This window comes from Macaca fascicularis, chromosome 12 (assembly GCF_037993035.2).
Source record: "Macaca fascicularis isolate 582-1 chromosome 12, T2T-MFA8v1.1".
Taxonomy (NCBI): Eukaryota; Metazoa; Chordata; class Mammalia; order Primates; family Cercopithecidae; genus Macaca; species Macaca fascicularis.
In genome coordinates this window covers 51,117,782-51,189,870 of record NC_088386.1, presented here as the reverse complement: position 1 = coordinate 51,189,870, position 72,089 = coordinate 51,117,782, and the positions used below count along the sequence as shown (strand labels likewise).

Sequence of the window (72,089 nt, the reverse complement as noted above, 5' to 3'; positions counted from 1 at the left end):
CCTTCAATGTTGTAGTAATTACATTTTTACTAGAAATATCCAGAGAAATATGATGCAATCTTTAAATGCATATGCAAATCATGTGCAAATTATATGCTAATACATGTGTGGCCCGCCTAACGATTACACATAACTGAATGCAGCCCTTGGGAAAATCTTATTGGAGATCATTGGTCTAATGAAAATTGCTGCTGCATGCTAATTATAGTGACATGTGTGCTGCTGTATTGCCCCTTAGTGGTGAGGGGGATGACAGAGGTTAGTTGAAGTTAGATGACTGACTGACAGGAATTATGTCTGTCACCACAGAAGTAAATAGCAAAATATTTCTATTCTCTGAAATCCAATTTTTATGTCTTTACATCTAAATTAAAATGCAATCTTGGATGACTACTGACAATGTGTTCAGGAAGATAGGAGTCTGGAGACAAAAGATACAAATTACTAATTGACTGAGTCAGTTTAGCCTTTCTTTGCTATAGTATTTTCACAAATTTTCTATTTCTTACCAGTTGATTAACTCATTGGAAATATGAAGATTATAGAAATATACTATATACATTTAGAGAAGCAATAGTACACTTATTTTTCAAAAATAAGCCAAGTTCTAAAGAGATTTAATACCTCCTTTAAAACAGACAAATCCAAGCTTCACTATGTTCAGCTGTATGACCTTGGACAAGTCTCTTAACATCTTTGAGTCTTGAGTTACTTAACCACAAAAATATGAAAATAGTATATACCTCCTTGGGTAGTTAGAGGATCACATGAAATACTGGTTTACTGAGCCTAGGGTTTGAAAGGCAGGTGCTCCTGAGTCTATTAGATTTCAAATGAGTGATTTTTTAAAGTATTTATTATTTATAGCTAAATATGTTCTCTATTTTATAATTTTTAGTTTTTGATATTGACATTTCCTAATTAGAGAGAGACTCAATATTTGAGGGGTGACCCATTCTTACTGAAGCTATCTCTCAGAAAAAAAGTTAAAAAATAGACTTGATTGTGATGTAGAATATTAAACAGAAACATAATTTGTGATTGTATTTAGGAATCTTGATACCACCATTTGAGACTTATGACTAAGAAATGAAGAGATTGAATTGTGGGGGAAGAGTGAAAGAATTACCTTAATTATTCATTAACCTAATTAGCTTAATTAATTTAAGCAGTTTCCCTGCTTGAAAGAAGTACTTTCCTGAACTTGTTCAGAAATCACATCTACCTTCATTAAAGCCAAAATAGACGTAAAATGTTTTGTGGTTAGCTTATGATAAAGTTCAGGAATCAAAGGACTTGCCAATAGTGTTGTTCAGGAAATGGCTCATGGAAAGGATCCCTTGATTGCTAAGATTTACTGATACTTGCTAGGCTTCTTCTTATATCTTGTTAAAAGGCATTGATTTGCCATTCCTAGAACTATTTCAAGTTGGAAATTTCAGCCTATTCAAGAGCTTCTTGAAATTTTGGCTGAAATCAAGGTATATTACAATGTGTGGGGAAAAAAATCCATTGGAATTTTATTTGTATGTATTTACTATTAGTGTTTAATACATCTAAGCTTATCCTCAGCATTGAGCAGCTTTATTACTATACAAGCAACACTAATAACAGTGCTTACTAAGTGCTTTTCTACTGTGAGAATAATAGAAGAAAATACGATTGCTTTGGCAGTATGCTTTTCTTGAATTTGTTCTATTTGATATCTTAAAAATTAAATATAGGTTGTATCATAATGGACACTAAATTGTGCCTTAAATGTAATGTCACATTTTTCCCAGCACAGATGACTTGATTACTAAAATTGAAGTCATTGTCCAGTTCTTAATGACTTAATTATTTGGAAGAGAATTGATTTATCCTTTTTATCTCAATAAACTCCTTACCTCCTGTGTTAAACAGAAGAAGGAAGTATGTTATGAAATAAAATTGAAGGTTTAAATATGTTTGATCACAGTTTTCTCCTCCTATAAAATGTGTGATATCAACAGATTCAACACTTTTAGCTTCAGGAAATGCTTGACTCTCCAAAAGACATATAATGTAGCGTACCTGTGGTACAAGACTATGTCTAATCAGTCGACTCTGTAGCTGGATAGAGTCAAGTGCCATTCATCTGCCTCCCCTGAGATTTGTGGAAACAAGAAGGAGGAGCAGGCATAAGACAAAGATATATAACCATGTTGACCACTGAAGTTCATGGTTAACAACTTAATTATCTAAGTTCAGCTATTACTCAGAAACAAATCTGTGCAATTTAGGCACATTTTATAATTTACAATAGAAATAGCATAATGCTAAGGACAGTGCTGCTAGAATTGGAATCTACATTAAGCATGTTTAATTTAATTTTTCTAATTATATTTCTAATAGCTTAAATATCTGCACTGATAAAACTGTTAACCACCTGCATTTAAATGCCACCTGATGCGTTTATTTTGGAACAGTAACAGATTGGTATAATTTGAGCTCAAGTTCCTCTAAAAAATTTTCTATTAATGGGTCCTAATTTAATCTTTGTGCCTGATCTCAAAATTATGTTATAAGGCAACAATCATTGTGAAACTTGCCATTATCTGGTATTATCCTGTTGTGATCTATTTTCCCAGTTCAAACTTGGATTCATAGATAGTTAAATCAAAAATAGAAATTTGCACTGGCATTTCCATTTTCCTGTGGAGCTTCAACTTTGGAATAATGCCTGGTTAAAAAAAATCAATTCAGTGAAATGTTTGCATAGCACTATGTGAGGAAGGTTAGGTGAATATGCACTACATCTACTGTTCCAAGTGGGCAAACATATCCAAAATGCCCTTATGATCATATAATTTCTATATGGCCCACGTATTTTGGGCTGATAATACTACAATGAAACTCAAATTTTCACCCACATAGTAAGAAGTCTAATCTTTTGAAAATCTGATGAATGATATAGGTCCTCTCCTCCTTTCCCAAAAAGAAAGAAAAAAAAAAGAACAGAGAAGGTATCAGCATTTTATCAGACCATCAAATGAGAGTATTCTATTTCCTTTTATTTAGAAATAACCTAGTCCCAGAGAAGCTCATTGTAGTGAAAAGATCAAATAAGCACTGCTGTTCGTTCTTAGACACACAATTGTATTTGAAAACGTTAAGTCTTAAGACAGTGGAAGGAAAAGCTTCTGAAGCTCTGATTCTAATGATACCACTTTTTCACTGAGCCGACGCATAGTCCATGCTCAATATGCTATTATTCAAGGAAGCGTGAGATAATGCGACCATAGGGAATAATATGGTAGTCCCACAGAAGTTCCATCACTAACTAGAAGTATGGTTTCAATTAGCAATGGCAATAATAATACTTATGATTTTTGTAATATCTATTATCATCTTTTTAGTTGAACATGATACAGAAGAGAGTTGAGGGAATCATGAGTTTAAGTGTTAGCTCTAACAAATGTTTGTGTGACCTTGATTTAGTCATTGAACCAGTACATGGCATAGTTTCAGCATCTGTAAAATGTGTAGGTTAAACCTAATGATCCTTAAACGTTAAATTTCTATATTGAATGCAATATTGTAAAGGGTACAAAACAGGAGTTTTGAAATCCACAAGAACCTAGGTTAATATTTGGCCTTTACCACTTATTACCTATGGAACTTTGTTCCACAACAAGCACTTCTATCTTCATTTTTCTTTTGAGTACATTTCAGATAATTAAACTGCTAAGATGGAAGTCAAGATTAAAGGGTAATAGTCCTTGATGCATTGTAGGTGTATAAATGTTTGTTTATTTCATTATGACTACTTCTTTACATGACTATGAATGAGGCAAAAGCGACAGAAACCATGTCAGTAACCAGCGATGGTGTGATTAGAAAACTATGTATGGGTTCATGGTAGCTATGCTTTTCAGAACTATCACAGTAGCCTTTGTCTCATAGTTAGCAGAGAAAATAGACTATGCAGTTCTGAAACTTAAATGCTAAATTTGGAAGCTTGTCCTATATATGGAATAGACTCGTGAGTCCATGAAGATATTGCAGGAGACTAATAAAATAGCTCTACTCTGGGAAATTAATAGATTCTGTTCTGCTTGTTCTTTCCACACTATACTCTCAAAAATACTGCATGATAAGGTTGCTGATTGTGTAAAGGGCTCTTGTTGTAGCACTCTGGAACTGTAAAGTGGGGCACACTATATCTTAACTGTTCAGCAAATGTAAAATGGTAGGAGGTTCACTTTTTCTGCATAGTTCTGAATTCTTTCCTCTCTTTTGCAGAGAGAGTTCAGCTCACTATGATTTCTGCAATATACAATTATGGGAAATCATGTTTGGATTGACACTGCAGACAGAAATGGCATGCATCATTCCTGTTTGGACAGGAATAGCTGTTGCGGAGGAAGCCAACCTTGAATGACACTGAAGAGCAACATAATGAAGCATGAATTGACAGGTGATGGGATAGATCTAAAACATTGAAGGTCTATATAATAAAATGAGTGAAATAGGTTGACTCGATCAAGTGATATTATGGGAAATTATGTCATTACTGTACTATTTGTTTCTGTGATGAATGAAGAACTCTATTTCCTTGAGTCTGGTTTAAGATTTTTTTCTATTCATAATTTTTTCTAAATCTATTTTGGAAAAAAAAGAGATTCATCTGTAAAGTATTATTGTATTTGTCTCCTGGTCCAAATTGTATATGTCATTTTGTGCAACCCAAGATGAATATTGTGGTAATGACAGTCTTATTTTCTTTCCCTGGTTTGAAAGAAAAACAATTCCAGGTAATGGTCAGTTTTGAGACCACCAGAAAGAGGCAGAACATGTCAAAAATATGTTTGCAAAAATTACTTAACAATCTCTTCACTGATAAATGGAGAGGGTAAAATAAATATGTCAATTAGATTTAGGTCATTCTTAACATTGAGGAGAAATGATTCTTCTTTACTCTTTCCAGTATTTTCAATTTCTGGTTAACAGCTTACCAAGACTTGTGTGTGTCCTGAACCGTATAAGGGATACTAACTTCTGAGAAGATACACTGCTTTTTAATTTCCTTAATGCCTTGCTATCACTGACTAGGTAGATAACGGCAGAAGTGAGGTAGGCACATCTCAGAGGGACTTTTACTGATGCCAGGGAACTACCTCAGTACTGGAATAAGGGCTGTGCTGCCAATCACACTGGCTAGCAGCCAGGAAAAACACCTGACAACCATTGTGCACATGTCAGGGGTCAGCTAATAGGTCTTCCTGTTGAAGTTTCAAGATTGACTGATAGAAGCAACTTCGAAGATAGTTTGTCTATATGAAAAGTGACTTATTCGCTGTATTTAATTGTGTGAAAATATGAGTGATCATTTAAATCAAACTGATATTTTAGCATACTTTAAAAGCACTACAAAGGTGAATACTTCTCTCCTTGGGGAAAGCACAAGAAATAAAATAATGAAATCCAGTTAAAATGTAAAAGTGTTGAATTTACTAAGCCCCCTATATCTCTACTTCATTCCTTATTCATTGTTGTCAGATGATAAAATCTGAATCCTTATTGACTCCTCCCTCTGGTAGAAGCCATTCCCTAGCTGGGTCACCCAAGCTATCACTTCTACTTCCCAAGTATCTCTTAGACCTGGCTGCTGCCTTCTACTCCCACTCCCACTGTCTTAGTTCAGAATCCTAGCAACCTTCCCCAGGAATAGCCTCATAATGTGTCATACTGCTCTCATTTCCTTCTGAAAGGCATCCTTCACGTTGCTTCTGGCTTCCCATGTAAAAAACCCTATCTGAGCGCAGCTCTTATGGGGCCAGATCCAGGGGAGGAGAAGGGAAGTGAGGCCCAGAAAAAATAGATTATCATGGAGTAAAACTGAAGACAAAACAAAAAGGTAAAAAGATTAAAGCGCCCAGTAAGTTATCTACCAAGAAAGAGTTTATATTGCCTTTTACTTTCCGTACTAAAAATGTGCAAACATAACCCCACTGATTGTGTGTGACTACCACACAGGACTTTCCACACCTAGGCCCCTGGCTTATACTGCAATGGAAGAAGAGGAGCAGAAATACTGCCAAGATCCATATGGTAAATTTGATACAACTCCTCAGAGCAGTATTTTCTATGCTTCCTTTTGGGTCTTTTTGAACCACAACACCTCTTACAATTATAGCTTAGAAAGTGTGCATGGACATTGTTTTTATAAAAATGCACTTTTTTAAGCATTAAGAGGTGATTGCTTTTTAAAAATTATTGTTTTTATAAAACAAATAAATTTTTCAAATAAATACTTATGTTCTGTTGGTGCAGAGGGTCAGCATATATAATGGCAACTTTGTAAACAGAAATTGAGTTTGAAGTTTATTTATTCCTAGTACTTAACTGACTACAAGGCCTCAGTTTCTGGTCTGATGTGTCTGTCTAGGCAATTGTTTTACTTCATCTCCAGACTCACTTAATGTTACACTCTGTTTACACTGAATTTGTTGCTGTTTCTGGATCAAGTCATGCTGCTGTCCTACATTCAGCCTTCAGAAATGTTTCCTCTGTTTGCAACATTGTCACATAATCCATTTTTTTGCCAGCTGTTTCTCACCCTCACACACATGCACAGATGAATACCAAATTCCTCACCATCCTTCAGGCCTTAGCTTAAATGAAACCTCCTACAGGAAGTCTTATTTAACTCAACTGAAGTTTGGTCTTCCTCCATGACCTTATATTTCTCCCATCATAATGCATTTTATTAAATTCTGTAATTGTCTTCCCAGCAAGACCATCAGCTCTATGAGAACAAAGCTCTTGTCACTCTTGGTTACCACTCTATCTTTAGCGGCTACTAGCCAGGTCTCAGGAAATATAGGACACACTCAGTGAATATTTGTGAAATAATACCCACAAATGCAATTTGTTGTTTATCAGAGGGGTGTATAAAAATCTCACCAGTTCTGCTGTATAACAACAGACTAGCACATAGTAGACATTCATAAATATCAGTTCAAAGAATGATTAAAGGAGTGAATGAATAATGTGCTAAAAAAGAATCGAAAGTCCCTTTGCCTAAAACGTTTGTTCATAGAACTGGAACTCCTGAATAATATTGTTCATTTCATAGCTCTTAATTCTCCTTCACAGCAGCCAGGCCTGGGAGAATGGAATATAAAAGGATAGGAAGCCACATAGATTCCAGTTTGAGGACAGGTCCTTGGGAAACTGGAAAAAACAAACAATGAAGACCGCAAGATATTGGAGTGGCAGAAAAAAGAGACAGAAAAAAACTGTAACTACCTGCCTGTGTTAATTATTTTGCACCCAGTTGTGGCCAGTGAGAGACTTTTTTCCCTTCACTTCTCAGGGAAACATGTTGGAAGGCTTGTTCTGCAGCAAGGACCTCAGAAACAAAGGAGACATATGCAAGTTCACGAAAATGAAATCCGTGTTTAATTACTAAATATTCTACCTCTAAAATTAAAGGAAAAAAAAGCTTAAATAATTCAGTTTGATTTGGTCTCATTAGTCTGATTTCCTAGTATTTAGCCTTAATTATGTGATACATAAGCCCTAATTATGTGGTACATATACAGTGCGCTCTCTAAAGTTAAAGATCAGAACGGATACTGACTTAAATGATAAAATATGTTAAATTATTAATGGTAATTAATCTTACAAAATAGGCATAATTAGTTTAAGTACTTTAGATATTATTCTTAATAGCATTACAAATAATATGACACAGTTTGATCATTTTAAAAATAATTTATTGGGAAAAAAGTCTACACAAGCACTGTTTCTTCCTCAGGAGAACTAACCAATTGCTTGGTGCTGTCAAAATATATCTAGCTGTCCTTATTGAAAAGGTGAGTTTGCTTTAACCCAACAAATGCTGTGTCCTAAACAAAATGGGGATATTGCTTTTAAAGAATACTTTTTCATGGACATAATCATCTTTATAACAGCAGTACCTATGCCTTTCAGGGTTTAAAAATAGTTTTTGATTTAATTTACTCTGGGTATTGTCCCACGAATTGTTCAGAACTGTTCAGTTTGTTTTTGTATTTAATTTTGTATTTAGTATTCATATTTATATTTAGTATTGCTATTTTTTTTAATTTTTCTACTGAGGTCAGTTTAAAAGTTAGTAATTTCACTTTGATACCACAATCCAAAGTGTTTGGTTTTAATTCTTTTTCCTAACTTTGGATAAATCTGCTATTGTCAGTTAGTATCTAGCATAGGTTTAAATTCTGAAAAGTTCTATAGGAATATAAAAGAAATAGTTTGCTTTTAAAGCAACATTTTAAAATGGATGTTCTTCTATTGAATGGGAATCAGATAACTGTTCATCTCTTCTAACTGGAGTTTAGGGATGAAGAATAAGATGATAAAAACTACACATCAGAAATTATATTCCTTACTCTCAAAGTTTTACTAGTGTTCCCAGGCCAGGCTTAAAAATATTCTGACTGAATACAACTGAGGAAATCTTACAATCAAACTGCAGAACCTTCTTTCACACTGTAATAGAAGAGAATCACTGGAAACGTGATTTTGTCAAATAAAGTCCTAACGCACTGAGCACAGTGGACAAAGTCTATAGTCCCAGCTACTAGGGAGACTGAGGCAGTATGACTGCTTGAGCCCAGGTGTTTTAGGCCAGCCTGGGCATCATACTAGGAGAACCCATCTCAGAAAAAAAAAATCCTGATGTGATAAGATTACCGCATTAGACATAAATCAGTCTTGAACCTTGATGTTATAAGATTCCACAATAGTTAAAAAGTAGGTGAAAAATGATAAGGATTATCTATCTCTAAAGTCACCCAGGAATAGTTTCTAATATTAGAGATTTTTTCTAATGAAATCCTTCCACAACATTCAAATCAAAACTGCATTCTTTTCAGACATTACATTCATTTGATATATTCTTCCAAGTCATCATCACCAACAGTTTAAGCACACATCTCCCCAATATTCAGGCTCCCAAATTTGATGTGAGGCAGCATTGATGTGATAATAATTCAAATTTGATTCTGCTGCATAAGTACTTGTTAAGGACAGAGAGTAAAGACTGGCCCCAGCAAGAGAAGGCTAACTAAAGTGGGGACATTCAGGGAAACGAAATGTCCGCACAGTCACAAAGTTTTGCTGAGAGAACTTGAAGCAGTAAAGGGTTGCAACAATGGTTTTGATACTTTAAAAAAAAAAAACAGTAGAAAATTTTCTTTGGATGAAATCTTGTACAGAAACTCAGCATGTAAAAACAGATAAAACTGACATTTTAAAAGTCAATGAAAATAATGCAGGTATTTAGCCAAAAAATGTAAAATTTGATATTATGAAGGACAAAACAAAACAACCTTAGCATTCAGATGATTTCTCTATTTTGTGTTGCACCATTTTAAGAAAATCTGCCCAGATATGGACTATGAACAATTTCATTTTTATTTTTCAACAGATGGCCTTGCATTTTAGACTGCTTTCCAACTGATTATGACAGTATTAACAAAAGAAACTTTCACTTGACGTATGCAAAGAAGCAATATTAATCCAGTAGCATGTTAAACTATTGGTTCATGTGTTTTCACTTAATTATATTTTGTTGTGATCTATACGTTTATGAGTGATTTTATACAAAATATTCTTATTAAACTCTTTATTGCATATTTCATATTGCTTAAGATATTGCACATTATATTATACAATGTGGTCTTTATGAGGTCTCTGACGAGAAATTCCAGTTTGAACTTGTGCTAAAAACGAGTGGTGGTTTTAGTCTAAAAACAAAACAAAACAAAAATTGGTGAACATGGTGAACTGTGTAATTGCCAAGTCTTACCTAGTCATTTTGGCTGCAAAAGTACTTGGAGCCACCAACTATGGCCAAGTACTGGAGAGTCATGTCTTTATACCAAGAATTTTAGCCTCACTGCCAGTCTACTTTTTCCTTACTTGCCTCTTTTGTGTATTTTTCTGAACTTTAAAATTGCTGTATAATATCATACATTATCTTAGGTATTATCATGTTATCTGAAAAAGTCTAAGATTAGGGCAACATAAATGATAGATAATGTAAAATAATCTTTTGACCATTTCTCTCACTGATTTTCCCACTCTTGAAAAATAGGCTTGTATAATTGGATCTAGGGCAGTGTCTGCCATTTAGAGGGTACTAAACCAATGATACTAATGAAAATGAATTAATGAAAATACTAATAATTTTATACTATAATTCTATACCTCTTTGCTATTGTGAATAGTGCTGCCATGAGCAAACATGTGCATGTTTATGATATAATTATTTATATTCTTTGGGTATGTACCCAGTAATGGGATTGCTCATGAAATCAACCTAAATGCCTATCAGTGATAGACTGGATAAAGAAGATGTGGTACATATACACCATGGAATGCTATCCAGCCACATAAAAGAATAAGATAATGTCCTTTGCAGGGACATGGATGGAGCTGGAGGCCATTATCCTTAGCAAAGTAACACAAGAACAGAAAACAAAATATTGCATGTTCTCACTTATAAATGGGAGCTAAATGATGAGAATATATGGACACATAGAGGGGAACAACACACACTGAAGCCTTTTAGGGGGTGAATGGTGGGAGGAGGGAGAGGATCAGAAAAAATAAATAATGGGTACTAGGCTTAAAACTGGGTGATGGAGGCCAGGCGCAGTGGCTCAAGCCTGTAATTCCAGCACTTTGGGAGGCCAACGCGCCCAGATCATGAGGTCAGAAGATGGAAACCATTCTGCCTAACATGGGGAAACCCTGTCTCTACTAAAAATACAAAAAAATTTAGCCAGGTGTGGTGGTGGGCGCCTGTAGTCCCAGCTACTCGGGAGGCTGAGGCAGGAGAATGGCATGAACCTGGGAGGTGGAGCTGGCAGTGAGCCCAGATTGCGTCACTGCACAGAGCGAGACTCCGTCTCAAAAAAAAACAAAACAAAACAAAAAAAAAACAAAACCGGACCCTGGGTGATGAAATACTCTGTACAGCAAACTCCCATAACACAGCTTCATCTATGTAACAAACTTGCACTTGTACCCCTCAACTTAAAAGAATAATCGGCCAGGCACAGTGGGTCACGTCTGTAATCCCAACACTTTGGGAGGCTGATGTGGGCGGATCACCTGAGGTCAGGAGTTCGAGACCAGCCTGGCCAACATGACAAAACCCCGTCTCTACTAAAAATAACGAAAATGATCTGGGCATATTGTCACACGTGCCTGTGATCCCAGCTACTAGGGGGACTGAGGCAGGAGGATCGCTTGAACCTGCCAGGAGGAGGTTGCGGTGAGCCGAGATCGTGCCACTACACTCCAGCCTGGGCAACAGAGTGAGACTTCACCCCAAATAAATAAATGAATAAATAAATAAATAAAAGATTAATGAACAAAAACAAACCAAAAAACACAAAAAATTCTATACTTCATTTTATAAAATTCTGTAACTGTTTATTAGCTACCAATAAAAATGTGTGATAAAGGCTATTAATGACGGGGTTTCCTTTTTTACTCTATAAGCATATTTACCATCTCAATAAGTTACAAATATCTTAACATACCCTATGCCATTTTATATGTATACTATGACATGTAATGATTCTTGCCCTGTTCTTTGTGTTGGAATGTTTTTGTCAGTTTTAAATGAAGTGTCACTTCCTCTTTGAAGGTTTTTGTAACTCTGTTGAAAGAATTTGTCACTCTTCCCTTGAATTTTTAATGTAACTGGCTCAAAACTTTATGTAAGTATTTATCAAACTGTATTTTAATTATCCCCTAATATGTTTATCCTGCAAGTCTGTGATCTCCTTAGGGATAAATAACCAGACTTCCTCATCTTCATACCTGACATGGTATGAATGTTTAATACTTTTTACTAAATATATAATATTAAGCAAATTAAAAAATGGCTATCGATTCAATAGTTTTTAATATCTTCAATTTCAAAAATATTTCTTATAATTGCTGTTATTTGCACCAAGTTTTGCTAATATTTAGTTTTACTTATTGAGATGAGTTTTTAAAAGTATCTGTTATTCTTTCCCTAAATTTAGAGATAAGTAGTAGGGGTAAAGTCTCCAGTGTTCCCGAAATTTGTAGGAAAGGTAGTAAACATTTTTAGGGATTGAAGACTTTGCCGGTATACAACTATACAAATATATAATATTCATAAAAATATTTAGATCTATGCATAAATTTATAATATAAATAAATTTATATTAATTGATTTATGTATTATTAAACCATGGGCTGTAAATAAATTGATCAATTATAAATATATTTGCATATTTATAATATATTTATATATTCCAATGTATATATTATAAAATTTACAAAATATTTTACATAAACATAAAACTAAATATACATATACATATAAATACATATGTATACTTATATACACGTATATGCAAATTTTTATATTTATATATTTATATATGCATATGTATATTTATGTATACGCGATGTATTATATATTATGTATATACATATCTGTATGTTTATATTATGTTTGTATATGTATATACATATATACATATAAAAATGTGTATATACAAAAATATACATATAAAATATATAAATGTATATATGTATATAGAACTATATACATATAAAATGTATGTATGTATATACAAATATATACATATAAAAATGTATATGTGTATATGTATTCTTGGCAAAGTCTTAAGCATATGTATATGCCTAATTAAGTAATTAAGCAGGAAAGCAATAAGCAAAACCATGTAATATTTGAAATCGCACAGAGCTAGAAATTTTATTTTCTGCTGATGCTGCACAATGCATGGAGTTGAATGTTTGGTAATTGTTACTCTGTTTATGTCTATCTCCTGGCTTTAAAGATAGGTAAGCCTAGCCTGAAATCTGAAGAAATGTGATGTTTGAGACTAAGCTCACGAAACTAAAAAATATGTTAGTGTGCGCTTTAGAACTGAGTGAATATTTTCAGCTATGAATAAGCTGCAAAATGATAAATACTTGGAATGTCAGTTTTACATGTCTAATGTAACTTTAATATTTACTTGTGATCAATTATGACAATACTAGTGCTATAAAACAGGAGATTCATTTTTCTATTCATTTTAAATAATCTAATCACTTGACATATACATATTGATTTCTAAATATTTTCTTTGCCTGGTTGTCTGGATTTTCATTGATTGTAGGTTCAAAATCAATATTTCTATAAGAAACTTTTAGATTTTTAAAATTAGTTTAGTTGCTTTATTTATTTATTTTTCTTGACTTCTGGGAAAGCTACAAAATAGACACAATTACATAATATGTGGTTTTAAAGTTATAGCAATATGTAGTTTTTAAATTGGAACGCTTTGGGGCGGTATTAGAACTTAATGAGAGAACAGATATTAAAACTGATGAGCTCCATATTACCTTATATTTATAATCATATTTCAATATTATGTAATTGTTAGGATCCATGATAATAATCTCAATATGATAATATACTTGTGGAAAGTAATGGTGCTAATTTGATATCAGGCTGCTGCCTTGCATCATTCAGTTTAATAATTATAACATCTAAAAGTTAGTGTACAAATGGTGTCAGTTCTCTCACTTGTTTCATCTTGGCTCGCTCCTCTCTGACCTTTCCACTTGCTTCTCAGTTATTAAACAGAAGACTCAAGATGTATGAAGAAAACTTTTAAAATCATTTCTTAATTTTTTCTATTTTTCCTGAATTCTTTTGCTTGTTAGACATCAAATACATATACCTTTAGTGTATTATTGATTGAGAAAAAACATTTAGGTAGTTTCAATATTAGATATCAAATACATATACCTTTAGTGTATTATTGATTGAGAAAAAACATTTAGGTAGTTTCAATATTAGATATCAAATACATATACCTTTAGTGTATTATTGATTGAGAAAAAACGTTTAGGCAGTTTCAATATTTTAATAAATTTTATTTTTGTTGCCTAATTTTAGTTTTTTAATAACTTTTTTTGTCAATGCAGTGCCTATTTTTGAGACTTTAAGAAACTACTGCACAGTTTTTTTCTGTACTTTTTAGGTTACTCATTTTTTTTCCCTAACAAATCTTTTATAATTCATAATCCAAAGGAGGGGTTAGAGAAGAGCATAAGAAGAAGAAATAGGAGGAGGAGGAGGAGGAAGAGGAGGAGAAGAAACTAGAGAACAGAAGAGAAAAAGAGGCATTCATTTTCTACATCCAGAGCTTCGGAGAAAATCTAGCTACAGTTAAATGAGTAAGAGGAAGTTGAAGCCCTCCCAGAAATATGGGAGAGGTCAGTGGCAGTTAGAACCCTTCAAGAAAAGACAGAGCAAAAGCACCAATCCAGCACAGGTTATTCTTGAACTAATTTGATATTCAGGAAACTAAGTGTGAATAAATAACTTGCCAAGTCTCAGTAATTCTGTAGTCATTTTCTACTCTGCTAAGCGAAACAGATCTTACCAACACATCCATTACACTCTGTATTGAGTGATAAATGTCTTTTAAATCTTAAACATTAAGTTTCATCAGAGTGAAAAGGAAGAAAACCTACTTTCTGACTATAACAATCAGCTTATGTCTTCACTGGAAAAGGTGGCACTTGAGTTAGACCTGACCAGCTTGTCACTAAGAGGGATAGAATAGTGTCCTTCCCCCCATGTCTTGAATACTTCATGTCAAGACAGAAGAAGATATTGCTCAAAAAAAAAAAAAAAAAAAGGGATAGGTAATTAGGTAGGGCTGGCTGATTACATTAGAAGTCTATGATAAGGATTTGGAAATTTATATAGAAATCACTCAATAGAAGGAGATTTACATGGTTGGAATGTAATAACACTAAATTTAGTGTCAACTCTTTAGTTGGCTTCTGGAGAGGGAAATCTGAAGGAGAGGCTAAAATAAGCCCAGTAGATAAGTTGAGACCCTGGGATACAGTGGTAAAAATGGGGATCAAGTGAAATAATAAGATTCATAAAATGTTCTTGAAGATAGTTAGCTTATTTATTTTATTTTTGTTTATTTAACACACAATAAGAGGTTATCATCTATTAGAAACTGTTTTAAGTACCTTGTAAATATTAATTCATTTAATTTGTAAAACTTCAAAATATTTGAATAAAAAAGAAATAAATTAAAAATGGCTACATATTTGTGTGGTTGTAGTCAGAAGAGTTAATTCATTGAAAGTCCAACTAATTCAATGTCGTCAGAAGAGTTAATACAATTTAAATTATATTTAAGTTTTAATATAATTTAAAACAACTTTGCCATGGAATAACTTATAGTTATAAACATATAGTTATAGACCTATATGGCTTGTATGTTTAATGAGATAATCTATAAGAAACAACTTTATAAACATCAAACTCCTGAACAAATGTACAAAATATTATTATTCTAATTGTTCAAAATTCACCACACACTTTGGAAACAAATCGAATTTAAATAAGGCTGCAGTCAGGCAGTGCATTATCAGAATTGCAAGAGAACCAGGCAACAGTGGAAAAAAATGCTTGCATGATACCAGAGATATATGGCTATTATTGGGAAACTGTTATGTGACTATTTTCCATGTACTTCTTAGCATATTTTTGAGATGGAAAATCCATGGAATGCTCCATTTTCCTTTTTGCATTAAGGCTTTCATAAGAAACTCATTGTGCCAGTGTGATAATTTTGCATAGTTTAATAGTTTCCATGAATCATGAAACTACTTTCAACCCACACATCATTTGACCCTTATCAACTTTTACACACTAATCCCAAAGGATGGAATTTGGATAAAATAAAGAAGTGCCAATCACAAAAAATTATTCTGGATTAAAGACAAAGATGAAGAAATTATTTTGATTGTGGTATAAATACGCATTACAACATTCAAAGCAAAATGTTGAATCACATTAGAGCACAACGAACTGAAGTGAAAGACTTAAGTTAGAAAATGAAACTCTGTGGATACAGCAGTGCAATGAATCTGCTTAATATTATTATTTTTTAAGGGTAACTACACTAACTTTTATTTGCACTACTGCGTAAATCAGTTTTCAATTTCATTAGTTATATAGTCCAGAAAAAATACAGTCTGGACTTCTTGGAGAAAAATCTACATTTTCATTGAAAGTTTCATCTACTCTGATAATTTCATATAATAGTTGTAGGCTTTGTATTATGAAATATTTATCTATAGGCCTGGTCATTCCCAGAGTTTCAGATTCATACATTTAAATACGTACTGTAATCTTCCTGTTGAATAGGCCATATAAACCTCAAACTTAACAAGTTCAGAACAGAACTGATTATCTCCTCTGCTCACTTGCTGCCACATACACTGACACCAAAATTTCTTCCTCTTTTTCTCTTTTGGCAGTGATTGGGAAAGCTTGAAACCTAAGAACGTCTGTGACTCTAAATCACCCGTATATCTCCAGTGAACAGTTGATGATTTTACCTCCTAAGTATCTCAAATCTGATTCTTTCCTTCCTGATCCAATATCATCCATGTGCTTACTAACTCTCTCCTGATTATTGAAATAGCCTCTGAATTAATTACCTTGACATCATTGTCTTCCTTATCTAATCAGTTTTTCACAGTTATCAGACTGATGATGCCAATATGCAAATCTTTGATTTTAAAATTAAAATTAAACTTAAAATTTTCTATTGTTTCCTAAAGCCTAAATTATAAATCTAAATTCATATTTTCTGCTCTACTACACAAAATTCAACCTTCAGCTTTAGCAAGCTCTAAGAAATAGGTTTGATAGAGATTGTCAAGGTATGGCCAGATGGGTCTATCCAAAGTGAGGTATGGGCTTTGGTGTTCTAAGGAGTAGAGTGAAAACTCAGAAAGAGAGACAAGCATGCCTTCATTTATTACCATCTATTTAGTGAGCAGTTAGTAGATACTAGGTGCTGTGTGAAGACTGGTAAGGTATAGTCTTTGCCCTTGAGTTGTTTCGGGATGTCTATGAGAAACATTTAAACTGCTGTTTGAACTTGCACATCTGTTTTTGACTAGAGTAGGAGGTGGTGCCTGAGCAGAATCTTAAAAGACACTTAGGAGTTATTCAAGAAAAAAAAAAGAATGGATTTTTAATCATAACAAGAGTGCCAAAGGTACAGAGATTCACAGGGTATTATTACATTATAACAACTACAAAACATTTAAGCTAGACAGTCAGGGGTGGTGTGTGTCAGTATTGACAAGATAAGAAGAGATCAAATCAAAGTCCTTAATTGTCATTGTAAAGTGATTGAACTTTGTTATTTGTACAGTAAAAATTGGTATATTTTTGCTTTTTTGAGGCTAGAGTACATCGATACAAAAAATAAAAGTATATAGAAAGTAGAAATTAACAATTCCATTTTAATGCCACCTTTAAAGTATGATGAACAGAGGTGACTTGATCATCTCTGCATTTAGAAAGGTTCTTCTGATCTTGGGAATAGATAGAAGGGGACCAAGACATGCAGAAAGAACATCAATTTGGAAGATGTTGTTATAATCCAAACAAGAAATAGTAAGACTCTGACAGAACGGAGGAAAGTGTGCATATTTGGAGATGTTTAAGATGTACAATTCACAATAGGTGAGTATTTGAATAAGGAAGTTAAGTGAATGAGAACGCACAGATACGACTAGCAAAACTAGGAAAATGAAAGCAGAGTTCATTGCTCTGATGCAAAACACAACTGTTCTAGAAATGAAGAGCCAATACCAACCATCCATTTATATACTCATATTGCATGTTTATTTGGATGGCTCAGACTTGTTTATAGTGGCTAGGTTATAATAAGATAATTATTCCAGTAATTGGCTTACAAACAACGAAACCTAAAGTAGTATAAACTACACACATTTTTGATTGGAAGTACAAGGAGTTATAATATATATGAAAGTTCTTAATTTTTCTGTATATGAGTATGATGTTCCTTTGAAGTTAAGAAGATGTGTACTAAGTTGTGGGTATTGATACTGAACACCCCTACGTTTTCAATAATCACTAGCCCTCCTTCTCCTGTCTATTGTTTTTGGACAGGAGAGAGTTAATAAGGCAATGCAATAATAAAGAAAAGAACATGAAGAGAAAAAAGCTATGTGACATTAAGATCTACTGGGGCACTGCTAAAATTGTTGAGCTTGATTTAAACCTTCAACCTAATTTAAGAAGGAGGCATTCTTCATCATTCTAAGCTCAAATCCTGAATATAATTAAAGCTGTAGGTTAAAGCTTTGATGGAATAATTTCCAGGTTTCTCTTTTCTAGTTCTGCATTTTGAAAAATCTTAATTATTATTCTATTTAGAACTTCAATCACTTAAATTTACAACTTGAGTGACTTTAGTTCAACCAAAAAAGTCTGATGTTTTCTGTATCCAGATTTTCTGTTCTATTTTTCTTTAATCTTTTATTACCAACATGTCTAACAACTAAGGTCTTAAATATTCAGCTCCTCTTTGCTCTATGTTGAAAACAAACAGGGAACAAATTAGAGTTGCAGTTATTTTAGAGAGAGGATAAGATCCCTAATGAATTCTGGAAGCTAGGGAAGTTGATTTGTGAGGGATGTGGATATGCGTGAGAGATGTACAGATATAATCTAGTGAGGAAATTTGAATCACGCCTCGAGGCACAGGATGCCTGTGAACCAATCATTACATAAAGACTTTTTTGTTGTCCCATGCTTTGGCCTCTTGGTGAGGTTATTCTTTTGGCAAATGATCTATCTTAATATTACACAAGGAAGCTTTGTATGGACAGTGCATAATCAGAGTTCTCTTGTCCGACAATAATGTAGGGAAAAAAATGTGTGTAATATCAAACACTACAGAACAGAATAAAAATAGTATTCCTTTGTTACATAAATATAAAAGTAATAGTGAAAAGCAACGACTTAGAAAGAATACTGAAATTATGAAAACTTGGTGTCTTTGGAAGATTCTTTGTAGGATTTAAGCAGGAATTTGGTGCTTTGGAGTATATATTCACATCACTAATGAGAACATTAATAATATGTGCTAATATGTATTGTTAACGTGTACTAAATGCTTTACATGTGCCATTATTATACTAAGTAATTTTATATATTATTTCACATACTTCTAAAACCAAATAAAGAGATTGGTATAGTTAACTATTCACGAATCCCAGATAGGGGAACTGAACCTACAGTTGTAGTTCAGAATTTCAACTAAAGTCCATTGGTTTTTAGATATGGTCCTTCCAGTCACCATCCAAGATTTCTTCTAAGAGTAATGTGTATTGTGGCTCCTTAGGAACTGCTTAATGCTATGTGATAAGATGTTTTGTTTAGTATTTCACTGAATTAGATCTAAGATACTTATGTAAGTATTATATGCTGAAGAAAATCTTGAAACTGTGTTTACCTGTCTTTCATATTTTCAACATTTCAAAATTGTATTTAAATCATAGATCATTATTTTACAGTTCATGGTTCTCTAGGAGATAAATAGAGGTGCTTTAGGGTACCAGTGGCCTTCTAAAATTACATCTTAAACATAGCGTACTTGCAGTTTGTTGTATTTTTCTGGAAACTGATAATATTTTATAGCTGCATATGATCCAAAAAAAGTTTAAGAAACTTTAGCTGGATGTTTTGAAAACAAATGAAATCTAAAAGTAACACTTTTACCAAAAAAAGTAAAAATCAATATTATCCCCAAATTTTAATAGGAATAATGACAGGTTCATAAATGCTTAAAGACTTAGAAATAATGTCACCAGAAAACAGTGATTTTAAAAATTATTCCTTAGAGATTAGAGTATTAGAGTTACGTGATGTTGACTCACTAAGCAATAGCAAGCCCTGTTAAAATTCTGTATTTTGAATTTGTTTATGTCAAATATGACTATATCAAATCCACTTAACATGAATCTCTCAAATCTGTTTTAAAATTTGGTATGGAGTGGTTTGGATTACTGTTTTTATGTGGTTTGACTATTATTTTAATTTAAACATAAACTTTATTTGGTAAGTGTGTATGTGTCTTTATGAGAGACTGCCAGTCTATTCAAACGTGCATAAATTTACATTTCTACCAGAAATGTATGAAAGTTCCAGTTACTATACATTTAGATCAGCAATTGATATTTTCAGTCCCAATTTTAGCTCTTCTAGTGAGTTTATAGTAGAATCTCACTGCAGTTTTAATTTGAATTTTCCTGATGGCTAATGATGTTGAACACTGTTTCTTGTATTCATCATTCATTTGTGTATCATCCTTTGTGAAAAATCAAATGACTTTCCCAATTTTAATTGAGTTGTCTTCTTGTAACTCATATGTAAACATGCTTTTTATATTCTGAATATAAGCTTTGTGTCAGTTTATGCATTGTGAATATTTTTTCACAGTTTTTGGCTTTCTTTTTCATTTATTTAAGGGCTGAAAGATTCTTAGATAAATTTTGATAAAGTAAAATGTATCAATATTTTCCTTTTATGGACTCAGCTTTTTGTGGCTTGCCTAATAAATCATTGCATAGTCCAAGTGTGCAAAGATTTCCTACTGTGTTCTCTTCTAGAAATTTTATATTTATAATTTTAATTTTTAGATCTATGTTCTATTTCTTGTTAAATGTTATTTGTTACATAAGTTAAGAATTGAAGCTCATATGCATATCCAGTTGTTCCAAGGCTATCTGTTGAAAAAACTACTTTTTCTCCATTGAATTGCCTGTGTTTTTGCCAAAAGTGTTATAATTGTAGGTTTTTTTCTAGATCTAATTAGTTCCTATTAGTTAGATTCTAACTAGTTTGTTAGGACATATGTGTGTCCTAACAAAAAACACACTGTTTTGATTACTGTAGCTTTATAGTATAAGTGCTCCAACATTGTTATCGTTCAAAATTGTTTTTGGCTTTTGTAGGTTATTTGCATTTCTATTTAATTTTAGATTCAGTTTAATAAATACTACAAAAAAGTCTTCTGGTATTTTAGTTTGGATTGCGTTAGATCTAGAAATCAATTTGAGAAAAAAAATGATATTTTAACATTGAGTCACCCAGTTCATTAACCTGATACACTTTTCATTTATTTAAGTATTTAATTTCTCTCAACCTGAAAATGTTTAAGAGACAAATAAAAGTGGGTGTTTCTTCAGACTCTTCATTCCAGTAGAGTTATTTTTAGTTTACTTTAATATTTGTTTATCCCTCTCTCCAAACTTGGAGGATCTCAAAGCGTCTACCTAAGCTGCAAAAGAGAAAGAGGTCTATGTTGGGGTTGGAGAAATTGGAGTCTTCAAAATTACAAAATTGTACTGTAAACTTCCACATGTTGCTTCTCCTTACAAGCTCAGCAGGTTGGAACTTTACTCTGAGAGGGTATAGTCAAGATCTTTGTCTCCAGTACCCAGTCAAGGACTAGGGTTTCTCCTAGGCGTGCCAGGTCACCAGCATTTCTAATCACTCTCCCGTTTGATATTGCAGAAGCTCTTTCTTGGCAAGAGCAACAGAGAGGTCCAGGGACTCTTTTGCCCATCCAACTCCTACGTGTAGGGCAGGAAATCTACTCCAGGAGTGGCGAGCCAAGAATACTGGGCTCTCATTATCATTGCTGCAGCTTGCTCATAGGGCAATGGGCTCCATCCTGTGAAAGCCAAGATGGGAAGGCCAAAGGCTACTACCCACATCCATCCAGTGTTCCAATAGTAGACTGAGTTGTCGCTCTTAAAGAAGCAGACTGATGTCACCACCCCAGATCCAGAGTAAGGATTCAGAGGAGCAGATACAGAGATACCACATAGAAGGTGACAGGACACAAGAACAAAGTGTTCCATAACTCTTTCTAAGGGGATTGACTTCCTTTGGGACAGAGTGTGGGATAGCACAAGCCTAAGGACACTGTCTAAAGCAATAGAGATTTTTGGTGGAAAGCAATTAAGAGGAGGCTGGTAGACTTATGAGAACAAAATGGACACCAGTAGACCAGCTAGAAATTATTTTTTAAATTATTATTATTATTTTTTAAGACCAAATCTCCCTCTATTGCCCAGGCTGGAGTGCAGTGGTGCGATCTTGGCTCACTGCAACCTTCACCTCCTGGGTTCAAGAAATTCTCCTGCCTCAGCCTACCAAGTAGCTGGGATTACAAGCGCCCACCACCACACCTGGCTAATTTTTTGTACTTTTAATAGGTATGGGGTTTCACCATGTTGGCCAGACCGGTCTCAAACTCCTGACCTCAAGTGATCTGCCCGCCTCGGCCTCCCAAAGTGCTGGGATTGCAGGCATGAGCCGTGGTACCTGGCCACCAGATAGAAATTTAACAGAGAGAAATACAGAGACAGGGAAGAAGAACCATCATTGAAAGAGCCATACAAAAATGTGTACAGGAATGTTTGCAGCAGCATTATTCACAGTAGACAAAAAATGCAAACACCCCAGTTTCTAACAACTGATAAATAAACGTGGTGTATTCATATAATGAAATTTTATTTTGACAATAAAAAGGAATAAGGAACAGATGCATATTACAATGAATGTATAGCATAAACCTTGAAAACCTAAGAGAACAAAAAAAGTCACATAATTCACATTGTATAATAATATTTAAATGAAATGTTCAAACTAAGCAAGGCTATAGAGACAGAAAGTAGGTTAGTGGTTGCCTTGACCTGGGGAGATTGGGTTTGAAGTGAAGGGGGTGATTATTGATGAGTGTGGGGTTTTTCTCCTGGGTGATGAATATATAAAATTCATTGTGGTGATAGTTGTATAACTCTGAATATACTAAAAAACCGCTGAAATATACACTTTTAATGAGTGAGTTGTATGTGAATTATATCTTTAAAAAGTTGGTAAATATAAAACTACAACATCATAGTAATTTATGTATATACAGCCTATATATATATATATATATATATACAAAATGTTTTGGCCACTTTGTCCTTCCCTTTAAAAGCTAAAGGGAAGACCCTTTAAATGCTAAAGGGAAGGACAAAGTGGCCAAACATTGTGTGTGTGTGTGCGTGTGCATGTACACACAAATGGTTTAAAAATATATATATATATATGTATATATATGGTTTGAAAAAATTTATCTCCTAAACCATGGTACTGATGATAAAATGTAATTCTAATGAAGACAAGAAGGAAATATGGTGGTCTATTTAAGAGAGGCTTTAAAGTAAGTCACTCAGACTCCTATCTATAGATTAGCCCTTAATCTAAAGAAGAAAAGAGCCTCAGTTGGTAGAGTTCAAGCTTAAAGTTCTAGCTATTTAAAAAAAATCATATTTAGCTTTTAAAACTTGTATATTGTTAATGGTGAGAAAGGGACAGAATATCATGACTGATGGAGGACTTAGAAAGCTTGTATATATTTTTCCATTAGACACGACTAAAGAATATTTAATTAATCTTATTTTTAGAAAAAGAGGAATTAATATAAAAAATAAATTAATGATCAATACCCTTTTCATTTAGTACAGAATTACTCTAAATACTATCAATGTTTTCTCTCAATTGCCACTCTTATAAATCCTTTCATGTTGCATCAACTTTCTCCCGAAATTTTATCCAGATTACATGTAACAAATTTAAAACAGTTGATCTACCCTCCCTCCCTTCCACCTCATGCAGTGTTAAGATAGAGATGTGCCTTTCATTAAAACATTCATCTTCTCATGCTATGCCAGAACTCACCTGCCCTCGTTGGCACCCTGTTATCACAGAGCTCTGGTTTACAAACTGTAATTATCCCAAAAGGAGTCACAAAATGTGCTTTATTTGAGAGTCAAAAAATATTGGAAAAACATTAATTTTATCTCATTCTTTAATAAATGTTTATATATGTCCCACAATATCCCCATTATATAATTAGTACAGTAGTACGAGTACATAATTTGTAAATACAGTACACACATATGGGATATGTATGCCCAAAAGTTATTTTTTACAGATGGCAAATGTGATACAAATTTTGAGGCTCTATGTCCTTAAGGAATCACTCATCGCTGGAGGCAAGGGTTTGACATTGGAGAGGGCATTTTTTGCAATGACTCTTAGAATTTAGTGGGTGGGAAGGGGGAGCAGAAAGGGATTTTAGGTGTAGTGCATAGCACAGTCCTGATCAAGGATGATTTTTCCTGAGGGAGGGTAGATCAACTGTTTTAAGTTTGTTAAACGTAAGTTTGTTACATGAGTCCTTAAACACTCTCCAAAGAATCACTGAATAGGCAACTGGGTGTAAAACAAATAAAAAATAACAAGCACTGGATTTGATTCCCTAAATAAGCAAAAGGCATTCTTTTGCAGTTTGATTTGCAACATTTTCCAGAAATGCCACCACAATGGAAATAGAAGGAATTTTTTAAAAAATCATTATTTTGGAAAATCACATCATCTTTAGCAACCATGTCAGTGATTATTTGCGTTGCCAATGCAACACATCTGTTTCAGCCTATATTTATAAGCATTAAATTCACAATGGTTCCACATATAAGTGCAAGTATCTGAATTCTTTATCAGGTCTAATGCAATCATGTCTGGCATTTATGCCTTAATATTTACATTATTTTGTTTAAATATTTTCTTTTTATTTTGTCTTTATATTAACTTTTTGTTTTTAGTTTATTATATACATGTTATAATACATATAAATGTTATTTCCAGGTAGCTAAGTGGAGATTATCACATATTTTATAATATTTCATATATATAGATATATATTTGTTATTAAAATAGATCTTTGAGTCAGATACGGTTGAGATCACTGCCCTGTGAGATAAGAGCCATATAATATGTAATTTGCAGACTTTGGTCCCTGTCATCAGCTCATCATTTCATCATCCACCTTTGCAACTGCTCCCCTCATGTTTCCCAAATATGCCATGCACTGTTATGCCTATTCTGCTGTTCTTCTTATTCCTTTTCCCGGAAAAGTAGTTATTATTTTTTGTAAGACTCTGCTCAAATGGCAACCCACTTAGAGTTTATTACTCTCCTGCCTGGGTGACCATAGCATTTTGCCCTTATCTCCAACATAACACTCCTATTTCTATCTTCCCAATTAAACCGTGAGCTTCTAAAGGGCAGAGACAATGTCTTTTTCAGTCTTGGAGGGCAGGGATTGTGTTTTACTAATTTCTATCTCCACAGCTTCTAACTTGGTTGCCTTATAATTGCTTATTGACCAATCATTTATTCAATAAAATTGTATTCTTCAATGAAAGAATAGCAAATATAAACACCTTAATGCATGACATTTATTTGAATTATTGCATTTTTAAGCCTTTTTGTTCCCCAGGATTAGAAGTCTGTGGACCTACTATTCTAAACTCAGTTTGCTTTGTTGGTGGCTTTGCCTGCCATCCGTCTTCATCATCTCCCCTCGTCTAGCATCTGCTATCACTGTCTTATTTATGTTCACATTCTTCAGTGGCTCTAGCTATTGCCTCCAAATTATGCAGATTTCTCACCTATTCTTTCTCTTCATATCTGGAATCAGAAGTATGAAGCAGTAAAAAAAAAAAGAAGAAGAAGAAAATACTATGCCTTCCTCACCATTCATTCTCCGGTGATTTTTACTCCTCTGATTAGAATTGCCAGTCCCTTATCTTGGCGTTCTTAATGCCCAGCTCAGTTGCTATCCAAATCAATTGTTGGACTACGTCTTTCCATAATACCAAAAGTTAGCAAATAGCCTTTGACTTTAGCATGAGAAATATCTCATGTATGCCAAGGCATGCTGTTTAATGAATTGCAGTAAATGAAATCGAGTTTTCACACAAATATGATTTTTGTTAACAAACACAATTATGGAAAGCAATAGAATTTGTGTTACATCAGCAAGTTTGTTTCTTTAAGATATTACATAAGAATTTATAATTATTCTGGGATACACAAGTTTATTGAATTTAAATTAATTTATAAATAAATGTTCTTGCAAGATTCAAACGGTAGTTAAAATAGTTGGAAGAGAGGCAAAGCTGATGACAGTATAAGGAGGAAGCCAATGTTATACAATTCAGCGATAGCTAATTCTTATTTGTTTATTGATTATTTCAGTATATTTCAGATACACTACTTGTTTGGTTTAAGTAATCACAGCTGATCATAAACTATGGAAAGTCCTATATTAAAATAAGGCAGTTTTATAAGAAAAACACACTAATTCCTGAATATGGTCTTTGAAAACTCTTCCATATCAAAAATTCTATGAGTCTTTCTCAACTATGTTTCTGCCAATAGAAATATGATCTATGGGATAGAAGAGATGTGACCTTATGAACATCCCTGTAAATTTCCTTTAACAGAATCTTCTGTTCTTACTAGTAAAATAGAAGATTATACTTTTGGAATAAAAATTCATTGAAACGATTAAATAATTTTTTTAATGTGCAATAAACTACCTTGTCTGAATAGTTAATATTAAAATAACTGATACAATATAAATGCTCTTTACAAGTCACAAAATATAAAGAATTTTTCAAGTCTGAAAATCTTTTCAGAGACTTTCTATCCTTTGAGACCAGAAACATGTAAGAAGATATATCATTTTGTTTCCTTGTGCCCAATCCTCTTCCTTTTCCATTTAATTCTGCAAATTTTTCTTAAATATATTTTTGTAGCAAGGAGAATCTAACTTCTATTTATACCATTAATATTATGGCAGGAAAAGAGCATTTAAAGGATACAGAGCTGGAAAAGATAATAGAAAATATATATATCTAACACACATTGGTATTTTATAGCTAGGGAAACTGAGTTCTGAAATTCTGAGGCACTTCTAAGGCACTCAGTAAAGCAGTACTACTAGAATGTAGATTTTCTTAGTATACAGAGCCTTCTCATCATTGCAAGAAGTTTATCCACCTGTGTTAAGGCTCTGGTTGGAATATTTTGGGGGAGAAAAGAAACATGATTCAGCTTTTATTATTCTCTCTTCTCATCCTTCTGTTTTTCTAAACTTCATAATTAATCTTTCTTCTATATGTCTCCAATAAACAATTATCTGTTTTCAGTAAAGCCACATTTGATGTCAATACTTCTCAACAGCTCATCACAAATGTCCCTTACAGTAGTTGGTAATTTAATTCATTTTATCAGTCAAGTCCAGCAGCTAATATCTGATATTCAGGAGTTGTATACCTGGATAGCTTTTGACATAGACCATTTACTCTCCAGAATTGCAAATCAACGACTTTGGGACAGAATTTGGTTGCAGGTGCATTTTTCTTTAGTTGCATGGTGTTTTAAAAATTGAAAGCAAATCCCTTTATTAAGAACAGAATCACCAGTGTATCATTTGCTGTATTTCCTACTACTTGTGTGTATGACACCTGATGATCAGTTTCCATTGTGATTATAGAACTGAAACCAATATGAATATTGCTTTGTGTTTGTTTATTTCTGTTTCCGGAGAGGAGGGTGTTTGCATGTTTTCTTCCAATGGAGAAATTATTGGGAGAGAATGGAAATAGTCGTTAGACTCATCATGCCACTGATGCTTCATAGACAAAGACTTTGCGCTTAACAGGGAAAGTTTAAAAACATTTCAAATGTTTCTTACTGTGCCTAATATTCTGACATTTATCATAGCCCTAATTCACTAAATAGACATTTGCATGTCTAGTAATGTGATTAAATGTGTTGCTTAAAAAATATAGTCTTACCTAAGTCTACTATCTTTTAAACTTCTTTTAAAATGGTTGATTGTAGAATAAAAGGCCAAACATTAAGACAGTTAATTTATATTTTAGTATATATATTTGAGTATTATGAAGTTAATTTTTGTCATGATGATTTTAACTAGGAGCACAGTAATAATATTTTAGTTTATATTTAGTAATGTTCTATAAAATTAGTGCATTGTCTTTTACTGTAAATGTAATGGCAAACAGCAAAGGCTAAATATTTTTCAGGTGAGTTTAATGTCATTAATGAGAGTTTTAAAGTATGTATACATTGTAGATTCATTTAGTAAATTGAAGAATCATATGTAAGCACAATAGTTAGAAGTTCTACATTTACAAAGAATGTTTAAAATGAGATTTTGTAAAAGAATATTTTATGAAAATTAAAGATGACCTGCCTAAAAACTATAAAAAATATTATGTTGCTAATTTTGCTTCAAATATACTTCCTTTGCAAATGTATTAAAAATTAAAATCAAAGAAATGAAAATTTTTGTTTCTAGCAAGTATGAATATATAATTTGCTATGAATCTTAATGAGCATATCAAAACATCAGATGATAAAAGGGATTGAAATACTGCTTGCAAACAACAAAATTATGAAAATTAATGCTTCATGGTCTAAATATTATTCTTCATTGACCAAAAAAAATGTAACTTCTGTTTGGGTATACATAAAATGTATAGTAGTTGCTTATACAGTTTTATGAAAATAGAGTTTTATTCTGAAGTTATTACATATTTTTAGCAAGAATACTGACAAATTATTCTTATCACTTTTTCGTTATACTTCTCAACATTTCTGATAAACATCTGTTCGATTTCATTAAATTATTTAAGTATTTTATATTTTACTTTTCCTTTTAAATTTTTGTAAGAAGGAATATGGTTTTAAAATTTTAATTTTTCTTTTTTTTAAGTGTACTTCTAATGTGTATTAGATCTAAAACAATGGCTTGATTAATATTAATACAGCCATTTTTTTTTTTTGTATTTTAAAATTTGTATTCTACATCACAACACTAGAAAAAAAAAATCTGTCCCTCTGCCGGACTAGTGTTAGTTTGATGATTATACTAATATTAACTGCTTCACTTGAGTAAGCAAAGAGGAAGTAAAATACCAGTCAGACCAGCTGTTAATTCACAGAGTGTTGTACTACGCTTATTAAAAATACCCAAAAGATGTACCTTTGTGGTTCAGTCTTTTGAATTAGAATCAGAATATTAATCATGCCTCAGGCCTAAATTAAACATTGGAAGGCCCCTTAAGAATTTTCACCAAATTTTCTTGGATTTTTCTTTATTGGGTCTTCCTGGACTCTGTTTAGCTCTGTAATTGCTTTGCTCCTTTGTTGATAGGTTAAAGTACAACGTGATTTTCTCCATGTCACAATATTTAGGAGGACGGCTCAATGGTCTACTCCAAGTTGCGATGTGCAGCTGAGACACCTATTTGTAACAGAAATAGTGTTTATAACGTTAAATAAGGTATGAAGTAAGAACAATTATGTATCTCAGTGTCTGTAGTTAATTTTAAAAATCTGAATCATTACTGTCTTCATATCATTGTTATTCTAGCAGGGTTATCTTAAGTGATCCTGCCAAATGTGATTGACCTCTTATATATGAGTATAAATTTTAGTTTTATTTAAAAACAGAAAACCTAAGAAAAAGCTGAAATCCTAGCATGGTCAAAACATACTATTGTCTGTTTTCAGAAAATGTTCATTATTACTAATAAATAAATATATGCCCCATTACTTACACGTATATGTACACAATTTCAAGGAGCTGCAGCTTATGATTAACAGTAGCATTTGTGCATCTAACTGTCTAAGAATTGTTTCTAAAGTATATTATTTATACTGAAGTTCAATTTGAGCTCCGGACACTAGAAACCAAAACAAAAACATTATGATCTTCAACTATTTTTAAAACGTTTAACATATCTCTATTATGTCATTTACAAGGCAAAGGGATGAAATAGAAAGGTATGTTAACTCGAGACTATATTATTTTAAAAAGCAATTAATGATAATAACAAAAAACTCATGCTTTTGATACATCACAAAAGTTCCTTTTTCATTTCTCCATTGAATTTTTAATAAACTGCTAATATTCAAATAGGAACCATATTAGTTCTGAATTCCCTCATAATTATTTGTAGAAATATAAAATATGTCTGTTGAAATTGATATTTTTATTAATATTTATCAATAAATCTCAATAATAAATTGATATTATTAACACATTTAGTAGAAGAAACATGTTCAGTTTTTTTAAAGTTTGCTTAATAATATTTGAACTAAGCTGACACATGGACTTTATCTTGGAAGCATCTGTATATTGTGTATCAGAGTAATAGGTGTTGCTCTATGCGATTAAAACAAACAAAATGCTTAACAATTCATGCTACTATTAGATAAAAACAAGTGAGGGTGAATTGTTAACTAGTTTAAATTATCAGTTAAATATATGTTACCTAATTACCATTACACAAGTTAACAGAGAGAAAATATAAATTCATCTGACCTGATAGGTATCTAAAAAAGCAGTGCTGCACACTGTTAAAAACACTTTGGGTAGCTATGAGTTACCTATAAAACAATGCAATAACAGAAAAGGAGGTACACATTTCAGAGGGAAGTGTGAACAGTGAATGACTGGGGAGGACTTGGGGAACCTAACTTGGCCAGTATGGTACTAGTAGTGCTGTGCTGTAAAACTGAGTATCATTGATGTTCTAAATTCAATTTCATCTTTCTTTATCCCTTTTCTGTGTAGCTACTTGAGTGACAGACAAATGAATCACAACTTATTAATTGGAATGTGTGAATTTTGAAATAATTTGCTAGTTTTTGAAAATCGAGTACAATTTTGTTAAGCATTTCTATCAGAGATCAAACTGTGACCAACAAAGAATAGGTAACTGGAGGAAAAATGTCCAGTCCTTCTTTGACAACTTTAGTAGTGAAAATTATCACAAATCCAATGAAATGTCAAACATTTAGTAGATTGAAAACTCATGGGACCTATGAGATTATGAACATTTTATATTAATCCAAATCATAATGGCCTAGAATTTTTATAGAGAGGGGCTGTTATAATGAATCTTTATAGCCCAAATCTAAACATTATAAATATTTTACAAATTTGTGTTTTGTATTTCTCCATTTTTTTGGAATACATCAAAAGCATATCCCAAATAATTTCATCCATAAATACTAAGGGAAGTGTTACTAAGAAGTAATATTTTTAATATGTCATTTTTTGTTGTAGTATTTTAAAACAAATTTCACAAATATTATTTTACTCTGAATACTTTGGTATGTATCTCTAGCAGTAAAAGCATGTTAAAATCAAATAATATTAAAAATGCAATTCCTTAAAAGCATCTAATAAAATGGTCTCTGTCCAAATTTTTCCATTTTTGACCTGAGCTCTATTTTTCAAACAGTTTTTGACTAAAGATCTAACTAGAGTTTATATGTTATACTTAGTCAATTAAGCCTTTTAAATCTTCAAAAATATATAACTGCTCATTCTACTTTTTTTCTTGCCATTGATTTTTAATCACGGGTATTTACCTTGAAGAATTGTCTACATTCTGACTTGGTTGATTTTCTTTGTATTTATTGTAAATTTATATTTAGAAGTCTGATTCCATTCAGATTTAACTGGTACTCTGTGCTTTGTATTTTATCTCATCAGAAGGCACATATGTGTAGTTGCAGCACTTTTAGAGATATATTAAAGCATATCGGTAATAAACTGAAAGAAATATAAAAAATTTACTTTGTTTTAATTTTTAATTGTTGTGGGTACATAGTTGGTGTATTATTTGTGGAGTTACTTTACTAATTTTAACAGCAAAAGATTTAAAAATAAGATATATGTCCATCAATAGAAAACCGATCAAATAAACAAGAGCATACTATGCAGCTGAATAAAAATATGGAATATAATTTCCAGGATATGATGTTATATGAAAACACCATTTTGAAGAAATACACAAGTTGGTATGTGTATAGCAAATATGTATATAATGTAAAGCATATGTGTTAGGTATATAGCATGCTACCACTTAAAAATGGGTAAATGTATATATATACATGTATATATAGTATATTATATTTAGTTATATTAAAATGTACATATAAAAGATAACATTTTAAAAGTGTACATATATTTATATGTTATATGTGTTATATACGTATATATGCTATATATGTGTATATATGTGTGTCTCTCTATATATATACCTGCATGTGGGGGAACAAATAGAGTGACTGGGACAGTGGTAGAGACTGAACTTCCTGGTAAATAGAGTATAGATTTATAGACATAACTCTGGAACAATGTAAATAGTTTATAAATTATAAAACAAAATAAACTAATTCATCTTTATATCTCTGGTATGGTATATATCTAACAGCAAAAAGGCCTGCAACAAATCCTAAGTTATTTTTCATGACCATATCAGTTTGTAATGTTAAAGTTATCCTGAAATACTTGTGTATATACTGTGGAATATATCAAAAGAATAATTATATCATTGAGAGGCAGGATTTTCATTGTGGTTAAAAGGGAAACATATTTAAGAAACCCAATTAGAAAAGTTAAAATCCTGTGTTTGAATTAAAGTCATTAATAAAAGTAGACCTTATGTCTTAAGAAACACTGACACAAACACATAAGCCCACACAAACACACATTCTGTCTCTCCACTCAGAAGGCTAGAAAAATAACTAATCTTATATCAGTAAGCATTCTGAGCATCCTTAAAAATCCTCTGTGCTCTGCCTATTCACCCCTTCTACCACCGTAACTCCTGGCAATCACTGATATTTTCGCTGACTCCATAGTTTTGTCTTTCCTAGAGTGTCATATAGTTAAAATCATACACTATGTAGCTTTTTCAGATTGGCTTCTTTCACTTAGTAATACACATCCAAGTTTCCTCTATGTCTCAATATCTCATTGTATTTTAAAATTATTTTGTTTTAGATTAAGGGGGTACATGTGCATGTTTGTTATGTGGGTATATTGCTTAATGGGTGGGAATTGGGCTTCTAGTGCACACATCATCCAAATGATGAACATTGTACCAAATAAGTAACTTTTTTACTGTCACTCTGCTTCCACCCTCTCTCCTTTTAGAGTCCCCAGTGCCTATTATTTCTACCTTTGTGTTTATGTATATTCATTGTTTACCTTCCACTTGTAAGTGATAACACACAGTATTAGATTTTCTGTTTCTGAGCTAGTTCACTTAAGATAATGGCTTCTAATTCCACCCATATTGCTGCAAAGAACATGATTATATTCATTTTTATGGTTATATGGTATTCCATGGTGTTACATGTCACATTTTCTTTATAAAATCAACCATCAATGGGCACTTAGGTTGGTTCCATATCTTTGATATTGTGAAAAGTGCCGCAGTAAACATATGTGTACAGGTGTCTTTTTTATACAATAATTTATTTTCATTTGGGTACATGCCAAGTAGTGGGATTGCTGGGTAGAGTAGTAGTTCTGTTTTCAGTTCTTTGAGACATCTCCATACTACTTTCCATAGAGGCTGAACTAACTTACATTCCCACCAACAGTGTACAAGTGTCCCGTTTTCTCTGCATCCCTGCCAATATCTGCTGTTTTTGACTTTATTGTAATCGCCATTCTGCCTGGTATAAATATCTCATTGTGGTTTTAATTTGAAATTCCCTGATCATTAGTGAGGTTGAGCTTTTTTTCCTGTGTTTGTTGGCTGTTTGTGTATCCTCTTTTGAGAAATAGCTGTTCGTATCTTTTGCCCAGTTTTTAATGGGGTTGTTTGTTTTCTCTCATGAGTTGTTTGAGTTCCTTGTAGATTTTGGATATGAGTCATTTGTTGGATGCATAATTTGCAAATATTTTCTTCCATTGTGCAGGTTGTCTGCTTATACTGCTAATTATTTATTTTGCTATGCAGAAGCTTTTTAGTTTAATTAAGTCCTATTTCCCTATTATTGTTTTTGTTGCGTTTGCTTTTGGGGTCTTTGTCATAAATTCTTTGCCTAAGCCAATGTCCATAAGAGAATTTCCTATGTTTTATTCTAGGATTAATACAGTTTCAGGTCTTCCAGTTAAGCTCTTTAATTGATCTTGAGTTAATCTTTATATATTTTGAGAGCTAGGTCCCCAGTTTCATTCTGCATATGACTAGTCAATTTTCCCAGAACTACTTATTGAATAAGATGTCCTTTCCCCTTATTTTATTTTATATTTTTGTGAACTTTGTTGAAAATAAGTTAGTTGTAGATATGTGGCTTTACTTATGCATTCTCTATTCTGTTCCATTGATCTATGTTTATTTTTATACCAGTACCATGCTACTTTAGTTATAAAATGCTACTGATTTTCGTACACTGATTTTGCATTCTGAAACCTTAGTGAAGTTGTTTATCAAGTCTAAGAGTCTTTTGGGGGAATCTTTAGGGTTTTTCTGGGTATATGATCATGTCATCAGTAAACAGAGATAATGTGACTTCTTTTTCACTTTGTATTCCTCTTATTTATTTCTCTTGCCTGATTGCTTAGGCTAATACTGCTACTACTATGCTGAATAAGAGTGGTGACAGTAAATATCCTTTTCTTGTTCTAGTTCCTAGGGGAAATGCTTCCAACTTTTTCTCATTCGGTATGATTTTGCTTGTGGGTTTGTCATAACTCATTTCTTTTTAGCACTGAATTATAGCACATTTCTGGCTGTACCAAAGTTTATCTATATGCACACCTACTATAGAATATCTCAAGTGCTTCCAAGTTTTGGCAATTATAAATAAAGCTGCCATAAATATCGATGTGCAGTTTTTTGCATGGATATAACTTTTCAACTCTTTCGGACTGCAGCTGCTAGATTGTATGGTAAGAATATGTTTAGTTTTGTAAGAAACTGCCCAAACTCTCTTCCAAAGTGGCTGTACCATTTTACATTACCACCAGTAATGACTGAGAGTCCCTGTTGCTCCCTATTTCCACCAGCATTTGCTGTTGTCAGTGTCTTGAATTTCGACTATTCTAATAGGTATGTAGTAATATCTCATTATTGTTTAATGTTTTATATCATTACCTAATGACATATGATGTTGTGATCTTTTCATATGCTTATTTGCCATCTGTATATCTTCTGTGATGAGGTGTCAATTTAGGATTTTTTTTTTTTTTTTTTTTGAGATAGAGTCTTGCTCTGTCACCCAGGGTGGAGTACAATGGCATGATCTCAGCTCGCTGCAGCCTCTGCCTCCCAGGTACAAGTGATTTTCCTGCCTCAGCCTCCTGAGTTGCTGGGGTTACAGGTGTGTGTCACCACATCTGGCTAATTTTTGTATTTAATAGGGATGGATTTTCACCATGTTAGCCAGGCTGGCCTCAAACTCCTGACTGCGTGATCCACCTGACTCGGCCTCCCAGACATTTTTAAATTGGGTTGTCCACTTTCTCACTATTGAGTTTTAAGAGTTTTTAGTATATTTTAGACAACAGTGCTTTGTTAGATATGTGTCTTACAAATATTTTCTCCCAGTCTATGGCTTGTCTTTTTATTCTCTTGACAGTGTTTTCAACAGAGGAGAAGTTTTGTATTTTAATTAAATCAAATTTACCATTTTTTTTCTTTCATGGATCATGCCATTGAGGTTGTATCTAAAATACCATTGCAATACCCAGTGTCATGTAGATTTCCTCCCATGTTATCTTCCAGGAATTTTACAATTTTGTGTTTTACATTTAGGTCTATAATCCATTTTGAGTTAATTTTTTGTGGAGTGTTTCTCAAACTTTTTCAAAAAAATTGAAGATAAAGGAATATTTCTGAATTCATTTTACAAGGCCAGCATTTCCCTGATACCAAAGCTAGACAAGACTACAAGAAAAGAAAATTACATGCCAATAACCCCGATGAACATAGATGCAAAAATCCTCAACAAAACATTAGTCAACTAAAATCAACAGCATATTAAAAGGATCATTAACCATGATTAAGTGAGATTTGTATCTAGGATTAAAAAATATCATAGTTCAATATATGCAAATCAATAAATATGACACATATTAACAGAATAAAGGACAAACATCATATGGTCATCTCAGTAGATGCAGAAAAAGCATTTGACCAAATCAAACATTTCTTCTTCATAAAAAACTGTCAACAAATTAAGTCTAGAAAGAATGTATCTTAACACAATAAAGGCCATATATTACAAGCCCAAGGTAGCATCATATGCTGTGGTGAAAAGTTGAAAGCTTTTTCTCTCAGATGAAGAATAAGGCAAAGATGCTCTCTCCTGCTACGCCGCTTCTATTCGACATAGTACTGGAGTTATACAGAGTAATTATTCAAGAAAAAGAAAGCATCCAAATTGTAAAAGAAGAAGTTAAATTGTCCTTGTTTGCAGATGACATACTCTTATGTATAGACAACCTTACAGACTCCACAAAAACTGTTAAAACTAATAAACCAATTTAATTAAGTTGCAGGATACAAAATTAACATACAAAAATAAATAGTGTTCCTGTACACTAACAATGAACTATTCAAAAAAGAATTTTTTAAAATAAAATTCTATTTACAATAGATACCAAAAATACTTAGAAGTAAATTTAACCAAGGTGAAAGATCTGTGCATTGAAAACTATAAAACATTGATGGAAGAAGACACGAATAAATACAGTGTTCATTAATTGGGAAATTAATATTGTTATATCTGTCTACCAAAGGTCCATACTACCCAAAGCATCTGTACTAACTAAGGTGATCTGTAGATTAAGTGCAATCCCTGTCAAAATTCCAATGGCGTTTTCACCGAGATTAAAAAAACAATCCTACATTCATATGGAACAAATTGTTGCCAAATAGACAAGCAATCTTGAGAAACAGAGCAAGACTAAAGGCATCATACTACTACAAAGCGATAGTAGTCAAAACAACATGGTTCTGGCATGAAAAAAGCACATAGACCAATGGATTAGTATAGAAATCCTAGTAATAAATCCAGGAATTTACAATCAATTGATTTTAGACAAAGATGCAAAAGGACACATGATAGGACAAAGATTTTCTCCTCAGTAACTGCTGTTGGGAAACAATATCCACATGTAGAAGAATGAAATTGGATACTCACCTCATACCAGTTGCAAAAATCAAATCAAAATGGATTAAAGATTTACATGTAAAACCTGAAATGGTAAAGATACTAGAATAAAACATAGGGGAAAATCTTCATGACAATGGTCTGGGCAGTGATTTTGTGCGATATGACCCCAAAAGCACAGACAACAAAAGCAGAAACAAACAGGATTACATCAAACGACAAAGTGTCTGCACAGCAAAGGAAGTAATTACCAAAGTGAAGACATGACCCACGGAATGGGAAAATATATTTGCAAAGCATACATCTGATAAGGGGTTAACACTCAAAATATATAAGGATCTCAAACAGCTCTATAGCAAGAAAACCAAAAACCTAATTAAAAAAATAGGCAATAGACTGGAATAGACTTTCCTTTCCTTTCCTTTCCTTTCCTTTCCTTTCCTTTCCTTTCCTTTCCTTTCCTTTCCTTTCCTTTCCTTTCCTTCTTTCTTGTATTTATTATTATTTTTTTTTTACAGAGTTTCACTCTTGTTGCCCAGGCTGGAGTGCAGTGGTGTGATCTTGGCTCACTGAAACCTCTGCCTCCTGGGTTCAAGTGATTCTCCTGCCTCAGCCTCCGAAGTAGCTGGGATTCCAGGCACCCGCCACCACTCCTGGCTAATTTTCTGTGTTTGCTGGAGATGGGGTTTCACCATGTTAGTCAGGCTGGTCTTGAACTCCTCACCTCTGATGATCTACCTACCTTGGCCTCCCAAAGGGCTGGGATTACAGGCATGTGCCATTGTTCTTAAAATAAGACATAAAAATGGCCAATAAGTACATGAAAAAAATGCTCACCATTACTAACCATCAGAGAAATACAAATTAAAAACATAATAAGATAGTACGTCATGCATGTTAGGATGGCTATCATCAGAAAGAGAAAAGATGACAGCCGTTGGTGAGGTTGTGGAGAAAAAGGAATCTCTGTGCACTATTGGTAGGAATGTAAATTTGTACAACCAGCATAAAAATGGTATGGAAGTTCCTCAAAAATTAAAAATAGAACTTCCATGTGATCCAGTAGTCTCAACATCATGTTGTACACTGTAAGTATATACGGTTTATAGCTGTCAATTAAAAACAAAGCCTGGACTTAACAATATCCTAAAATCAATGAGGATGTAAGTTTGACATATTCCTGGCATACTGTAGGCCTAGGAAGTAGGGAATGTTGGAGTGGACCTATTATGTGTAACCCCTACAACCTTCCTTTAAGCATTTCTTAGATGAGGCCAACAGAACACTCCATCCTTGTAAAATCAAGATGTGACTGTCCTCCGTAGGCAAGGCACAACAGTAGAAGGTACCACAATGAGATGGGATTTGGTGGTTTTTATGGAAATAATGGGATTACTGAGTGGAAGAGGCCAGATCACGGCCTTTACCCATTAGAAAAGAAGTGTGTACGATGACTGTAAAAAACACAGAGATGGAATAGTAACCAGAGATCTATGATATTGCCTGATTAATATGTCATTAGGGATAAAATAAGTGAGTACCTTACTAAGGTATTGCTTGACATATTTAAACAAAAAAAAAATTGGTCTGGTAAACAAAAACCTAATATAAATTGACATGTGAGGATTTATGGCCTCTGATCTAGTTGTCTGTTCTAAGTTTGTCTTCCCTGAATTCACTGATGGGAAATTAATCTCTATGAAGCAGTCTATTTCATTTTTAATATGTCTTTATAGTTTCCATCTATTGGTTTTTGCTTTTTCTTCTATATCCACATAGAGATAATCTAATATCTATTCTACTGGGAGATTCCTTAAATATTTAAAGACAATTTTGTGGTTTTTCTCCACCCTCGAAGTTTTAAATTCTTTCACTATTCTGGTTGCTACACATTTGCTTTCCAGTTTTTAATGACAATGTCTGAAATGCTTCACTTGTGTGAGGTGGACCTCCAAGATTTGGTGAGAATTCTCTCTGCCGTACTCCAGTTATAGTACTGGTTAATGTAGTCTAAGATTAAAATAGCTTCATTGCCAGATTTGTTGCAATGTTGAATTGAATAAAATGTTACCCTAAAAATTCTGGAAAAGATGGAATAAACAGATGCTCTTCAATAATGTATGCTTATGGTAAATCCTTTACAGAGTACCCTCCTGTAACCCATATTGTTCATCATTTACTAGTTAAAACATATCAGAAACTCTAGGTTTGAAATGGGTTTCAGACATTCTGTCTTGGATTTGATGGCTTCAGTGGTGTAGAATTGGCTTATGTTCATGTTTCGTTCTAAGCTAAGATATAGCTCAAGGACACATAGTGAAAAGTTAGGTCGGAATGGAGTTTGTACCATACATGATATATCTTACCCACTAATGACTGCTGGGTTTCATCTGACATGCTCAGTTTCCACGATGCTAAAACTCTGCATTTTCAAAGGACACATATATGCTGACAAAAATAAAATCAGTGTTGAGTATTAAAATAAGTCTGGAATCAACATGCTTATGAGAGAGGTTGCCTTAATTCCAGTCCACTATCATTCCCCACCACCTTGATGGCAATGAATCCATACATGGAATGCTTTTATTATACGTCCTAGGAGCTACAAGTCTAGCATATTCTTGAGTAGTTGGATTTTTCCTCTGATGTTGTTGTTAATTAGACTGTTTTATTCCATTATTATTCATGTAAAAGTATTAACATTTTTTTTCCAGCTCATTTCCCCATCCTGAAACTTGAGAAAAGTTTTTTTTCAAAGTAAAGTAACTCCTGAGTTCCTCGTTAATATGTAAAAAGAGCTTTAATAAAATAATACATAATCCTTTCAAGAACATACAATTTTTAAGCCTAAACTATTCCTATCATTAAGAATTTACAGGGGCGGAGCAAGATGGCCGAATAGAAACAGCTCCAGTCTCCAACTCCCAGCGCGAGCGACACAGAAGATCAGTGATTTCTGCATTTTCAACTGAGGTACTGGGTTCATCTCACTGGGGAGTGCCGGACGATCGGTGCTGGTCAGCTGCTGCAGCCCGACCAGCGAGAGCTGAAGCAGGGCGAGGCATTGCCTCACCTGGGAAGCGCAAGGGGAAAGGGAATCCCTTTTCCTAGCCAGGGGAACTGAGACACACAACACCTGGAAAATCGGGTAACTCCCACCCCAATACTGCGCTTTAAGCAAACAGGCATACCAGGAGATCATATCTGACACCTGGCCGGGAGGGTCCCACACCCACGGAGCCTCCCTCATTGCTAGCACAGCAGTCTGTGATCTACCGGCAAGGCAGCAGCGAGGCTAGGGGAGGGGCGCCCGCCATTGCTGAGGCTTAAGTAGGTAAACAAAGCTGCTGGGAAGCTCGAACTGGGTGGAGCTCACAGCAGCTCAAGGAAACCTGCCTGTCTCTGTAGACTCCACCTCTGGGGACAGGGCAATAACAAATGCAGCCGAAACCTCTACAGACGCAAACGACTCTGTCTGACAGCTTTGAAGAGAGCAGTGGAACTCCCAACACGGAGGTTGAGATCTGAGAAGGGACAGACTCCCTGCTCAAGTGGGTCCCTGACCCCTGAGTAGCCTAACTGGGAGACATCCCCCACTAGGGGCAGTCTGACACCCCACACCTCACAGGGTGGAGTACACCCCGGAGAGGAAGCTTCCAAAGCAAGAATCAGACAGGTACACTCGCTGTTCAGAAATATTCTATCTTCTGCAGCCTCTGCTGCTGATACCCAGGTGAACAGGGTCTGGAGTGGACCTCAAGCAATCTCCAACAGACCTACAGCTGAGGGTCCTGACTGTTAGAAGGAAAACTATCAAACAGGAAGGACACCTACACCAAAACCCCATCAGTACATCACCATCATCAAAGACCAGAGGCAGATAAAACCACAAAGATGGGGAAAAAGCAGGGCAGAAAAGCTGGAAATTCAAAAAATAAGAGCGCATCTCCCCCGGCAAAGGAGCGCAGCTCATCGCCAGCAATGGATCAAAGCTGGATGGAGAATGACTGACGAGATGAGAGAAGAAGGCTTTAGTCCATCAAATTTCTCAGAGCTAAAGGAGGAATTACGTACCCAGCGCAAAGAAACTAAAAATCTTGAAAAAAAAGTGGAAGAATTGATGGCTAGAGTAATTAATGCAGAGAAGGTCATAAACGAAATGAAAGAGATGAAAACCATGACACGAGAAATACGTGACAAATGCACAAGCTTCAGTAACCGACTCGATCAACTGGAAGAAAGAGTATCTGCGATTGAGGATCAAATGAATGAAATGAAGCGAGAAGAGAAACCAAAAGAAAAAAGAAGAAAAAGAAATGAACAAAGCCTGCAAGAAGTATGGGATTATGTAAAAAGACCAAATCTACGTCTGATTGGGGTGCCTGAAAGTGAGGGGGAAAATGGAACCAAGTTGGAAAACACTCTGCAGGATATCATCCAGGAGAAGTTCCCCAACCTAGTAGGGCAGGCCAACATTCAAATCCAGGAAATACAGAGAACGCCACAAAGATACTCCTCCAGAAGAGCAACTCCAAGACACATAATGCCAGATTCACCAAAGTTGAAATGAAGGAAAAAATCTTAAGGGCAGCCAGAGAGAAAGGTTGGGTTACCCACAAAGGGAAGCCCATCAGACTAACAGCAGATCTCTCGGCAGAAACTCTCCAAGCCAGAAGAGAGTGGGGGCCAATATTCAACATTCTTAAAGAAAAGAATTTTCAACCTAGAATTTCATATCCAGCCAAACTAAGTTTCATAAGTGAAGGAGAAATAAAATCCTTTACAGATAAGCAAATGCTTAGAGATTTTGTCACCACTAGGCCTGCCTTACAAGAGACCCTGAAGGAAGCACTAAACATGGAAAGGAACAACCGGTACCAGCCATTGCAAAAACATGCCAAAATCTAAAGACCATCGAGGCTAGGAAGAAACTGCATCAACTAACGAGCAAAATAACCAGTTAATATCATAATGACAGGATCAAGTTCACACATAACAATCTTAACCTTAAATGTAAATGGACTAAATGCTCCAATTAAAAGACACAGACTGGCAAACTGGATAAAGAGTCAAGACCCATCAGTCTGCTGTATTCAGGAGACCCATCTCACATGCAGAGACATACATAGGCTCAAAATAAAGGGATGGAAGAAGATTTACCAGGCAATTGGAGAACAAAAAAAAGCGGGGGTTGCAATACTAGTCTCTGATAAAACAGACTTTAAACCATCAAAGATCAAAAGAGACAAACAAGGCCATTACATAATGGTAAAGGGATCAATTCAACAGGAAGAGCTAACTATCCTAAATATATATGCACCCAATACAGGAGCACCCAGATTCATAAAGCAAGTCCTTAGAGACTTACAAAGAGACTTAGACTCCCATACGATAATAATGGGAGACTTCAGCACTCCACTGTCAACATTAGACAGATCAACGAGACAGAAAGTTAACAAGGATATCCAGGAATTGAACTCATCTCTGCAGCAAGCAGACCTAAAAGACATCTATAGAACTCTCCACCCCAAATCAACAGAATATACATTCTTCTCAGCACCACATCGTACTTACTCCAAAATCGACCACGTAATTGGAAGTAAAGCACTCCTCAGCAAATGTACAAAAACAGAAATTATAACAAACTGTCTCTCAGACCACAGTGCAATCAAACTAGAACTCAGGACTAAGAAACTCAATCAAAACCACTCAACTACATGGAAACTGAATAACCTGCTCCTGAATGACTACTGGGTACATAACGAAATGAAGGCAGAAATAAAGATGTTCTTTGAAACCAATGAGAACAAAGATACAACATAACAGAATCTCTGGGACACATTTAAAGCAGTGTGTAGAGGGAAATTTATAGCACTAAATGCCCACAAGAGAAAGCAGGAAAGATCTAAAATTGACACTCTAACATCTCAATTAAAAGAACTAGAGAAGCAAGAGCAAACACATTCGAAAGCTAGCAGAAGGCAAGAAATAACTAAGATCAGAGCAGAACTGAAGGAGATAGAGACACAAAAAACTCTCCAAAAAATCAATGAATCCAGGAGTTGGTTTTTTGAAAAGATCAACAAAATTGACAGACTACTAGCAAGACTAATAAAGAAGAAAAGAGAGAGGAATCAAATCGACGCAATTAAAAATGATAAAGGCGATATCACCACCGACCCCACAGAAATACAAACTACCATCAGAGAATACTATAAACACCTCTACACAAATAAACTGGAAAATCTAGAAGAAATGGATAATTTCCTGGACACTTACACTCTTCCAAGACTAAACCAGGAAGAAGTTGAATCCCTGAATAGACCAATAGCAGGCTCTGAAATTGAGGCAATAATTAATAGCCTACCAACCAAAAAAAGTCCAGGACCAGATGGATTCACAGCTGAATTCTACCAGAGGTACAAGGAGGAGTTGGTACCATTCCTTCTGAAACTATTCCAATCAATAGAAAAAGAGGGAATCCTCCCTAACTCATTTTATGAGGCCAACATCATCCTGATAACAAAGCCTGGCAGAGACACAACAAAAAAAGAGAATTTTAGACCAATATCCCTGATGAACATCGATGCAAAAATCCTCAATAAAATACTGGCAAACCGGATTCAGCAACACATCAAAAAGCTTATCCACCATGATCAAGTGGGCTTCATCCCTGGGATGCAAGGCTGGTTCAACATTCGCAAATCAATAAACATAATCCAGCATATAAACAGAACCAAAGACAAGAACCGCATGATTATCTCAATAGATGCAGAAAAGGCTTTTGACAAAATTCAACAGCCCTTCATGCTAAAAACGCTCAATAAATTCGGTATTGATGGAACGTACCTCAAAATAATAAGAGCTATTTATGACAAACCCACAGCCAATATCATACTGAATGGGCAAAAACTGGAAAAATTCCCTTTGAAAACTGGCACAAGACAGGGATGCCCTCTCTCACCACTCCCATTCAACATAGTGTTGGAAGTTCTGGCTAGGGCAATCAGGCAAGAGAAAGAAATCAAGGGTATTCAGTTAGGAAAAGAAGAAGTCAAACTGTCCCTGTTTGCAGATGACATGATTGTATATTTAGAAAACCCCATTGTCTCAGCCCAAAATCTCCTTAAGCTGATAAGCAACTTCAGCAAAGTCTCAGGATACAAAATTAATGTGCAAAAATCACAAGCATTCTTATACACCAGTAACAAATAGAGAGCCAAATCAGGAATGAACTTCCATTCACAATTGCTTCAAAGAGAATAAAATACCTAGGAATCCAACTTACAAGGGATGTAAAGGACCTTTTCAAGGAGAACTACAAACCCCTGCTCAGTGAAATCAAAGAGGACACAAACAAATGGAAGAACATACCATGCTCATGGATAGGAAGAATCAATATCGTGATAATGGCCATACTGCCCAAGGTAATTTATAGATTCAATGCCATCCCCATCAAGCTACCAATGAGTTTCTTCACAGAATTGGAAAAAACTGCTTTAAAGTTCATATGGAACCAAAAAAGAGCCCGCATCTCCAAGACAATCCTAAGTCAAAAGAACAAAGCTGGAGGCATCACGCTACCTGACTTCAAACTATACTACAAGGCTACAGTAACCAAAACAGCATGGTACTGGTACCAAAACAGAGATATAGACCAATGGAACAGAACAGAGTCCTCAGAAATAATACCACACATCTACAGCCATTTGATCTTTGACAAACCTGAGAGAAACAAGAAATGGGGAAAGGATTCCCTATTTAATAAATGGTGCTGGGAAAATTGGCTAGCCATAAGTAGAAAGCTGAAACTGGATCCTTTCCTTACTCCTTATACGAAAATTAATTCAAGATGGATTAGAGACTTAAATGTTAGACCTAATACCATAAAAATCCTAGAGGAAAACCTAGGTAGTACCATTCAGGACATAGGCATGGGCAAAGACTTCATGTCTAAAACACCAAAAGCAACGGCAGCAAAAGCCAAAATTGACAAATGGGATCTCATTAAACTAAAGAGCTTCTGCACAGCAAAAGAAACTACCATCAGAGTGAACAGGCAACCTACAGAATGGGAGAAAATTTTTGCAATCTTCTCATCTGACAAAGGGCTAATATCCAGAACCTACAAAGAACTCAAACAAATTGACAAGAAAAAAACAAACAACCCCATCAAAAAGTGGGCAAAGGATATGAACAGACATTTCTCAAAAGAAGACATTCATACAGCCAACAGACACATGAAAAAATGCTCATCATCACTGGCCATCAGAGAAATGCAAATCAAAACCACAATGAGATACCATCTCACACCAGTTAGAATGGCGATCATTCAAAAGTCAGGAAACAACAGGTGCTGGAGAGGATGTGGAGAAATAGGAACACTTTTACACTGTTGGTGGGATTGTAAACTAGTTCAACCATTATGGAAAACAGTATGGCGATTCCTCAAGGATCTAGAACTAGATGTACCATATGACCCAGCCATCCCATTACTGGGTATATACCCAAAGGATTATAAATTATGCTGCTATAAAGACACATGCACACGTCTGTTTATTACAGCACTATTCACAATAGCAAAGTCTTGGAATCAACCCAAATGTCCATCAGTGACAGATTGGATTAAGAAAATGTGGCACATATACACCATGGAATACTATGCAGCCATAAAAAAGGATGAGTTTGTGTCCTTTGTAGGGACATGGATGCAGCTGGAAACCATCATTCTTAGCAAACTATCAGAAGAACAGAAAACCAAACACCGCATGTTCTCACTCATAGGTGGGAACTGAACAATGAGATCACTTGGACTCAGGAAGGGGAACATCACACACCGGGGCCTATCATGGGGAGGGGGGAGGGGGGAGGGATTGCACTGGGAGTTATACCTGATGTAAATGACGAGTTGATGGGTGCAGCACACCAACATGGCACAAGTATACATATGTAACAAACCTGCACGTTATGCACATGTACCCTACAACTTAAAGTATAATAATAATAAATAAATTAAAAAAATAAAATAAAAAAATAAAGTGCTCTTTTGAAAAGATTGCATAATTATATGAAATTTAGTCTGCTAAAGTTCTATTAACTCTGATCCATTTAGCAAATGGGTCACCATTGACATTGAATCTTATTTCCTGGAAAAGTTGGTTATGGAAAGGAGATTTGGGAATAGTCATAGTCTTTAAAGTGAATTTTTAAGGAACCCTCTGAGGTGTCATTACATTGCAATTGAATATGAAGAGTGTTAAGTGACTGCTGCAAAATATCTATATACTTCTGCCAGCCTCTATCTATTTTTAATTAACTGTATAATATTTATTAATAGATTATATGTAATGAATAAGGAGAAATTATCGACTACTATAAGATTTGTTTCTGGATGCAACTATGTAAAATTGGGTCATAAATCAACAGTGAATGTATTTTGAAATTTATTTCTATAGAGAACACTTTGTATTAGAAATACCAGTAATGAGAAATAGAAGCCACTGATAAGTAATACTGTGTCCTTGCATTATTAATTGTTTCTGTAAATGTATATGTGTATCACCCTAAATACATATATATTGCTTAAAAAAAAAAAAGAATTTACATTCTCTGAAAAAGAACAATTTTGAAAATAAGCATACTTAGCAAAGAATAAACAAGGTGTATATGCCTGCTATTGATATTTTACAAGTTAACTATCTAATGTATTTCAGTTTATATTAGGGCTTGACGACTTTGCATAGCATTTGGTGAATCACATGTTGCAATGTATCTTCCATTGAATTCTTTGGAATAGACACTTGGAAAACAATGAAGTTCTTGACATTGTACACATAGTTTTTGAGATAAATGTACCTGTGCATTTATCTGAAAAAAAAAAAAATTCAGACTTGTTAGATTTTCACAATGGCCCATAAAATAGATCCCACAAAAGATTAATAGCTTTGATAGATAAGTGTGATATGTGATATATTTACAAACTGATAATCTTTACTTTTAAAACTAGGGTTTTTGAAAGGGACGTTGGAGCTTTCAAGTAGGCTATTCGTGAGTGTCAGGAGATCAAACTCTAGATGGCAGGTTCACTTCAGATTGTGCTCCATTTGATCTGGCTAAAACACTGTGGATATTAGTTCTTTCAGAATATCTCTGGAAAGGCTACACAGTAGGTGTGTTTATAGCTCTTCAAAAGATTCATATTGGGAGACCTGGAGATTAATGATCTTTGTTGCACAAGGCCAGGTATAAGCTCAGGTAGCCTCCTAGGCAGTCCTGCACATTGCCATGGCAATGGATTTCTAACCTGACCTGGAGAGCCAATACCTGTTGGAGAAAGATAGGTCCTTCATATCCATGGACCACAGTTCTTTAAGAAATGAGGTTACGCGTTTTATTTCACAGTTTTATTTTTTAATGTTGTTATATTGTATTTATAAAGAAAAAGATTAAATAAAACAAAGTTAGATAAATTAATGGGAATGAATACCACTAGAAAGAAAATTTACAAATTTTCTGGTCAGTGGGACTTATCAAATACCGGTGACTTATGTCTGAAGTTAATTCACATAATTAAGACAAAACTCAACTTTCCTGAAGAAAATATCGGGTTGTATTTTAGCAGGGGTGTGGGAGGGGATTAAATCCTGTGGGCTATCATATAGAAAAAGTTTTGATCAGTGTCCTGCAAAATAATTCTGAATAACATGAACCTTATTCTTTTGTAGTGAGAAATTAAATTGCTCTAATGTAATTAGCTGGATTTTAAGCAGAATTTTGCTTTTCTGCTAACAAAACATTTGGTGTACCATATCATTTCTACTTAAGCTATTGTTTTATATCCATGTTCCACAAACTTTAATGTGCACAAGAATCACAGGGGAATCATGTTAAATTGCAGATTCTTATTCAGTAGTTCTGGAAAAGGGCTTGAAATTCTGAAATTTTTATAAGCTCCCAAGCTAGGCCAATAGTGCTGGTGCCCAGGCCACACAACTGAGTAGCAAAGCCCTATATGATATGGCTATTATATTTCTTCAAATATACTAGGTAATTGAAACATTTTCAGTTTCATATTGAGATATTTTTTGATACAGAATGTTTTCATTAAATAAAATTGAATAAAAATAGATTCATAAACAGGTCTGTATTGAAAGAAAATAATAGTTCATATCTGAATTTTTAAATATGCTAAAAGTAAACATGATTTAGGTTTGTATTTTTGAAAAAATTGATTTTACCTGATGGTTCCAGAGCCACATAAAACCTCTATGCTTCATTGCCATAGATATGCTAGCTCCTTTTCAATGGATATTTTTACATAGCTTATGATATCAGAAAGCTGGAAAAACTTACTGGCAATTTCTCTGTCATTTATTTGAATGGTGAGATAGTTTCAAACAATAGTGACTTTAGAGAATAACTTAAAAGTACACACATACATGTGCCCTGCGCTCAAAATTCAATGTTCATATGTAGCACTGCATAGGATGCACCTAGTTCAAATCCTCAATCAGCACGTATTTGACCTGCTGAGAACTGGCAGTGTTTTGGACCACCATGTGGCTTGCTTCCTAATGTACAGTAAATTTCTTTTAAAACGAAGGTCCGTGAGCTTTTTGACGCTGGCAGGAAGGACAAAACAGGAGCATAATGAACTATAAATTTTAGTGTATTTATGAGTATTTATAGCTCACTGCAAGGTTTTACTTTCTGTGTTTTTCATACATTTCAACTGAACTTGGCTCTGGCAGCAGATTCAGTATGTTTGACCTTCTGACTAGAACAGTTACATCAGGTCCACATTAACTGGCAAATGTTTTATTTTGTGGAGAGAGTTGCAGCATGGGGGAAGGTTAGAATAATTTTCAATAAAACACACTCTTGGTACTACCTTTTGGCAAAAGTTTGCATTTATTTTTTACTTCATTTTAAAGGCAAAATTAACAATTAATGTTAATTGTAACACTATTACTCTTTAAAATGCAGCTGCCATAATCTTTTAACTTTAATTATCATGTGTCCGTGTGAGAGCTTTTGAATGTCAAAATGCTTTTGAATGTGCAGGGACAGGTAACACTGCTTTATAGCCTTCTGCCTATTCTTGGGATTATTTACCAATTGCATAGATTTGAATCTCTAGACCTAATTGTCTTGTACAGCTGCGGGGATGATTGTCTGAATTAACCGAATTAGACTTGCTACAAAGACAGGAGAAATTTTTTGATTGACAATGATGTCTCTGCCACTTCAATTGTGGCCTAGTACTTCATGCGAGATGTATCTTTGCTATTCTAGCTTATTTTCCTTCACACCAGCGCCACATGGCCACAGTAGGATAAGAGAGCGAAACGCTGTGTGAGCCTTCCTCAGCAGGAGCAAGTCCTGCAGGCCTACTGGGGGGCGGAGGCCTCTGAGAAAGGTGTCACAGAAAGGTCCACTCGAGGACCAAAAGTGTCACTCAGAAAGCCCTTACTAGGTGGCAGTGCTCAGGGGAGGAGTGTAGATTGGAACAAAATATCCTTATTTTCATTCAATAGAGCAAAAAGTATTTACAATTATGTTCTTCCAGATTAAGTACTTAAGGCCTCTTGTTTTTATCTCCTTTTACAGTTTTTTTTTTTTTTTCCTTAATCACCTCATTAATTTCCAGTTTGGTTTAAAATATTCAACAGGCTGGAACTATATGGCTCATTTGATTCTACTTTACTTATTTACTTTTTCAAAGCAAAATGGATAAAATCAATTAATAAATTTAAGCCTGTTTGCTATGATTTGGAGAGCTGTTAAATAATACATCTTCCTTTCTTCACTAAAGTGCTATAAAGTAATTTATCTGTGAGAATAAGGCAAAATGGCAGACTGTTGTCTTCCGAAGGCTTAAGTTCAGTTCTGCTCAGAGCCAGGATATGGGCTAAGCAGCCTGCACAAGGATTCTACCATAATCTATCAATGAAATTCTTAATTGCTGGCTTTATTACTTATATGAAAAGCATAAACAATTAATCAGTATTCTGATTCTCTTTTACATGTGTATAAATCTATTTTTATGATGATTCCTATGATGTGTTTGAGTTTTAAACTAAAACTAAATCTTGTGTAAGGAATGGCAAAACCACTCTTCAGCATGAATTTGGAAAGCATAATGATTGATAATAGCATACACGCAGGCAAAGACACACAATCTGAAATATAGTCAAGTATGTTAGAATGAAAAAGTGCCTGTCTGATGGGAAGAATGGATAGGGTATGGATTAAGGCTAGTCAGGGAAAAGGAGTATGTTAACGATGCCCAGGAGAAGAATGAAAGGGATTGCTAAATGCTCTAGGGAAGGAAGTCTCCAGACCCATCTGAGGTGGGCAAACTTCTGACTGTAATAATTTCCAACGTAGGTATAGCTTGTTCTCCTGTTTACAAAAGAGAAGTAAAAACACTAGAAAATAGGTGTTGAGGGGGTGGGGTGCAAGGAGAGGGACAGCATTAGGACAAATACCTAATGCATGTGGGGCTTAAAACCCAGATGACGGCTTGATGGGTGCAGCAAACCGCCATGGCACACGTATACCTGTGTAACAAACCTGCACGTTCTGCACATGCATCCCAGAACTTAAAGTGTAATAAATGAATTTTAAAAAAAGAAAATAAGCATTGAGTAGCACAGCTCAATCAGTATATGGTAGTAAAAATAATCTACTCAAGGGTGTCATGGGTACTGAGTTGTATATCATAATTAAAGTGCTTAGACCAATGCCTGGGACAGTTAGTGCTCAACACACACTGGATATAATTTACATATACATACAGACACAGCTAGTGAAAGAGATATATGCTACATGTATATGCCATTTATGAAAGAAAAAATAAATAAAAGAAATCTACAAAAGAAATTTACACAATTTTGCATAAGGCTAGAAATGTTTACATTTTCTGTTTTATTTTTTAGTTTAAAATTAAGTAGTTACATGCTCATTGTAGAAAAGTAAAATGGCACAGAAGTATATACAATAAAACATTATAATGTATACATCTTTTAGCAATTTTTACAGAATTTTTCTATTTACACATATACATATACATACACTGATGTGTATATATACACACACAAATAAATAATTTTTACTTTACATTCATAAGCACAAATGGGCTCAGATACATTTTATCTCTATATCATTAGCTGAGTAGGAATAAGCAGAAGCTTTACATGAAGATATTTTGGTCACACACACTTGTATTACAACTTGATTACTTACAGTGTATTAGCCTAACATAGTTGATTTCTTTTAGAAGTATATCTTTATCTATCTATCTATCTATCTATCTATCTATCTATCTATCTATCTATCTATCTATCATCACGGAGGAATCCAGTAGTATAAACATAGTTGCTATAACAAATACCCAGTGAAAGATATTTTATAGTTTCCTCTTAAAACTCTGCATTAATGACCTAATAATACTCTGTGATAGCTTTTGGAAAATGTGTGAAGTTTCTGACAGTATGTCAACAAAGTGTCAAATATTGTGAGCAAGAAGCTATGAACTGGAATCATAGTGTCACCAAGTGTTAAAGCTGGAGGGACCTTAGACCCCCTTCATGTTGAAAGTAATGGGGCTGAAGCCCGGGAGGATTTAGTGATTTGTTCAAGGTCACAAACCGAACAGTAGAACTTTGGTCCCCTGGTTCCCAGTCCTCATCTCTTTTAGATTTCTAATTTTGCTTCTAACTAGATTTATTGTTTAATTTTATGTAGAACAAAACACAGATTATAGAGTAGAGTCAGAGATTTTTGGGAATCTGAGTCATTTTAAAGGTCACTCATTTCTTATTAGTCAGAGTAAGTAGCTATCTATCCCGATCATTATTTAAGCATTTATTCCATGTAACTCCTAGTGATATTACTTTCCCTTTATTCCATGTAACTCCTAGTGATATTACTTTCCCTGACAATGAGAAGCAGTAGTCATAGTTTTGAATAAAACTCATCCCTCCCTTTAAATCTACTTTTTGTTGAAGGAAGTATTTTTTGTCTTTCTTTCTTGCACTCTAGCTTTTTAAATAGACATACCTTTTGTCTTTGTACTACTAGATCATGACAGTCAAGTAAGTAGAAATTATTATCGCAAACACAGGCACACAAATACATGCAAATGCCCACGCATGTACACACAGACACACACACACATACACACACACACCCCACATGAAGCATTTGACAGAAGCTGAGCACTTTCACATATTCTCACCATAATTGCAAATTAGTTGAATGTTCTCAAAAGTTCACTTTATAGATGAGAAAACAGAGTTAAAGAGTCATAGTTTTTCCAAAATAAAGGCCCAAAACTAGGTCTTTTCCTTTCAATATACATAGCCATAATGGATTATAGATCTTTAATGAACAATTAAGATAAATGAGACTATTTTAAAGAATACTAAAATCTTTTGTATAATGGTTCTGTTTTCATATTTGGATCCTTTATATGAGTGTCTGCATTAAGAATTACCCAAAATAAAATAAAATCTTAATTTAACAAAATTAATAACACAAATTAATATGTAGAAATTAACAAATTAATATAAAGAAACTTTATAAATCATAGACTTTTAAGATGATCAAATAACTTGCTGATCATCTAGATATAAAAGAAAATTAAAATAATATTTTTACCTAATATTTAGCGATAAGGAGTAATATTTTGTATTAGAAAATCCAAACTTAGACTAACATTTCTGTAGTTTAAATTTAATATTTTAAATTCTGAATCTTCTTTGAAAGATAAAACATATATTTTTTCAAATTTTTATTTATTTAATAAACAAGTAAAAATTATATATACGTATGGTATACCATATGATGTTTTGCTGTACGTATACGTTGTGGAATGGCTAAATCAGGCTATTTGTCATGTCCATTACCTCACATAATTATCTGTTTGTGGTAAAGACACTTAAAATCAATTTTTTTAGCAATTTTCAAGTATACAATATATTGTGGTTAACTGTAGTCACTATGATGTACTATAGAACTCTTAAACTTATTCCTTCAGTCCAGCTGAAGTTTTGTGTGCTTTGATCACCATCTTCTCAATCCTTTCACCCCTGCTACTAATTCCCAGGACTCTGGTAACCACTATTTTACTCTCTGTTTGTGTGAGTTCAACTTTTTTAGCTTCCACATTTAAGTGAGATCATACAGTATTTGTCTTTCTTATGTTGAATTATGTTGTCTTAATTGACAGAGTTTCCTTCATTTTCAAGGCTGAATATTATTCCATTGTGTATATATACTACATTTACTTTATCTATTCATCCACTGATAAACATTTAGGTTGATTCCAGGTCCTGACTCCTGTGAGTAATGCTTCAAAGAACGTGGAAGTACAGATGTCTCTTAGACATACTGATTTCCTATCCTTTGGATATATACCCAATAGTGGGATTGCTGGATCATATTGTAGTTCTATTATTAGTTTTTTGAAGAACTAACTTTGAATATTTTAAAATTGACATTGTGGTCAAATATATTCAAAGTATATTTTTATTTATAATCTCAAAGACATCTATCTTTAATTTAGAATGATCTTCAATAGGGTGGTATCACCTTCACTCTGTTTTACTATTTTACCTTTCCTCCTTTAGCCATTTAATGAGTTAACAGCTTGTGCCAGAGTCTTTTACAATGAAAATGAGGAGTCATGGTGTTTGTGATGAGTCCTGGACTAGAAGCCGGAAGACCTGTGTTTTATTCCTGGTTTGTCCAATAGCTTGCCATATGCCTTTAGTGAGATCATTTACATTTGTGAGTTTTAGTCTAGTCTTCTATAAAAAAGGTGTGAGACTAGATGATCAGAAAGGTTCTTTGATCATCTTGAAAGTCTATGATTTATAAAGTTTATTTCTATATATTAATTTTGTCAAATTAAGATTTTATTTTATTATGGGTAATTCTTAACGCAGACACTCATATAAAAAGATCCAAATATGAAAACAGAACCATTTTACAATTACTACACATGTATGCCTCCATGAAAATACACTCTTATAATTCCTAGGGCTTTGTTAACATGCTACCAAAGTAACTACCTTCCTAGGGCTTTGTTAACATGCTACCAAAGTAACTACCCTCCTCAATGAAAACAATTTGTACATCTTTAAGCTAAATTTGTGTTTAATGTAATTACTCAGTGATAAATTTACTTAGTTAAACATGTGAGTCCAAATGGTACCCTAATTTAGATGAGGTGTGGACATTGAAACTTAAATTATAAGACAAAATCTTGAGGCCATACACTATATTCACTCTTCACAATATGTGGGCTCAGTTTGGTGACATTTCAAAACATGATGATGGATTTAGTGATACCAAGATTTGTCAGCAATTCCCTACATATAGTCTGAAATACACATGAAATACTATGAACCTCCAAGGACTAATAAACCTACCTACATGTTTTTAAGATCATATATAGCATACATTTCAAGACTCAAATTGTGTTACAGGTTTTAATTTTTGAAGCCAATTTGCATAACACACTTTACTGACATCAAAAATGGTGAATAAGATCTGGTATTTTTCAGTTTGTTTAAACATCTCTAGCAAAGGGTTAAGATAAAGATATATTTAGTTTTTTGGAAACATTTACAGAGTAGAACGCCTATTCAGTTCAAATCAGAAAATGCAAAATGTTCATGGCCTTTTATGCGTACATAGATTCCCAGGATCTGTTCACACTGCTGAGTCCATGGCAGAAGTTTTGGTGGTCAGCCTTACCTAGTCAACATTTTATTCTTTTCTGCTGCAGAGGAAACCTGCCATCCAGTAGGTATTGATAAAATCACAATTCTACTGCTCTTTAATATGCTAAAAATCCACTGTACTAGTTTTCTGTGGCTGTTGTAATAAAATTACCACATACTTGACTAAAAACAACAGCAATTTAATTCTCTTGCCATCCTGGAGGCCAGAAGTCTGCAGTCAGTTTCTCTAAGCCGAAATCAAGTTATTGGCAGGGTTACATTCCCTCCACAGGCTCTAGGAGAGATTCTGCTTCTGACTCCCAGTTTTTTGCTGGACGCTGGCGCTTCTTGACTTGTGGCCACATCACTCTAATCTCTTGTCTTTATGGTCCCGTTGCCTCCTCCTCCTCCTCTTCTGGTTTTCATGCTTCTCTCTTCTAAAGCTTCTTGTGATGACATCTGAGTATCTGAGTATCCACTCAGATAATTCAGGATAGTCTCTTCATCTCAAAATCCTTAACTTAGTCACATCTGAAAAAAAATTAGCATATCAGGTAACATACATAGGTTTGGGGGAGATGGAAAGTATCTTTGGATGTAACTTTGGGAGCTGTTATCAGCCTACCACATCCATTCTTCAGTTAGTCAGTACTTTGTGTTTAATGGGTTCTTAAACTGCACCAGGTAAAAAGACTCCCTGTTACTTAAAAATTTGTAAGTCAGTTATAGAAAATTCACCTATACATGCGATAAGAAGAGTATAAAGAAGATGGGAGACAAGAAATAAAGCATAGTTACTATTTAAGACCAAGGAGGTAAATTTAAATTACACTAAGGTATTATTTAATATTTAAATTTAATGTAAATAAAATATGACAATTAGAGTGGATCAAGCATTTTTCAAAACCAAATTTTAAAAAAATAAAATCTTTTAATGCTGCTTTAGCTGGGACTGTTGATTTGCTTTTACTCTTGCTGTTTCCGAAGCTTGGAAATGCATTTCCTTTCACCTACTCATTATTTCCTTGTTGTCTTTCATGTCTCAGCTTCAATGTTACAACAGCAAAATGGAGGCTGAATCATATAACCTTGATATATTTTAAGTAGCTCTAATCACTAATGAAGATTTTAATTACTTGTTTGCTTGTGTTAGCATCTCACTTCCTTCCCAAGAAGGTATCTTTATGAAAGTTGAGATCTTTTCTATAGAATCCCAGCCCCTAGAACTGCAACTGGCATAACAGATTTTTATAAGTATTGCTTAGTAAATTAGAGACTCCCTAAACATTTAATTCAGAGGTCACTTTCTCCAGGAAGAATTCTTGAACTAACTGCGCAGGAGAAATTTCTTCTTCTCTATGCTCCCATCTTCCTCTGCTTGTGCTTAAAACTAACATTCGTCAAGTTGCATATTAACATGTTTGTATGTCTATCTTCTGAGGATACTGTAAGTTCCTGGAAGGCAAGGATTTTATCTTAGGCTGCTTCATATCCATAAGTTTATATTCATACTGGTGCCTGGCACATGAAAGTCACTCAGTGAATATCTTTAAAATGAATTACTCTTTGAAAACCATGAAACTATCATAAAAACAGTTTGTTAAATCTATCTACAATAGTTTTATGCATCAGGATGACTAGCCTATAGTACTCAGTTATTTAATCAAATACTAATCTTGGAGTTACTGTGATTTTATTTTGTAAATGTGGTTAACATCTATAATCAGTTGACTTTAAATAAAAGAAATTGCCCTCTTTAATGTGGGTAAGGCTTATCCAAACAGGTTGAAGGCCTTGAGAGCAAAATTCAGGATTTCTCAGAAAAGAAATTCTGCTTCAAGGCTGCAACATTAACTCCTGCCTGACTTTTCCTACCTTTGGGCTTTCTCTCTCTCTCTCTCTCTCTCTCTCCCCCCCTCCCTCTCTGCCCCCCCCACCCCACTCTTCCCTCTCCCTTTCCCTCTCTCTCTCCCTCTCCCTCCTCCTCTCCCTTTATATTATCCACCTTTCCATTTAAACCTAACTTAGGCCTAACTTAGAGCAGTGGTGAGAGTTTGACCATATCTAAACAGATTAGACATGAAGCAATTCAGTAACCTTTCGAAGTCATGACAGTAGAAAATTAAAACTGAAAATAGTATGTCCAGAAAGGAAATGAAAAATAAATTGACCCTGAAAAATTAAATGAAGAACTAAATAACAATTCAGAAAAAATAAAAGATGAATTGACATTATAAACTATTAGAAAGTTTATATTATATTCAGTAGCATTTACTTTAAAAAGTAGGGTAGTACTAAATGGTATTTTAAAATGGTTTTTATGCTGCAGATCCTTAAAAAATATATCAAGTTATTAGTCATATACCATAAGAGAAAAGGGATATCTTGATCATTTTTTGAGATACTTTACAATTAGTTTGTAACTTCTCATGAAGTGAACTTTTCACTTCAGAGCACTTCAGAGCACCTACTTCAGAGCACCTCCACTGTGAAACTTGACCAGGAAATGAGGCAGTTTCCATTAGAAGTGATTCCTTTGAGGCTTTCTCTACTGCAACTGAGTAATGAAACTTTATGGTGTGGCTGCATCTCAGGATCCCAGGCACTGACTTCCTTCAGTGGCCTGGAATGAAGAAGATAAAAGCTAGTTATTCTCAGCTCTCACTTTTCCTACTCTATTTTATCCAAAATGAACCTTTCTTTTCAAAAGCAAAGCACGATATTCTATCCACACTGGATAAAACTAAGTAAATAGATTTCCATGTTAGCAGAATTTGAAAAGAAACTGTATTTTATAGTCAGGATCAAGTCAGGATCATTTCTCCAAACATATTTCATGTGTTTTGGTATTGATATTTAGACATGTATTTTTATTATCTTTTTTGTTTTAGATTTTTTTTGCAATAAGATCATAAATAAAAAATTATGACTATTGAGAACTCTGTTGGGATTTTGATATACTAATAAAAAATGACTCCAGTTAAGTAGGTTTGATTAAATCTGACTTTCCAGATGAAGACAAAACATGTCAAGAATCAGAAGACTTTACTTGGTTTTTCAAGGAGTTGGAACCACAAAAGAGCCTTCCTTTACTGGAAAGAACTTTGAGGTGACTAGAAAAGGCAAGGTGCAACGGATGTCATGGACTAAAGTAAAGAGTAGAGGCCAGCGATTTACAGCTCGAGCATTTCAGACTCAGCATGAGCATTTCAGATTCATCATGTCTAAAACCTAACATCTTCTAGAAATTGGCCCCATTCCTGACCTTCTAATGTCCATGAATAACTCCACTCTTCTCCAGTTCTGGGCTCATGTCAGTTTTCACTCTTCCTCAATTGTTCCTCTAAATCTAAATCCTCTCCATTAATCATTTGTTTCTAGTTAGGTTATTTGTAATTTTTTGCGAATCGGTTTGTTTTACTGCAATCAACTTAACCTGATTTTACACTATTGTATTGGCCTTTAACTAGATATTCTGACATCTAATCTCCTACTTCTTCAACTTTTTGTGCATTCACAGTGACCCGATTAATCTCTCTATAATGCAACTATCAGGCTTACTTACCTTAAAAATTTTAAATATGCCTATGGATTATAAGCAGGATAGTCAAGATCCTTTCATCTGTCACTCTGTGCTCTTCCAACAAGGACCTTACCTCCCTCTTATATACTTCTACTTTCTAACATGCCAAATAAATATTCTCCTGCTTTCCAAACACAATTCAGTGTATATCTGCACTTTACTTTTGAATGTGTCCAGTGTAAATTCTATATAAATACTATGCCTCCTTTAGAAATGGAGCCAGAGATGTCTTTGTTTAAGAAACCATGGTTTAGTTCCAGCACAAAACAACAAAATCCACATCTGTCTCTTTTCCTGTGGTGGGTATTTACTGACACATAGCAAATTGTACTAGAAAGAATCATATAGGTTGGATTCTGGCTCTGCCATATGCCAGCTTTGGAATACAGGCAAATGACTTAACCTTTCTGTCTGTTTCCTTATCCATGAAATTGGGATTAAAATATTTACTTTAGTGTAATTGTTTATCTCAGTTGTTTATTATTATTTATTGCCTCTCTCCCTTCAATGGAATATAAGCTTAAGAAGTCAAAAATGTTGCCTGTTTTGTTAACTGCTATTTCCTTCAACACCCTGAGTGATGTCTGGAACAGAGTAGGACATCCATACTATTTGTTGAATGATAAACGATTAGCACCTGGTAAGGGCTTCACAAATGGTGGCCATAATCACCATTGCCATCATTCATTATACATCACCTTTTAATGCTGCCTAGCATAGCTATTTATTTTTCAAGCGAAATTAAGGTTATTCCTACTTTATAAGTCTTTAGTAACTACTTGGTGATTGTCCTGTCCAAAATTGTACCAAAGCTCATATTATCTAAGATTACATGAAGTTCATGATTTGAGGAAACAAATCAAAGTTTATTTAGTGGCATTTTCTCCCTAAGGACCACATACTCACATTTTATTGCTAGTAATCCAACTAGAGATTATCCGCTGCCTCTAGGCTCTTTATGCCATACATATTTACTTTTTTAGCAGCCATTTTTAATTATTTTTGATTCCTCTTCAAAGCCCACAAAATAATAACATGTCACATTTTAATAGCGCCTTAGAGAAAATTATTTTTGACCAACACATGAGTGTTTAAATTTACAAGACATATATGTAGGAAGTGATGATATTATTAGGAAGTCAAATTTACAAGACATAGATATAGGAAGGGATGATATTATTAGTAAGATTCTTCCATGAGATTTCAGTGGTACTGTTGGAACATCAATTTAAAACAGCTAACCTTTCTCTCAATCCAACCAACCTGGAGGATAATTTTTCAACCATCCAATGGATCAATTAGTCTTATTTCACACAAAAATGTATTTTTGGAGGAGAAGAGGTCTTATCTTTAGCTACACTCAAGCTACACTGCAGCTTGAGTTTATTATATTCAACTCCTTCCTGTGCAAAATTTGATAAAGAAGAAATCAGGGCAAGCATGACTAGTAGTGGCTCATGGAGTCTGGCCACTCCTGCATCAGGAAGATATGCAACCCACCAGGAAAGTACAAGACCTTCCCGTTCTGGTTCACACAGACTATTCATCTACACAGAACTAAAAGCTAGGTATTATTAATCCCAATTCACAGACTGAGTTATTGAGATTCAGTGAGGTTAATCAACTTGTACGAAGTCCTGCTTCATACTCGGAAGGCATTTATTTGCTTATGAAAAATCAGGTACTTGGACAAGTAGAATCAATGATTGGCTTTAAATAATTTTTTTTGTACATTTCTTTAACAGTATCTATAAAATGATTTGTTTTGCTATGAATTAAAAAGCAACCTTTTAAGTTCCTCTACCAGCTACCTGTCTTCAAGTGCAGATATACACAAGATGAAAGAAAGAGGAGAAAGCAAAAGTATTTGATCAGGAATCATAGTGATGCTATCTTATATTTGTACTCGTTTAATAATTTTGGCTGAATAAATGGTATCTTAAAAAGAGAGTAATGCTATACGAGCAGAAATTTTATATAAATCTCTAGTAAGCTAGCCATGAATATTAAACAAAAGTTGTCCTTTTTATAAAAAAAAATTAAAAGAATATTTTTTCTTAAATCACAAAATTATGTCTCTGAAATTGGAGCTCTTATACTTTTTGTAAGTCTTCCCTATTATTTTGTAACTGCAACATGAATATAGATTCCAAATATTGTGATTGAAAATCCTAGAGGGGATTTTTGTGAAACTTAACAGCAAAATGTAGTTGACACTCATTCTCTGTTACCCTAGGGCTATAGTTTTGCTACAGTTTTGATCATAGTCAGAGTGGATTCATTCCTGTCAGCATGGTGAATTTTATACTCATATCACAGGTATATTTTACAATCCTTTTCCCTTTTTTAAGTACAAACAAAGTAAAAATAAATTCAGTTATGCTATAAAATTTCAACCAAGATCTAAAAAATGTATATATGAAACAGATACAGGCCGAAATCTGTCCCCTTTCAAGTCTGGTTGTCTGATTAAATTTACTGTAATGCTATTATTGATGTAAATATTAGCATGCATTTATGCATACATTTATTTACTTAACACAATCACTTTAATACATCATGATAAATAGAAAATCAGAACAAAAGAGTTACGTATTTATCAATTGCCCTGTAATTGTAAGAAAGCAGTGGCTGTGTGTTACTAAACCTTACAATCAGTGTAATACATTATATATAATCTTTTAGCTTTAAAATATGTTTTAAGACCCTATTCCCTATTGCCCAGGTATTAGACACCAATGACAGTTGCTTTCAATTTTTTAAAAAAGTACATTCTGATTGTAGGTTCCCAAGAAGGTTAAATATAAATTAGTCATAAAGCCAATGGAATAGACAGGAAATGATTAGGCTGTGTGATTATTTCTAGATTTATAGTGTTTTAACACTACTAGTGTTTAATTAAGGAAAAAAGGAGTCAATTTTATTTTATGTGATTATTTAAGACCTCAAAAATTAATGTTCTTCTTACTCTGTAATGCTGTAGTTCTAAAGCAATGTTGAAGACAACAAAGTCCTGTTTGATAGTCTAGCCTTTCAGCGAACAGCTCTTCTTCCTGTCTTTGATGTAGGAATGGTTTATTTAATCAATTATTAATCAAAGTTATGGCATTCTTCTTATATATTTAGGTAAAACTAAAAGATGACTTTCCCAAGCCTTATTGCTTAAATAAAAGTTTAAATAGACTGTGCAAACACTTGACTTTGACAAGGCAGATATTGGAGTGATTTAAGTTTTAGAGAGTTATGGTCTCAATTGGATGCTTAGATGAAAAGGGATGTGTGTGTGTGTGTGTGTGTGTGAGAGTGTGTATGTGTGTGTCTAGTGAGATTTTCTAGCAATAGATGATGAGCATGTGCCAAAGTATCCAGAACACTTTTGATAACCTTCCCTCTGATAACAAAAGCCAGTACAGATAATTTGATTAGTGTTTTCTTTGCACAGGTGTTAAAGTTGACAGGAAACAGCTGAAAGACACACATAGTGGTGCAAGCTGGGCAGCTGGACACTTTGTGCATGGAGAATCTTGAGCATTTGGTAACATTTGGCAGCTTTACACAGAAAAAAATGACTGCTAGCAAAATCTCAACTGCTGCTAATTAGCAGCAATGAACTGTGGGTAGGACAGTGCATTTTAATGTGAGAAGATTTTTACAGTAACCACCACACTAAGGGGCGGGGGGGTATAGAAAGAAATGCTCCCTAGCTGACCCTAGTGGCAATCCAAGCTGCATATTGCAATAATCCTGTAAATTACTATGCTTTCTTATACAGTAACTTGGAGTTAATTAGTAATTTAACATTCCTCTACACTATTAAATGTCTTTTTTGCATTATATTATGTTGTTTCATGGGCTTACCTTAACACTAATGGGGTTTTGTTATATTTTCTCAAAACAGTAACAGTAAAATAAAACTGAGCTAGAAAATTAATTAGTTATCTTTTTACCTTTGATTTACCTGTTATTAACAATTAAGTGGTGGTACACATTTTTAAAGTGGTTTCAGAGGTTACATTGAGATGAATATACTTCCAGAATATATTAGAGAGGAAATGTGAATAAAAATGAATAGTGTACATTCTTCAAGTGACTATGCCATAGATGCAGAATGCAACGCAAACATATTTCATATTTCTGCTCTAATAGAGTGGTTTAGTAACGTGGGTGGCAGAAGGGAAGGAGGAATAGAGGTAGAAAAGGAAAGCCTATTTATCTACATTTTCTAATTAAAAAAAAATCTTTGTAAAAAAACATCCATACCATTCTTGAGTTTATGTCATAAATGTTAATGTGCTGGAGTGAAGCAGTAGATTTTAGCATATAAGAAAAATATGCACTCTTTTGTAGCTTTGTAGTTTGTAAATGCCAGAGGATTTTGTAGGATTCTGTGATGAGGGAAATGTGATACTCAAAAATTTAGGTAATATAAATTAATGCAAGTCATGATAACTTTCAAATAGAAAACTCTGAGATGAGGGATTGTGGTAAATGAAATTATTCTGAATATTTGAACAGAAGAAAGAGGTTAAATTTGTTAGTATGGTGTTTTCTTAAAATTTTTTAACTAGCCACCTCTTTCTCCTCCTGCAATTCTAATTTTCCTGCTGAATGAAGCAGACAAATAAAACAGTATTGCGTGCTTGCACTTTAAAAACTGTTCTTATGCATTTGAAATGGAAATTCTACTGTAGTGTGTGTGTATATTAAAGATAAAGAAAGTGTTTTTATTTGTCATCTTAAAGATCAATGTGAACTTGACGGTGGAACAATTTAGTAAAAGCAGGGCTTCAGAAGAAGAAAAGCTACGGATGTACGTGGAAAGGAATGAATTCAACACAAAACACTTCCAAAAGATTTCGTCTCTTGGGGCTCCCTCTAAAAGTGTCTGCTACCATTTAAAACCCCATCCTTTGCAGCTGGATTTGAACATACCATAAAAAATTCATCCACGCTTTAAGAGATTTCTGCTTTTCTGTCCTCTCTATTGTTAGACAAATTGAAGTGTGCACTCGGAAGGAGAGTGGCAGTGAACTGCGAATTTATTTACTCATTCGATTCTAATATTGAGAGAATCTACTCTCTCCGTTCAAAGGGTAGAGCAACAATGCAAGTGACATCAGGTCACCCAGCACTTCATAGCTACCTGTGAGATAGAATTGTTCTCCTTGCAGATAGGAAGTGACTGAAACCTCTTTTTCTCATCAATGTCTATTATGATTGATGGCTCTATGGTCACATTGAATATGCCCTTTTTAAATAATTCACAATGTCATCACCATAGTACTAGTTGATAACTAGCCTGTTATTTTTACCTTTGTTCATTCACTATCAGAAGGTTAGATAAATTAAGTACTGTGGATTTTGGTAGCATTTAACCAACCAAAGTAGACTGTTTATAGCCCAACACAACAACAACAGCAGCAAACATTGATTTTATTTTTTACTGGCACTCTGAATGTTCTCTCTCTCTCTTCCCCCAGTGAGTGCTAAAAGGAAAATCAAAAAACGCAGAAGCACTTGTAGAATGCTTTAACTTGAAACCACACTTCGGTATTAAGCTATCATAAGATTTTCAATATAAAAAGCAGTCACACTGCATTGAGATATATGGAATTTTACATATTCTGTACTTATTTAAAAATAACCTATCATATTTATTTGATGTGTCCATAATAATAAGATTTATAATTTACTTCCAAATATCTGATGCATGAGTTGTTAAACCAGCATCTGTACTAAACGGCAGAAAAAACATTTATTTAAAATGTAATGCTTGATATCGGGAGTACACTACATAAGAAATAATATAATATTTCAGTTATTTTCTAAGTCGGTTGGAAGTCAGAGTTTATTTAACTTTTGAAATGTGGATGCAGGTCATCAAAAATTCTTCATTTTATAAGATACAAATGATTATATAGCAGTTTTGACCAGTGCTAGTTATTAAAATGAGTAACAATGTGCCTTTTATAATGCAAATTTTGTTATGTTACACATAAATTGTTGAGAGGTCAATTATACAAATTCAAAATATCAAACAAAGGAATTGACTTATGTCGCCTTAAATAAACAAACTTTCTTTAGATTTTAATTTTAACATATTGTAACATAGTAACATATTATTTAACAATATAATACAATATTTAACATATTGTAACATAGTAATTCAATATATTTTATTTGTGCAAGTCTCTCCACAGAGTACAAATGCTTCAAATCTCAGATTAAGAATACTAATTTTCTTTTCTTTTCTTTTTCTTTCTTTTTTTTTTTTGAGACAGAGTCTGACTCTGTCACCTAGGCTGGAGTGCAGTGGCGCGATCTCAGCTCACTGCAACCTCCGTCTCCCGGGTTCAGGCCATTCTCCTGCCTCAGCCTCCCGAGTATCTGGGACTACAGGCGCCCGTCACCACGCCCGGCTAATTTTTTGTACTTTTTAGTAGAGACGGGGTTTCGCCGTGTTGGACGGGATGGTCTTGATCTCCTGACCTCGTGATCCGCCCACCTCGGCCTCCCAAAGTGCTGCGATTACAGGCGTGAGCCACCGTGCCCGGCCTAAGAATACTAATTTTCTTAAAACTTAGATATGCTACACATATTCAACCTGCAATAAGTTATATAATTTTCAGAGATAAATTATGGGCTTAATAGAATTGTGTCTTTATAAAAAAGTTTAACCTTGGTGTTTTATTTTTAGGGTCCTAATTTTGGATGTTTATTATTTGTTGATTTTATTGTCCAATTCTGTTTCTCAAAGTAACAATGTCAGGTGGAATGAAAAAATATAAAGTGAGTCTAGACTTAAAGTATGTGCTTAAGGTTTCAATATGTTATCATAAATAAAAGAGGTCGAATTGCTAGGTAAGAGCTGTCATGTTATCAGAGATGCTATAATTGTAAGTATAGAGTGCTATTCGTTCATTTCCTCAATAAACATTGGCCACTAGGAAATGGAGAGATAGTTTATGTTCTATCAGGGAAGACAGACAACATATTTTATTTTTAAAATTAAGGCAACCTCAGATAGCAATACATCCTTTGAAGAAAACAAAGCAAGGTGATGTGCTAGAGAGACATTGGGGAAAACAGGTCTTGAGAGCATTATTTAGACTGAGTGGCCAGGGAAATCCTGTATGGGTGAGACTGAACTGAGAAAAATAATGCACAGGTACCAATCATGCAAAGATCTGAGGCTAGAGAATTCTAGATCAGCAATTCCTAGATTTCTATTATGGCGAAAACAAACATGGTATTTCAGAACGACTAGAATGATGAGGAGAAAGCCCAGACAAGATGAGGTTAGGAAGTCAGGCACAGACCAGGGAAAATGCTGCATTTAGGTGCTAAGACATTTGGATATCACTGTATTCTATACACAGTGAAAAGCCATTGAAAGGTGTTAAGCAGGATAGTGACGTTATTTGGTTCCTGTTTTACAAAAAATTCCTAGCTGTAGAGTTAAGACATTTGAAGCCTTGCTGTCACCTCCAGTGTGTGCTACTTAACTTCTGGGAGCCTCCATTACTTTGACTCCAGTATTGAGTAGTGCCAATAAGAAAGATAGATAAGAAAGTGCCTAACACAGTGCTTGGCAACTTGTAAAGGCTCAATGAATATGAAATCTCTTTAGTGTTCTTACCTTTGGTTGTAAAGTTTCAAAATGTCTAAGCACAGGATTTGGACACCTTATCACTATGAAGGTTAATTAAATCTCATTTTAATATTAATTTATCTTCATGAGAAAATGAAGTAACAAGTTGATCAAAGACAGTTACCTGTTTCACAGGTGCTATCCATTAAGCAGCTATAGGTATTAGTAAAATAATTACATTTATGGAGACCTTAGCATGTCCTAGATACATCCTAAGCTTTTTGCATACATTTGCTTATTTATCTTACAATACAGACATGAATTTATGCTATGATTATTCTATTTTACAGATGGAGAGAGGGCCACAAGAGTTATATAACTTTCCTAGGTCATAGCAACAGAAATAAGATATTAAAATGAGGTTATTTCTTCAAAACTAGTATCTTAACAATATTCAGGGCTTAGGGAATTAGTGAACTTAAACATTTGAGATTTAATATAGTTAATATATATTCTCAATTTAGAGGTCAACTGATACATACATAAAATGAAAATTTGATTTGTTATTATAAAACAAGTGGCTTAGGCTTTAAAATATATAGTAAAGAATATAAAATGAAAAGACTGCTGAGTTGAAAACAATCTTTTTCAGACTCCCCCTTTTAAAAAGCAATTTTATTTTAAAAATGATTATTTTGAAGTAGTTTTATAAATAATTCAAATATTTTCTCTTTATGTATTGTTGTTTCTTAACTTTTACCTAAATATAACCACATGGAACACGTGAAAAGTAGAAAATAAAACAAATGGAAAAAACCTGAAAAGTATTTAACTAGATAAAAATGTTCTTAATTGAAATAAGTGTTATTTTCTTTTCCCTGTGATTAAAAACTCAATTTTACTGTTAAAAAATAAAAGTCAGCATTTTAAATATATTTAAGAGTCTATTATCACAAGAAATTCTAGCCAAAAGAGGTAGTGCAATGTTTTAAAAATTAAGGTTCAATTTTGTTTTTTTTTATTTCATAAAACTTTAAAGAAGTGCTTGTACAAAGAGATGGGGGCAATTAGAGAGGAAGCTAAGAAATCAAAGATGTAATAAAGAGAGAATATGCTTTGAAATTTGTGGAAGCTTGAAAATCACTATTTGTTTTTACTTAAAAAGAAAGAAAAAGTAACTACTCAGGAGCCTGAGGCAGAGAATTGCTTGAACCCAGGAGGCAGAGGTTGCAATGAGACAAGATCACGCCACTGCACTCCAGCCTGGGCAATGGAGCGACACTCCATCTCAAAAAAAAAAAAAAAAAGAAAAAAACAAAAAAAAAGAACAGAAAAGCAAAAAGAAAAAGTACAAGGGAAGACATGGAATAGTGGAAGCATGATTTCCTTGTAACCAATAAAATACATTTTATAAAAATAGCTCTTTAAAACGGGATTAAATAATCTTTAGCTATCCTAAAATTCCCGTGGCTTTCTATATAAATGGCCATCCTTTAGAATGCCATATTTGAGGCTTTGCCTAACTTAAAAACATTCATTTATTAAAATAATAACAATAATATTGTTGCCGTTTGACCACCATATTTCAGGTAATATGGTAGACAACCTGGGATATAAAAGTCAACAGTAATCAATGTCCAGCCTCAAAGTAGGAGAATTAAGACAACTATATGTAACACAAACCAATATACACTGGGCTTGGTGTGTTGAGCTGGTCAGTTCATATGGTGATGTGATAATCATTTCACTGTGGTGAGTTTAAAGTTGTAGTTGCCATTTTTTTTCAGGAACGATTCAAGTATGGCTTTTTATTAATACAAAAATTATCTCTGTGTAACTTTTTCCATCAGTGAATATTACAATGTAATCTATAAAGATCTCACATTTCCAAGATGACTGACTGAATCTCAGTTGTTGAAGCATCACTAGTACTTACCTCAGCAGGGTTAAACTTGACAAGTGGTAAAAGAAAGACAAAGCAAAACAAATTAAGCAAACATCCAGACATGCATACATACAAATAATCCAAATAAACTAGAAAGCAATCCAGTATATCCCAAATAAATTTAAATTGGAAAACCCACAGTAAATATATGGAGCATTACCAATATGAGAAATGGCCAGCATAAATATGAGGGCATCATGAAGGTAGGAGAGTCCATAATAACAATAGGAGGTTGTTCAAAGAAACATGTTAAGAAAGTGAAATACAAAGTTCTAAAGAGAGCCTGTGGAATGGAAAGTAAATTGAAGAATTAAAAAAAGGGGATGGGGAATAAGGAAAAGTAGGAAAGCAGTGCCATAAAAGGAAAAGAAAAAAATATGTATCTTTGACCAGGCGCGGTGGCTCACACCTGTAATCCCAGCACTTTGGGAGGCTGAGGCAGGTGGATCATCTGAGGTCAGGAGTTCAAGACCAGCTTGATCAACGTGGTGAAACCTCATCTCTACTGAAAATACAAAAATTAGCCAGGTGTGGTGGTGGGCACCTGTAATCCCAGCTACTCGGGATGCTGAGGCAGAAGAATCGCTTGAAACCTGGAGGCAGAGGTTGCAGTGAGCAGAGGTCACACTAGTGTACTCCAGCTTGGGCGACAAAAGCAAAACTCCCTCTCTCTCTCTCTCTATGTATATATATCATATATATATGTATCATATATATGTATCATATACATGTATCTCATATATATATCTCATATATGTATCATATATTTGTATCATATACGTGTATCTCATATATATGTATCATATATATATATGTGTGTCTTTTCTTATTATTCTTTGAAAAAATTAAAGAATTTACATTGGCCTGCAATGATGAGAGCAGCTTCAGTATGGTTATTTTGTGGGGGAGGGGGATATAGAAGGGACTGTTTATAGGAGGGATAAAATATAAAGTTAGAGTTTCTTAATTTGAAAGTTTGACAAGTATGTTTTATGACAGTGTTGGCACAATGAAAAAAAGTATTTTGCTTGTTAAAAATATTTTAAATTTATATAATTAATAATTCAGTAAAACCATCCATTTACACTTTTAGCTGACATTTTGAAATATGCTGTGTGTGTGTGTGTGTGTGTGTGTGTGTGTGTGTGTGTGTGTGTATGTGTGTTTATGAACTCATGGTGTTAATCACTCCCTACATAATACAGAATTATTTGGGACTTTAAAAATTGAGGAAAATTTGAGTAAAATTTTCTGAGGTGAATGTCAACAGCCTTGATACATGATGATGTTCACTTCTGAGAATATGCATAATTCCAGCCAGGTATCAAATCAAGCCACAACTGGAGATCTGAACTCTAAGAATAATATCAAAAAATAATTTGGTATGTGATGGCTGAAATGATCACAATTTGGATAACATGCTGGTATTTACCTTACAACATATATGCATGTAAACTACTAGGGTCTAATCAAAGTGAAAATAATTTTGAGACTGAATCAGTCTGGCAAAAAAACATCAATTCCTTGAGCAACTAGACTCACTGTGCTATATAAAATTTTCCTAAACAAAGATACAAGTATCATTCTGTCATTTCTAACACTCTCTTTCTCTTACATAAAATACAGCTTTTTTAGTGTAGTATATTATCACATACTATCATTATTATTTTGTGAATATCGGAACCAGCAAAGAATGAACAGATCATCTGTCCAAATCCTCATTTATTACAGTTTTGTAGCAGCATAATAAACAAAACTTATAAAATCCCTGTCCACATGAAGCTCATAATATAGTTTCAAAAGATCAGGAAATCCAGAGTTTAAGTGACTCATAATCCTTATTTCTCAAGGTCTCTCTGCTACTAAATAGAAAATTGGGCCAAGAACTCAAGTTGCCTGACCCCTGATTTATTAATGTTTCTGGTGTTCTGGCCATGAGAGTCAGAAGGTCTGCATTTGTGTTCCAATTTGCTATTCATTGACAAATGTTTTGGAAATGACATTTGTATATGACATTTTCATTAGCTTATATCTAAAAAATACAATTGTTCAAACAAATAGTATATGTATATACTTTTTGTCCTTTAGTGAGTGCTTTTCTTATAAATTAACAACAGTTTTTTATTCTTCAGATGAAGAAGGCAAGAAACGTGTACTTCAAAGAGTACTTCATGGTCCAATGATAACCCACAGGAAAAAAAAAAATTACAAAAAAACACAAAGGTGCTACTCAGATTATTAGACAATGTGCAAAATAATTGAACTAGGCTGTCTATGAAATCTTTCCAAATAAAAATTTTAACTCAAATTTAAAACAAAATTATTTATCTTGTTACTGTAATACAAATTTCTTCAAGCTTTAAAAGCTGTTCAAGAAAATACGGTGGTAGTGAAATTAGCATTAAAACTTTGTAAGTTATTAGCTCCTATTAACTGACATTGGATATCTAGCCTTCTAAAGTATACTTTCTCTTCAAGATCTTTCTGTGTTGCTAATGTTTGTCTCTCACACACTTTGCTACAAGTCTACTACAGCAATTCTTGCCTAGTCTTTCAAGCAGGATCTTGTCTTCAGATGACTCTCCAAGCATCTCAGTCCCTTCTAGCAGTTGCCTCTATTCTGTCAGGAATTGCAGTTATCATCAATGTATCAGCAGGATGGCATTCTTTACCAGACCCCGATTTATTCATCTTCTTCAACTGAGGACCACATTCATTTCCTCTACTCCTTTTGGCACGGCAGTTCACCTTTGGTGGCTATACCATTCTTCCACAAGGTCAAAGGTAATTTTTTTCTCTGACCAATAGGTTTACTCTCTTATTTGTCATACTGTTTTAGGACATCCATAAGTGGTATTGACTGAACTCCAATGTTATAGAGAAAAATCTCTTACAATACTCTACCATGCTTCTGGTGATGTCTTAATGAGGTACATACATACACTACAAAATTATTACTGTCTCTTGAGTTTTAGAATAACTAAGTCAGATGTATCATACTTAGCTACTGGTCAATGGACTCTAAACTCAAGTTGATGTTTTAACTTTATGCAATTTGAATAAAAGGATAACACTTTAAACAAAAAATTAACAAGTGGGTGTCATTGACAGCTTTTAAGATTTATTTCTAAATACCAAGACAAAGAACAAAAGATCAATACTTGAGAATCCATGTTCAAAGATCTTTTTTTCAACCTATGTAAGTAATTCTCTAGTGTCCTATGGATGACTAGCCTACTGGCAAGATATTAAGTACCAGAAGACATTCATCTGCCAACATTCAGGTTATCTAATACAGAATCCTATGTTTACATGAATGACTTCTCTATTTCAAAGATATATGGAGAACGTGAGCACTCACTTTATTTTTCCCTTTTCTGTCTTTAATGGATAATGCATACATGTTTTACTTCTATTGACAGCGTAAAAACATTTGAAAATAAAATGTGTGGAAAATCTCATTGTTATTCATACAAACAAATGGACAATAAGCAACAAAAAGTGTGAACAATAAAAAATAAGACTAACTTCATTATGGCTATTGACTAATGGCCTTGTCTAATCAAGATACATCAAGAAGCCCTGATCTAAGAACTGACTAGCATTATCCAAGAATTTTCTGGATGTGGCTGGAGTGTGAGAATTCCACATTGATTGTGCATATGTTTTAAAGGATTGATCTTCCACAAAAACAAAATAGAAATAAATTACCCTTATCCATAAGAAACAAATTATAAGCAAGATTGGTTTTCCAAAATCCACATTAGATGGGATTGTAGTGTCTGAATGGAAGTCTTTACTTTATGAAAATTATAATTATTTTGATTTTTGTCCACAATCAGCTTGAAATGTTGCAAAACTCTGCAGGTGCTCACTGTTATAACAAAACCATGGGAACAGATGGTGCAAGGTACCAGGCCAGCTCAAGGGATTAAATGTGAGGCTTTTGAAATTTAAAATTAAAGCTGGGTGATCTTGGGAAAACCTGCCTGCCAAACACGCTTGCTTAAAAAAAATAAAAATAAAAAATTTACCCGAATTCTCTTGACAAGCTTATTTACATTCGAATGACTAGGAAATATTAAGTAGTTATAAAGTACTCTTGGCAGGGTGCAGCCCACCTGATCAAATTAAAATATGAAATGCTCACTTCCATTATGGCGCTAAGGCTTTGCATGCAGTGACCCCCCTCTTACATTTAGTTCCTACCAGGAGCCAATTTCTTTGGACAAGTTGGTACATTTATAGGTGCTAAAATAAAGATATTGTAAGCACTGTCTCTTTTAAAAGGACAGAGTGAAATGTTTGGTTGACTTACTAATGATGAGTTTAGGAGATTTACATCCATTGCTATGACTAGAAGAAATGAGAAAAGAAAACATTCAAAAGTTAACATGCTCAACCAGCTTTAGTTCTCCTAATAACAAAATCCAGGTTCA

At 34.0% G+C, this 72,089-nt stretch overlaps 1 long non-coding RNA gene across 1 annotated transcript; it reads right to left on the bottom strand.

The window, feature by feature from the left end:
• Positions 1 to 54,286: 54,286 nt before the first annotated feature.
• On the bottom strand, positions 54,287 to 57,191 carry LOC141408140 (uncharacterized). The gene is made up of 2 exons (XR_012420947.1): positions 57,003 to 57,191; positions 54,287 to 55,062 (listed from the first exon to the last, which is right to left on the bottom strand). It is a non-coding gene; the product is annotated as an uncharacterized lncRNA (long non-coding RNA).
• Between the last annotated feature and the right edge of the window lie 14,898 nt (positions 57,192 to 72,089).